This window comes from Manacus vitellinus, unplaced genomic scaffold (assembly GCF_001715985.3).
Source record: "Manacus vitellinus isolate BGI_N305 unplaced genomic scaffold, ASM171598v3 scaffold_5_pilon, whole genome shotgun sequence".
NCBI classification, from domain to species: Eukaryota; Metazoa; Chordata; class Aves; order Passeriformes; family Pipridae; genus Manacus; species Manacus vitellinus.
This window is the reverse complement of record NW_021940682.1, coordinates 15,369,295-15,440,573: the sequence shown is the minus strand read 5'-3', so window position 1 is coordinate 15,440,573 and position 71,279 is coordinate 15,369,295. Positions and strand designations below refer to the sequence as shown.

General features: G+C 45.6%; 1 protein-coding gene across 2 annotated transcripts; it reads left to right on the top strand.

Moving 5' to 3' along the window:
* The first annotated feature begins 16,455 nt into the window (after window positions 1-16,455).
* CACNG2 (calcium voltage-gated channel auxiliary subunit gamma 2) lies at window positions 16,456-68,615 on the top strand. 2 transcript variants are annotated; one of them, XM_008931574.2, is made up of 5 exons: window positions 16,456-16,762; window positions 17,304-17,449; window positions 63,782-63,865; window positions 67,410-67,550; window positions 68,033-68,615. In XM_008931574.2, exons 2-5 carry the CDS (start codon window positions 17,308-17,310, stop codon window positions 68,566-68,568), a joined length of 903 nt encoding a protein of 300 aa, XP_008929822.1. In that variant the 5' UTR covers window positions 16,456-16,762; window positions 17,304-17,307; the 3' UTR covers window positions 68,569-68,615. The 2 variants fall into 2 exon arrangements, with proteins under 2 accessions (XP_008929822.1, XP_008929821.1); XM_008931573.3 differs by having other exon boundaries at window positions 16,456-17,449.
* The last annotated feature ends 2,664 nt before the right edge of the window (window positions 68,616-71,279 follow it).

Here is a 71,279-nt window from a genome sequence, read left to right as displayed (position 1 = left end):
GGAGTGCCCACAGTTTGAGGCCTGTTTTAACAGTGTTGCCCTTAGCAGTTGTAGGAGTGATATCCTGGTGACTAATACGTGTTTCTGATTTCTAGAATGTTTCTTTCCTTCGACATGGCTCACTGTCACTGCCTGGTGGGAACTGTCTCGCGTCCGTACCGCTGTCACTTGGTGACGCAGTGCCCTCTGCTGGTCCCAGGTCACAGGAGTTCTACAGAGGCTGCCACCTCCCTTGAAGTGAGCGGGAAGGACTTCCTGCAGGCACATCCAAATTTGTTAATCTGCAAAATGGGGTCAAATTGCAAGAATACCTCTTCTATTCTAAAGACGAGTCCAAAATGTAGAACAAATTACCTTTTCTTCGTTATGTCTTTGTCATCTTATGTATTTTTGTATCATTTTTGTCAGCTGAACTTGGCAATACCATTCTGATTAAGTTCAGTTCTCAATCTCAAAGTCAGAGTCCTGTTTCTCACTAAACTCTCTCTGCTTGTCATTGACTTTAGGATTAAAGACCACAGTTCTGGTGTTGCTAGTGGAAACGGGACTAGGGAAATGAAAGACAGCCTGGATAAGTTACTCTGACTCAGCCATGTCTGGGTAGAAGTTTCATATTAGAAAAGGTGGAAGCCTAGAGAGAGCTGCTCTTTTGTGTGGAGCACTGACGTTGCATGTGTAAGGCTCGTTGCTAATGCAGAATGCAAAAGCATCCGTGGTAAGGTCCTGGCTTGTAACTGAGCCTAACACCAAGAGTTTCAAAAATTTAACTATTCCCTTCTCCCAGATTATGGTAGATTCCCTTGAGCAAGAGAAGCTGAATTTTGTAGAGAGTAAGCACTGAGTGATTTTTCAGGCAGGCTTTTCAGGAATCTGTGTTTCAAAACTTCTATACTTATGGTTTATAATCATTTTTATGCTCAGTGCTAGGAAAAGTACATTGAATTGAACGTAAGAAATATGGCTGCAGATGTTGTAGCAGAGTTTATGAAGCACTTCAAGAATCTGGAGAAGCAGCTGGGCTCATTTCACTGACAACAGTGTGTTGATGCTGGGAATTAACTAGGAAACATGAATACCAGCTAAAGAGGTTGAGTAGGAGCTCAACCTACACGAAACAAAAAAGAAGAGGTTCTTTTGCTAGAAGCCACCTCAAAAATTGCAGAACAGCTGGGAAGCTCTTGCTTTCTCCGAAGAAGGAAAGGGTCCTCCATGATCTTAGGGTAACCAGAAGACTCACTCATTTTTTAATTGGATTGGCATTACTGGCATATGTATCTTACATGGGTTGTCTTGTTAATCCTGGGGGGTTGTCTGTTGGTTTACATAGGCTGAGTAGACTCTTGCCTGCAGGTGCTGGTACTTCTGACTATTGAGGATAAAAGTTATTTTGAATGCTGTGCTGATCTAGTTAAAGAACTAAAGAAGTTTTGTTTTGATTTGGTAGCTCATTTCCCCCTGGTTCTATTGATGATATGATTACAAAACAAGACACATGTTTCTTCATATTGAAAATAACATACCAGATGTGTATGCCACCTGTGACCTGGTGTACATAGGAGGTATGAATGCCTTGGGAATAGGTAATAAAATGAATCCTATGCAATCTTTAACCAGGGAGTCCATCTCTCTGCTCCAGAAGGACCTCCCATAACTTCAAATAAACACTTTAAACACACCAGTAAGATGAAGATTGGTGAATTCTGTTTTATTAAATGAATGCAAAAGCTGGAGGATCTCATTAAGGGAATGCTTGCAGTTGTGATTTGTGATTTATGGGGAAGCTGCTTTAGAGAGGTTAGTGAAGAAAAATGCATCCCATGCAGGGAAAGATATATTGCCTGAGAGAGAAAATGTATGATCCAATTAGCTAGCAGTAGGGATTCACCCACTGCCCCTTTCCCTCTTCCACAGGCCATAACTACAATTGGAAAAGAAGTGATGTCTAAAGCATGTTGTCCAACTTGCTTTTTACAGGACTATTTCAAGCACTAATGTAGAGACACAGTTTAATGTCCTTCAAAAGGGTGTGTTTGACAATAACCATCCGCCCCTTTTGATGCATTTTAAAAGCACAGTATATTGTCCTTCCTGTCTAATGTGCTATATAATACAAGCATGATGCAGGTGGTGCTTGTTGCTATTTTCCTAGCTTATTTGTGACCTTGATTGTAGAGGCCAGTAGTGAAGAGTAGGAAGAGAACACGAGAGCCAGACATGGGAAGGCTGCGGAAAATAGTTTTGTGTCTGTGTGAAGAAGTTCAGGGTGGTGAGTAGGTGAGCTGGGCGAGCAGGATGAGTAAGAGTCTGAAGCCATTATTAAGTTTCTCTTACTGTATTTACAAACTCTTGTGGTCACATCTATAGGGTGAGAATGTGTGTTTGCTGCCTACAGCCTTAGCGTCAGTCAGAATTACGAGTGCTGTGGAGAACAGTGGGAGGAAGACGGAAAGCCTGTCTGCTGACCAGGAAGCTTGTTGTCTTCTTACAGCTCCCCTGCTTTGTCCAGCTGTGCAGTGCTGCAGGTGCTCAGCATGAGCGTTACAGCACAGAAAAGACCCAACTCAACCAGAACTGAAACTTCAAAAGAAGGAGGAGGAAACAAACAGACCTTTAGCTGTTTTTAATAGATATGTAGTCTTTTTTCCTTCTTGCTTATTTGATTAGGCAAAACCATTTCTTTCTTCCTTGGAGCCTCTCATTCTTACCTTTCCTTTGGTCCTCATGGTTTTGCTCAGAATCCCTGTTATACTTGTGCCCTGCTTCACTTAGCTTGATACATTACCAGATGATTTTTTTTTTTATCCTTCTAATTTCTGCATTATCTATTCCCGAGGCTGCAAGACATTTCTTCTTAGAGAGATTAATAGAAGAAAGAAAACAAAAGTGGAATTTTTAGTCAAATTGTCTTGGAAGAAAGAACCTTAAGAAGCTGTCTGACATTCTGAAATTTTACTGGAAATTCATTTGTGTAAAGTTGTCATATTAAAGATGCTTTAATGGGTTTGTTTTGTCTTGCCAGACTACTGTGCAGTGAAATGCAGGATGTAAAATTCCAGAAAGATCAGGTTTTATTGTGGGAGTAATAGGAGTTTCAAAGCTGATCCTACTGTGATAAGATCTGTTCATTGTTAACAATGGAGTGGTCACTGCTGTTCATAATAAAGCATTAAATATACTGAAATGGGGCTGTCAAAACAGTTTCTTTTAGAGATTTGTTCATTTTAGAGACTTAAAACTTAAGAAAGGACATCTTTTAGAAGACTGATCTGATAAATGACACCATTTGGACCAGGGTTATTTCTGATATAACTTCAGTGACTTAAAGGGCTGGATTTAGTCTTTTATGCCAATTGACTCCCCTGGGTAAGCTTCATTTCTTTACCCACTATACATCTTGGATCAATCTGACCTGATAGCAAAAGACACATGATGTTGTTGAAAATGAAATACTGCCTTGGGGCAGAAGGATAAACTGTGTGGCCTCCTGAGGTCCTCCCAGAAATACTTTCTATAATTCTATTAGATTAAATGGGGAAAGAAGTAGCATGGAAAGCACAAAACAGGCTAAGTCATAAACTAGCAATTAAATTGGGAGCTGGGCTGGGCTGCAGCAGAAAACGTACAATCTATCCCAATTAAGAGCTGTATCTCAAGAGAAACTAGGAGCCTGACGCAGGTGCTGACAGCAGGGAAAACACTGCATTTCTGTTCTGGAGGCAGCAACTGCTTTCTACTGGTGCTTACACAGATCTGTGGGGGTCCTTACCCCGCTCAAGGCTGTGCTCTGCTTTTAATAATTACTGTATCTATGATGTTCAGGTGGCAACTGCTTGTAGTCGTGGTCTCATCTGCCTGTGCAAAGCCAGCAGTGTGATGGCAGGTTATCTGCTAGTAGCAGGAAGACATTCCTATTATTGACACCTGCATGATGGGACCCTTCTGTCCCCATGCATTCTCAGTCCTTTCCCATCTCGTTCCTGCTCCTTGATGGAGAATATCCGCCTCTGTTTGTTCTTAGCAAGTAATTTTTCCATCTTGCAGATGGTACTCCTTGGAAGCTGGGGCCGAGGGACCTCTAGGACCTTCTGCAGTGGAGATGGAGTCTGAGCAGGAGCTCTTCAGGGGCCATGTTAGCCCCTGCAACATCTCTCTTGGCCTAAGGGCACATCATCTCTCTGCTTCTTGTGTCCTATTTCCTTCTCCTGCTGTCATCTTGCCTTGAGAACAATGTCTTCTGTGCCAGTTGCCCTTGGCTCTGTTGACCCGGAACAACAACGCTTGGGGGAGGGAGAAAGAAGAGAGCTACTCAGTCTCCAGGCTTTTCAGGGCTCTTTAGCTGTTGTGACTCCCTGTCGAAGTCACCTGAGAGATGGGGATGTTGCTCAGACTAGAGTGTAATTTCCTGGCAGGAGACCACCAGCTGAGTCCTGGCAGCCTCGGCTTGGCTCTTCAGAGCTTACTGCAGTGTAACTTTCCCAGACACTGGCGGTTCTCATTCTGAATTGGGAGTTTTGGTGGGGGTTTTGGATGGTTGGTTGTTTTTTTTTACTGCTTGGGGGTCTTCCTCTCGTTCTTCTGCCATGACTTCACATATTTCCTCCCCTAGAACTGTTTGTCAAGAGAAGCCTGGAATTGCTCTCTTTCCTGGTCTCTGAGATTGAATTGGCAATGTTTAAAAGGGAAATGTAACAGACCCTACATGTCAAGTTGGGGTCAGGGAAGGGGTCAGTTTGATGAGTTTCCCTCCAGCCAGATATGCATCAACTGGAGAAATGTGGAGCCTGTAATCTTTCAGCACAAGTACTGGAAAAATAGACAATAAGAGGACTTCCAGTTAAGGACTGTGAGCAAAAGGGTATAAAGGCAGAAGTGATCCACTTCTGTGTCCCAAACAGGGGAAATGCAGGAGCAGTAGGGGAAAAGGAACATGTAGAAAATATGTAGGTCTATATTCGTTCATGAAGAGCACAAAGGATTTGCTGAGGCAGAGTGGAAGCATGGGATTTAGGGATGGGAAGACCTAAGGCTTTTCACAGCTCGTAGAATGATACATGGAATAAAGTGGGAGGAAAAGTAGTTTTTGCATGAGCCATTGAGGCAAAATGGGGATACAGGGTAGAGCTGAATGACCTTGCAGGTGGTAAGTATAAATAACTGAAGATTTTCAGGACCAAGATCTCGGGGCCAAGGTCAGTCTGGGGGATTCAGAGCCATGATGAGACAGGTCAGTGGTAGCCATCAGTTTAGATTCAAGATATGAGGCCTGTGTTAGAACAAGGCAGAAAGAGTTAAAGTCTGTGTGACAGGATTGACACTGGCAATAGCAAGAATCCAGAATGATAAACCTAGGAGTAGTGTGGGGAGATAAGAAGAGCAAGCTGTGATGCTGTGAGCAGCAGTGGCTGGAGACAGCATATCCAGATGAGACCAGAAAAAATAAACTAGGTAAGCTAAGGGCACCGTCAGACTATCAGGGTGGAAGAGTGTGAAGAGGTGTTGGAAATTCATTTTGAGTATAGTTCTTCAGAAAGGATTTCTGAGTGGAGGGAAATAAATGTCTACAATTGTTACCTAAACATCTTCATAAACATATTTAAAACACAAATTAATTCCTGCACTATCTCTATTTTCTTTTGCCAGAAAGTGTCATGATTTTTCTGCTTAAACTCTTTATTTTTGGACAGTGGGGGGAACAACACATGCACTTATACCTAACTGTGGCTGCAGCATCCTGAATACATTATGTTCATCTATTCAGGGAATGGAAAGAGAACCTGCACCTCATCTGAGCAAGCAGAAGTGCCCACTACAAACTGAGCACTGGCATCTCACAACAGAAACTTCATGATCAGTTCATACAGCAGAAAACCTCCCAAGAATATCAATATTTAACCTCAAAAAAAAATAGAAAACATGCAATGTGTGTGAGGTCAGTGGAAGGCAGGTAGAAATTACTCTGTTCATGAGTAAAAGTACCTACAATAAAAAATGCCTTCCACTCTGCATGGAAGGAATCTCTTTTCTGTGTTGGATTCCCTTCTCTGCTTTTGCTAATTCATTTTGACTCCTGTGAAGCCTTGCTTTCTCGTAGTCTAACAGTTGTGTGTGGCCACTGTGTGTGATATCTATGACTTTGTTTCTGTTATATTGGGTGGCTTCAGTTTGAGGCCCACAAAAGTGGTTTTGAAATTCAGGTTGTAGCTGAAGCATCAGGCATAAAATCAGCTTGTATGCACAACAGAAGAGAATATCTAGGAAAGATGTCTTACAGGGTTAAGATAATGCTTTTCAGTGCTGTTGTCAGCAGAGAGAGGCTGCAATGAATGTGAAAATGTTAGATGAGGAAGGAAGGCTGGTGGGTTTGGAAAAGAGTAACAAACGAGTATAGGTTTTTTGTAACAGGTAAATGCAGAAGAAAGGATGTTGCAAGTCTCTGGATGCAGATATCTGGGGAGGCAGTGGGGGAGGTAAAGTAGCATTCTTGAACAATGTCATGAAACTGGGGAAGGGCAGGAGGACATTTCTGGTATGAGCAAAAGCAGAGTAATATAGACCCTGTCCTCTAGTTTTTGCACCTATTAAAGTATGGGGAGTATTTCCCTTAGGCAGTTTCTCTTGCTGGCCTTCACAGCTGATTGCCAGTAGGGTGGCTTTCTCATCACTGAGACAGAAGTGATCACTGGATGCCATCTCTGTCCATAGCTATTTTGATATCTAATTCCTCTTCACTGTCTGTGCCTCTTGCCTTTTTCCTTCTGTCTCAGCACATGGAGGTCTTACCTTACAACTATGTGTTCCCACAATTCTGCTACACCTCCCATGATAACAGCCCTCCCCGTGACCTTAAGACTACTTAGATCCTCCCATGTGCTTTTTTTTCTGGGGTTATGCTGTGGTCAGAAAAATAACCACTGGTCCTTCCATCCACTACCACCCTCTCCTACCCCTCTCCTCTCCATCTGGTATTAGGGAAGACCTTGTGCCTGATTCAGCTGGCTAGTTCTGGCACAAAGCTGGACTGGTATGGAAGCAAGAGCTGTGCCCATGTCAGATGTTTGTCTCTGCGCGGGTGAGGGGCATCCAAGGCAGGCACCCTTTCCTCCTTTTATCAGGCTGCGCTCATTTATTATACCATCTGTTTTCCCAGTGCCTGAGATGATGCTGGGGATATGTGACTTGGGGCACTCAGGCAGAAACTGGCCTGCACAAGGCCGGCCATGTGTTTGCCTCCTAGCAATGCAGCGGTCAGCAGCAAATTCTTTGCTGCCGCCTCCTCTCAGTATGGGAGAGAACAAGTGTGGGCCTGGGTGTGTAGGAGACGCAAAGAGATGAAATATAGCGGGGAGAGAAGGGGAGAGAGACATGGGGGTACATGTGTGTCAGCTGGAGAGAACTGTGGGAAGGAGGGACAGACAGATGGGCAGAGGTGGGGAGAAGGAAAGAAGAATTGATTGAAGGGAGGAAAAAACACAAGGAACTGTGCAGGAGGAGACAAAGAAATGGCCTGGCTGGGGGACAGGAAGAGAAAGGCTGTGAAGGAACGAAAGATTTGGCAGAAAGGCAGTTTTGGCAGGGTTGTGGTGAGGAGATAGATGGATTGTCTGTGCGAGAGAGATTTGTGCCAGCCAGGTACTGCAGTCATAGGTAAGTGGATAACTACAGAGCTAGAGATAAATTTTGTGTGTGTGTGTCTGTACGGGTGTCCATGTGTTTATACAGGACTGAGTAAGGGTAAGCTTATTGAATGACAGTGAGGAAGAGAAGCCCTAAGGAAAGAGGAGAGATGAAGCAGAGGAAGAAAAAACAAGGCTAGAGATGAACCCTTGGAGTGAATTGGGCAGAGGGGAGGAAGGGGAATTTGTATGAGAAGAAGGGAGATTGAAAGCACTTATATGTTTGGGGCTGAAGTTTTCTTATTGGAACCTGACAGAGGACACAGGGCAGAGATCAGAGCACATTCCCTGCTACTAAACAGAAGCATTCTTATGCATGCAGGGCTCGCTGCCAGTGCACAGAGAGACCCAGTGGACCCAGGAATGTAAATGCCACTATGCTAGTGCAGACTGTTTCCTGCCTGCTGAACTGCAATGTGTACCTGAACATTTGCAACCTGTGGACTGCCTATTTCAAGCATACTTGCTTGACTACTAGAAGCTGTTAAAGATGGCAGCTCAGGCATTAATTTATCCTCTTTTCCCCCTCCTCTTGCCCTTTCCTCAGAGTGTACTCACAGTGGAAAAGGAGAGATGAAAAAGTAGTGCCCAAATTGACAGGCACCTTCTTGATTCTTCTACCTTATGTCACAGATAACTCCTTGCTTTCCTGCCTGACTTGACCTCCCCCCTTCCCTTCAACCCTTTCTGTTCTATTCTTTCCTCTGCCTTTTTCATGTCTTTCTCTCTTCCTTCAACTTTCTATAATTTTAAATTTTTACTCTTCCCTGTATCTCCATCCCCCTTTCTCTATTGTGTTCCAGACTAGGAGCCCTGTTCCTTTTTCTGCTCCTTTTTCTCTCTCCCTGATTCCTCCATCTCCTTCTGTCTGTGCCTGTCTGCCTGCTTTCTCTCACTCACTGTCTGTCTCTCTTGAACTGGGTTGTGAATTCTGTTGGCATCGGAGCGGGACAAACTGTAAAACCAAGGTTCCCGGAGGGCCAGGTTGTGATCATTTTATTTTTACAATGTCCTTGGATGTGTAAAGGTGTTTGTTTGAGGGGGAGGAGCAGTGCATGAGCTCCATGTGGGAGAAGAGAGAGGAGTGCAGGCCAGAACGAATGAAGCTTATAACCAATATAGGTCAGTTGCAGAGAAGAGTCCCAATGGTCTGTGAAATAGAGAAGTGCTTTGTCGCTTCAGACTGGCTTGTGGAAAGATGGCAAATGAATAGTTTTATCTACCAGACACAAGCAGCCTGGAAAAGTGTCCTCTCAAAGAATGCAGTAGTTATGAGCATGGGAGGAGGACCAGCTCTTCACAGGTCAGTGCTTATCTTCCAGCCACCCCCATAACCTAGGAGGGAATAACCACCCTTTCTCCTGCTCTGACCTGTCTTCTCCTGTGCATGTTCCTCTGTCCCTGATATGGAGTGGGGAGCATGGCTGAGATACGTTTCTCTGTGCCCCCTGACAGACTCACTTACTGTGCCAAAGTGGACAACAACAGAGCAAACAAATTAGAGAAACACAAAGGAGAACCCTAACTCCACACCCTTGGAGGATGGACTGGAGTGCTTGGTCAGCCTCTGCTGAGGTCGGTGCTGCCAAGGAGACCCACTTAGCCAGCATCATCAAGGCCCTGAACATGGTCTGATGGAGCTGTATGAGCCAAGTGCACTGCTGGGAGTTGTTTTGCTCTGCAGTAGACTCCTCACTTCCCATGATTTGCCACCGTATGAGTAACCTCTGCTTTCAGATCTTTCCCAGAAATTTTCAAAAGTGGTCAGTAGCTGCAGTGAATGACTGAAAGTGTCAAATACAGATGAACCCACCTATTGCCTTGGGATTTAATTTCTGTTAAGAAATTTGTTGGTTTATGAGGCCAAAGTTAATCTGTTAAAATTACATTAAAATATCAAAACAGAAATCCGCGTTTTCAGAGGTATTTGGAGTCCCTACATCTCTCTGAATTCGATGTGAGATGCTGACTGCTCAGCACAACTGAAAATCAGGCCAGTTCTTCGATGTCTAAACATGGAGTTAGAAACCTAAATAGACATATGTGTTTTGCTTGCTTTTTTAAAATAGACCTTTATTCCCAAGGCAGAGAATACCACCTTTTCTATCGAATTTCTATCCATGGAATACTCTTTCGTGCATCACCATAATGCTTCAGTCTAGCATTTGACTGGCTTAATCTGATGTGTTTAACCTACTTCCTCGATAGGAATTCACATGGGGGATCCTAAGCCATTACAATGGTAATGTGAAACCAAATCCTAGGAATTCATACAATAGCTCTGAGGACACAATATATCAGCTGACTTTCTTTGAAACAGTGTTTTAGGTACATACACATCTCACAGGATGCCACTCTGACCATGTGGGACTACATAAATAAAGTCTTCTCACATTAAAATTGGTAGCCTGTTACTGACATCAGTGCGATATGGTAATTCTGAATTTTTCTAGGAAAATTCTTAAAAATTGAACTCCTGAATAGGTGTTGGGATATGGGCTGCTCTTGATTTGTCCCTCTGAAAATTCAGAGTGACAAAATAACCTATCCTAGGGACTAACCATTTCTCTTGTTTTTCTTAGGATGTTCCTTCAAGAATCTCTTTTGACTCTGATTTATTACTGAGCATCAGAGAAGTTAAAAGTTCAATATTCCTCTCCCTGATATCCTAAACTATCTGACAGAAGAAGAGCTAGGGATGTCCTAAAGGAGAGGAAAAGTCTGCATAGCTGTCTTGCTGAAGGGTTCCCTGTGTCAGTACCACCAGACCTAGGAGAGCAAGTCTGCCCCCATGAAGGAAGCCCAGTGATACCTCTGTAGCTGCAGAGGACTAGATGGCAAAAGCTCATATTTGGGCTGGGCTGTGGCTTTAAATGATGATACTGAATAGATGAGGCTGCACAGGATCCTCTGGACTGTCCCTGTCTGTGCCCTTTACACTGAAAGAAAGATTGATATCACAGAATATCGATCAGTGTCAACACGAACCATCCTCACTGTAGGCCTCACCTTTGCCTCAGCATTTATCATTGTGCTGATGCTTCCAGGAAGATTCTGAAAACCTTCAGTTCAGAAAAAAATAAGGCTTTTCTCTTTTTTGCCTTATTCTTTGCAATTCTTTGATTACTGATATGTTTGCATGAAAATAGGCTTTTTTTCTTCTTTAAGAACTAAATCACAACCAATGCACATTTCCTCACTGGTGTTTCATAAACCTATTTGTCATGAAACGATGACTTTTTTTAACTTGAGGATTCTGAAGTTGACTAGAAGAGACCATCACTTCCATAACAGACAGATCAAGAGTGAGAGTCTAATCTACTTACAGTCAGTGGATGGATGGACAAAGGCTTTACTGGGGGCAACAGTGCCCATATTTCAGGCACAGTGGGCAGTGAGACCCATCGCCTCTCTGATGCATTCTGGAGACCTTTCCCTGTGGCATAACCTTTTCACCAACTTTTTGTTGCCTAGCATATGGTTTCAAGGTTGGATTTATATGGATGCCAGCGGGAACTGTCTGTGCCTTGTTTTGGACATGAATGGGAAGAAAAAAAGAGGATTTCCATGGAAGATCTGGGAATACAGCACGGAAAAAGCAATGGCTGTATGCTTGTGAATAAGTGGGTCTCAAGCTGGATTTCTGTGGTGTATGGTTTATGCAGGGGTAAGGGTGTGTAGAGGCACGTATTTATTTATACACAAGATGGTTCATCATGAAGGTAGCTTGGGATTATAAATCAAGTGTAGAAAAACATGTGCTCTGGAGAGGATAAGTGTGAGGGACAGCATCTGAGTGGGGGATAGTGCCTTTAGTTTAGCATAGTTATGCCAATAGACAGATAGACATGCTGGTGTGAGGGGGAATGTTCTCACAACTTTTCTCTGCTAGTCTTATTCAGTAAGTTTGTATATATATGTATGCATATATCCTTATTGTGGGTACTTTACCAAATACTAGAATTCCAGCTAGAGTGACTTGTTAGTAGCCTGCCCTCTGTTAGAGCTAATGGGTTGCAGGCATTGATTTTTTTTCTGTTTCTATTGATTAGGAGGCTGCTGTACATACAAACCTTAGCACAGCATGGAAAGAGAAAGGGAGGCAAAATAGTTCACATCCCAGCAACTCATCATGGCGGAAAATTCATCCTGGGAATCTCTGTCTTCTCCAACCCACAGGGTTCATGAGATGATACTTTTTTTTTTCCCAACCATCTTCAAATAGCAAACATTTCAAAGGTTACCATTCAATGGAAGAAAAGGTTGCATGAGAAAAAGAAGTCTCACATGGGAAGCACAGGAGTTCTAGCTTCAAAACTCAAAATGAAGCTGATCTCTTGGGTATCCATGGGTGCCCAACTCATTCATAACAGCACCCAGATCCTACTAAAATCAGCTTGAACACTTTCACTTGGGTGGGCTTTGTGTTTATGTTCTGAATTTTTCTGTGCCTCAGTGCCTCTGCAAACTAATGAACATGTTACTTTGTAAGAGGATTGTGAGAGGCTAACTGAACTGTTTGCACAACATTTAGCTTGGAAGAGGATATAGGTCAGAAACTGAGGGATTTATGTATGGCAGCATTATAACCTCATATTTGGTGCCTGCCAGAATTCCACTCCTGTCTATCACGAGTTTTTTGTGCACTCTCAGGGCAGTACCCACATCAGTTTTGCATGGAAATATGCTCATTTTAACTGTTAGATCTCTGTATCCCATATATCGATTTCTTTCTTACTTTCTATAAGAAAGTGTTACACTAGAGATAACTTTACTGTAGGACTGAATATTTGACGTTTAAACTGTCTTTTAAGTTGATCTTCAAGTTATATGAACCTGAAGATAAGAAAAGAGGACCGGTGAGGCTTTTTCCTTGTGTATTCATCTCCCTATCTCTATCTCATCTCAATTTCTAGCTCCTTCACTTGTGATTCTTTGGCAAAAACCCACAAATCTTCTTTTCTTAGCTTGCTAGTTTGTTAAATTGGTCTGGGAAAACCACCAGCATGAAGATACGATGCGAATAACGTTTCTTAAGTGCTTTGGGACCCTCAGCTTTGGATATCAGTGATGACTGCTCTGATTGCACCCTCTGCTTGTCTAACCATACAGATATGTGACATTTTTCTTTCTTCATGAACTATCGTACATTTTAGTTCTCTTTCTGCACCTTATCTCACTTTTATCTTCTCTGCCCCATTGGCTTCCAGTTCTATGATCATCACCCTAACCCCAATTTGTTTGTCCTAACATCTCCTCTGCTGGTGCATCTGCCTATTAACACCTCTGCTCTGCCTGCAAATACAGCTGCATCAACTCCATCTCTTTTACATCTCATTACAGCAGCTCCTTCTGAGCTGGCCTCCCCAGGATGAAGATTCCTGGATACCAATTTTTATACTCTATTGCTGTCTGATTTTATCCTACGTGCCAAAGAGCTCCACTGCAGCACTCAATCCACAAACACTCTATTCAGTCTCATTACCATCCCATGGAGTTCCTTCTGACTTTGTGCCCTTCATCTTGCTTCCTGTATCTTTCTCATGCCCCTTTTTTTCCTACAGCACTGCCCCTTCTCTCCACAAATAGCAGCACTCTTGGTTTGCCATTGGAAGCAGACTTCCTGTGGCTCCCTGTCTCATCAGCTTCTCATTTCAAGTAATTTAAAATGTAATTTAAAATCTCTCTATTTCCTCCAGACTATTAATTTCTCTCTCCTTACTCTTCTATAGATGTCATTCCATGTTGTGCTATTCAGGAAGATGCGACTGGTAAAAATCTGCCACAGTGTTTTTATTCTGTGTTCTTGTTTTGTGTTATCATTTTTAATGATTCTTTGTAGGAAAGATGAAATCTCAGCACAGCATCTATCCACAGCACAAGCAGTCACACAGGACAGTCTGGCATTTGCATTGCCTTTGTTCCATTCTTCTCCTGTGGCATTTAGAACTGTAGAGGGATTATTGTGAATGGTCTAAGAGTGTATAAGTAGGGTAGCAGGAAGAGAATTATTTCTGGAAATGGGGAAGTGTGAGGCAGGAAGCCGTATTTGGTTCTGATCCTGAGATGTGCTGAGTTCTCATAGGTCTCACTTCTCTTAGCCAGACATTAAAGAAATCGTCACCCTGCAAACCTGGCCTTCTTACACTAGCAATTTCTTTTGGGAGAACATACCCCTCTCTTGTTGCTGTAATACACATTTTTGAGAGTACAGAGTAACTGAGGAGCCCACCTTCCTTGGAGGTATGAGCTCCACAGATTTCCAGAGTGGTTTTCCTATCCGCACATGCAATGTTTGTGCCTGATGGATTTGAGTGCCAGAATAACCAGATGAAGTTTTTTCCTCTTCAGAGTTTTTCAGGCTCCTGGCCCAGATTTTCTACCTTCCTTTGAAGAATGAGAGCATTTGAATACTGGATAGAGTTGGAGAGGAATGACCACCAACACAAAAAGAAAATGCTCAGAGTCCCAAGAACTACTTATTCTTCCCATATGCGTTCCCTCTTCAAGGCACCTTCCTTCTTCCAGTGAAAATAGAAGGGAAGGTCCTTGAGTGATCTTCTCTAGCTTTCCCAGAGAAACCCTCACAGAGCCTCCTCTTCAACACAGGCCATCCCTGTATAGCCCTAATCTCCCACCATCTTAGATGTGTTCTCTGCATCTCTCCGCCTCTCAGATTCCTTTGCACCAAGTATAACAGTTCAGAGAGCCTGTCCACAAGCTACCATCCTCCACACTCTTGCAGCAGGCTGTACTCAGGGTACTAAAGATGTTTTGGAGCCACCCCCCCCCCTTTTTTATCCCCAGCTTTTTGGCAGCTCTGTGAGTGCAGAAAGAGGCCCTGCAGGCTCCTATGGCAGAGGGCAAGGCTAGGATTCCCTCAGATTAGGTCAGGGTTTGTTCATCCCCAAAAAATATCTCAGTGGCCTCAGTCTGCAATGTCTCCTACTACCCCTCCCTTCTGCTTTCCCCAGAGCCTTTCCTTCCTGCTGGTGGTGATCTGCATATGGCTGATGCCAGACACCATGAGTGCTTGCTGATAAACACCTCTACCTTTTTCTCAGCTGTGAGGGCAGCCTGGATTGTACCTTCCAAATAGGGGAAATGATCAAGGGTCTGTAGGGCAGCCAGGGGCCCCTTGGCTGCTTGCTACAGAGCCCTTCATTTCCAATGGTCCCTGGGGCAGATTGTCCTGGAAGGATAGTCTCAGTCAGCACACAGAGAGGGAGAAGGGAGAAGAGATAAATGGAGTTATGAAATTGCGGCATGGCTGAAGCCCTCCAACTGGTTCAACTTCCCAGCACCCACTTCCCTCAGCCCTGCTCCCCCGCACAGAACAGCAGTGAACCTAAAGCAGCTCTTCTGGTCTCCTTTTCACTGAACAATGAACCTGATCAGAGAGAAACAAAATCGGTAGCATCAAGAATTAGATTATTTCTTTTCTTTATGATTGTTGCATTAATGAGCAGCTACATGTATAGAACCAGGAGGTGACTAATGTAATTAACCTGGTGTAATGATACTGCTGAGGAAGAGAGAGAGGATTATACCATACTTAGATGTCAGTATTGCACAATTTTGTGTATGTTCTTGGTACTATCAGGTTGTGTCTGACACAGGAAACTTAAGCAGTGATAGATTTCAGGCTGCATCCATTCAGCTCATACATCTTTATGTGTAAAACAAGGATGTGAAAGGTGGATTGCTTTCCGGGAGTTGTGGGGGTGGAGGTATTCAGTTTTGGTGGTTCCTTTCCATAACAAAATGATAGTAATTACCATAAAACGTCCTTTCTCATGAAGAATCTTCCCAAAATGTCTGCTTCTTGGAGCAGGCATTGGGATTTCACAGAAAGCTATAAAGACAAAGTCAGAACGCACACACTGGGTCCATATAGCACTGGTCAGGAGGAGGCAGAGGGACAGAAAACGAGCAACACCAAGACATATGCAACTTGCAGCGAACCCGAGAAGAGTGAAGAGGAAGCACTTAAAAATCATAACAACAGCAATAAGAGCAGAAATACATGCTTGTTTTTAAATTACCCTTCCACGTTACATTTCACCCATCTCCTGGGGAGAGAAACGGCTGACTGAAGTTCTGTGCGGGTCTAACTGCGGTGTGCGGGTCGCACTCGCGGCTCCAGGCACCTACGGCGGGGATGCGAAGGCGGCTGAGCCGGGGGACGGCGGTGGGGGGCTAAAAGGCGGAAAGCGAGGGAGAGCCCCAGCGTCGCCTTCCCCTGAGCTCCGCGGCGGCCCCCGGGGAGCGACCCTTCGCGGGGCCGGCAGCGCCGGGCGAGGCGCAGGGCGGGGGCAGGCTTGCCCCCCGCCCCTCGCTGCCTGCCTGCTGCCTGCTGCTGCCCGCGCAGAGCGGAGCGGGGCGGAGGAGGAGGGCGGCTGCCGCCCGCGGATGCTGGGGCGCGGGCGGCGCGGGCAGGGCGGGCGGCGCGGGCCAGGGACTGTCCTTCAGCACCGCGGGCCGGGAGCGCTCCGCCCGCACCGCCGCCCGGGGAGCTGTCCTGCAAGCACGGCGGCCCGGGAGCGCTCCGCCCGCCCGCCGCCCGGGGGAGCTGTCCTGCAGCACCGCCGGCCAGCGCCGACACCGCCGCGGGGGAGCCGTCCAGCGCCGCGCCGACACGCCGCCTTGATTGCAAGTAGCGGGGCCCGGGAGTCGCCGCGGGGGCCGCCGCGGGCAGGGGTGCCGCAGCTGGGCTCCGCTTCTGCGCCCCCGCCCGGGAGGGGCGCCGCGCCCGTCCCCCTCCTCCCCCCCCAACCCTCCAGCCCCAGGAGCCCCCCTCTCTCCTCGCCCACCTCCGCCGGGAGCGAGCGCCGCGGCTGTGCGGAAAAGCCATGGGAGGCGAGACCTCGGCACCTGTTCAGCTGAAATCAAGGGCTTACAGTATACTGGGCACTCTGGCTTGGTGGTAGGAGCGAGCGAAAGGAAGGAGAAGCAAGCAAGAAAAAGTGAGAGAGGATTGGAGCGACTGCCGCTGCCGGGAAAAAAAAAAATAAAAACCCAAGGAAGATAACTGGGAAGGAAAAGGATTTTCATGGCGCAGGCTGCAGAGCTAAGCAAGAAGACTGAAGGTTGCATCTCTGCTCTTACAGTCTCTAACTGTCTAGGTCCAGATAATGAGAGATTGTGTTGAGGATGCTGCTGCTGCTCCCCTGTTCACTGTGGAAGCCATCTCCAAATTAGCCATTACATATGGAAACTGGAGACCAGAATTTTAGAAAAAGGGATTAAGGCGTCTCATTTTGGGGGGGGTTCTCTCTTTATTTGTTTGGTTTTTCTTGGTTCTTTTCTCTCTTTTTTTTTCTTTTTCCTTTTTCCTTTTTTTATATTTCAACCAGAACGTTTCCGATTTAAAAGGCAAGCCTCTTCCCGTGTGGTCTTTCTAATTTACACTCTTTTCCGTGGGCTTTCTTACCTCCCTTTTTTGATATCTATCTCTCTCTCTATACCCATTATATTATTAGTCGGAATTATTATTCTTTTATTTTATTAAACACACACACCCCAAGAATCAGAAGGCGGTTGGGTATTTGTATAATGAAGAATTATGGGGCTCTTTGACAGAGGTGTTCAGATGCTTTTAACCACCGTTGGTGCTTTCGCTGCCTTCAGCCTGATGACCATAGCTGTGGGGACCGACTACTGGCTTTACTCCAGAGGGGTTTGCAAGACTAAAACTGTCAGTGAGAACGAAACCAGCAAAAAGAATGAGGAAGTCATGACCCATTCTGGATTATGGAGAACCTGCTGCCTGGAAGGTATTTGATTCTGGACCTCCACACCCCCCCACCCCCTCCTCTCCCACCACCCCACGTTTCTCCCTCCTCCCCCCCAAAAAATCCCTCCACATTCCACCATTTTCTCACTTCATTCCTTTCACCGTGGTTTGAGAGTGGTGGGCTCAGTTACTCAGGGCACAGAGGCAAGAAGACAGGCAAAACATTCACTGTTCCATTCCCTTCTCCCTTCCTCTTTACCACCCTCCCCCACCACCACCACCTTCCCCAAAAATTCACTTCCTCTCTCCAACTGGAATAATGTGTGTGTTACAAAACCACCGAGAGACCCTTTCAAAAAGCAACTGTGCAGTCTGCCTGTCTTTAGCTTGTTTGTATTGCCTGGGTAAGCAATGCTAAAATGCTGTGTTACTGCTGTGCTCCGGCTGCAACCACAGAGTGAAATAATTGCTCTCTTTGCAAATGGCTTATTTGCAAAGACAAGACTGTGAGTGAGGGGCAGCGTGGGGAGGGGGTGACTGCAAATCACTTTGGATGCAATTATTAGTTCCTTTCAGGAGGGAAAAAGAGAGAAAGGGAAGCAACCCTGGTATGTCCAAAATGCCTCACACAGTAAATCTAACAATACCAGTGATCTCAACCAGAGTTCAGAGCATTTTGTAATGTCTGTAAGCAACCACATCTCACTGGGCTGGATGCAAAAGGGAAAGGGGTCTAGTTGGTGGCTGATTGGTTTGGTTTGGGGCTGGAATTTTTCCCCAGTTTGTTTGTTGTTAGAAGGGGGGGGGTGTTCTGGGCTTCTTTTTTTTTTTTTTTTTTTTTTTAAGGTTTATGGTGAAGGCTAAAAATAAACAAGTCTCTGAATGGAAAAATCAGCCCAAGTCTGATGTGGTGAAACTGAACAGCAACTCAGTGACATGTCTGATGGCAGAAGAGACACCGCCGCAGCCAACTTCTGGAATCAGACGTTCTTAAGGGAGGGGGAAAGAAAAGAGGGGCCAGTGATTCGCTTTTAAATACGTATTGCTCAGTACTGCTATTGGTGTACGTGTGGGCTGGGGAGGTGGTCTTCAGCCTGTGCTGAAGGGATAGGGGCAACTGATGTAAATGCGTGGTTTATGTTACACACGTAGTGAGAAGGAGAGAGCGAGAGCACAGGAGCACATTACAGCCCATTGTAAAAGCCCTGTTTATGAATCAGCTCCCAGCTGGACGGTGGGCTGCTGGGGGTTCATGGACATCCAGGGATAAGATCTGTGTCTACCGGTGTCCACCGGAGCTGGGTGTGCCTGGAGATCCCTGATGGGGGAGAAGGGGGAGTGGGTACCGCAGAACTGATTTTCTTAGCCCGGCACAGGGAGATGGAAGGCAGGGGGAAGGGGGGAATAAACTATGTATGTTTTGATGTCTCTCACCAAAGCAAGCTAAAGCTGCTGGTTGGAAATGGTTGTGTCCGGGAAGAAGCATGAATTTCTCCCCCGTTCTTGGTGCAAACGGTTGAGTGATGGCTGAACATGTTTTGAATAGCTAAGTGACTTCATTGAGCGATGGTCTATTTGACGCATACTGCATTTAGTGCCCTTTGTCAACCCAAACTGCTGCCTTTTAACATATCCTGCAGAGGAGCTCTATGCTGAATACTATATGCTGTATCCAAGCCAGAAAATCAATAGCAGTAAATTAATGGGGGATGTTTTAAACACACTTGCTCACACACGCACAGATTTCCTCCAAATAGATAAATATATAGAGTTGTATATTAATAAAAAATGAAAAGCCTTTCACACAGATATTCATTACAACCAGGGAAGGAGACATCTCCTTAATTAAAAATTAAAGAGAGAGAGAAGGGAAAAGAAAAAAAAAAAAAAAAGAAGAAGCTCAAATGCAAAGCCATGCAGGGAAGAGAGGCTGCAGGGATGAACTCCCTTCCCTGAGCCATGTCCCCAAGCTGGAGGGAGGAGGGAGGCTGGGGTGGAGATAGGAGGTATGAGGACCCCAGCCAGGAGAGGCAGTGAATTCAGATCATGTCTATCTGCCCACAGAGCCGTACCCAGAGGGACGCGGTCTGAGGGGGAGGAGGAAGGGGCGGGTGAGGTTTGTCAGATTGGAGGAGCTCAGGGCTCCTTCTCCTTTACATCTGACAGGACCCCACAGGCACTGTGGAGAAGCGGCTTGCATGGCAAAAGAATGTGCCAGGGTGCTTCCAATTAAAAGCTCTGTAGTGCCCCCAGCCCCCACAACACTACTGCCAGCTGAGGTCCCTTGCCCTCTCTATTGATGCTCTCCAGTGGGCTCAAACTGCAGCCCCGCATGAGGGGTGTGAAGTGCAGCCTGAGCACAAGCTGCATGGCCCTGGCAGGGTGCTCTCCCTTGCCCCAGACATGTGAGGGTTGGGCCAGCCCATTCCCCCAACCCCTAAATGCTGGGCAGTACTGGCAACTGGGGTAGGAGGGTGCAATGCACCACGGGGGAGATGAGCCCAGCTCTGAGCCCCTTGCCTGAGGGCACAGGTTGCATTAAAACTTGGACAAAGTCTTGGTAGCAAGAGCATCTCAGCAGAAGGCAAAACCATCGCCATAGGCACATGCTGATAAAGGTCTGGGTAGCTTCATGGGGTGGCACAGCACAGGTCTGGCACTGCCACTGCTGAGATGCCTCCACGTGGCTTCCAGCAGCCCCACAGCCTGCATTGGGTGGTGGCTGACACTGTCTTAGTCCCAGGACAGTACAGCCAAGTATCTCCACCAGCCCTTGGATGGCAGGTCTCTTACTGTCATGTCTGATCACCGTAGAAGGGGTTATCTCCTTTCTCGGCAGAACAAATCAGAAAGGTGTCCCTGGTTGATTTGCTCTCCCTGGTGAAAGCTGCCTGCTGGTGAACAGGAGAGAGAAGGATGCAGCAAAGTCTGCTTTCCCCCGTGATACAGAGGGTGGGCAGATTTGTGGAGGGAAGGGTTTGGTCCCAGGAGGCTGAAAAAAGAGTAAAACCCTTGGATTCTGTTCACAGCCTTCCCACAGTGTGGCAGAGGCATCTGACAAGGGGTGTGGGGCAGACACTCTTCTTCTGCCTGGGTTGGGTGTCAGGGCAGGTCCATACGGTGAGGGAAGGTAGTGAAGAAGAGGGCAGGAGGCTTTATAACAAGAAAATAATCAAAGAAGGAGTCCAAACTACCATCTACTACTTGTAAGAAGCCTCTGATGACCTTACCTTCATTTCTGGGGATATGGAAGAAAACTGACACTAGTCAACACTGTAGGCTGTCAGAGATGGTAGACACCTCATGTTCAAGTTATTGTGTTAAATTATCTTTTCTCTTCTTGGCCAAGAGATCCAGTAACAAAAACGGATGTGAGAACTTAGTCTTGGACTGTACACACAGATATGTTATGGTCAGAATTGCAAGTTCCTTTTGGACAATTTTGTCCCCAGGCTTTCAATTTCTGAGTTCCCCTCTCTTCAGTCATTCTATTCCCCACAAAGGAGTTTCAGTCAACATTTTCAGATCTTTGCGTTGATTCAGAGAGGAGTGTTATTTCAGAAGTTCCTCCTCTCCTGGGATTTCTTTCCCCCCTTTCTTGTGTCCTACAGGACGCCCCTGCTCCACAGTGGGACTCAAGCAGACAGGTGGTGTCAGATCGCAATTCTGATTTTTTTCCTGTTCTTCCTTAAGATGATTCTTTCTCAGATATTGGAGTTGCTCAAATGTGTCCCCAGGCCATTCAAAAGTCTCTACCCTTCAAGAAAAATATCTTTTCTCAGCCCTTTGACTGTGTAGGCACAAAACACACACGTACACCAAGCAATTGAGATCTGCAAGCTCATGCCCCACATGGATACTGCACCTCTTACAACTTCGAAATGGCTGCAGATCTTCCAACCTAATTCCTTCTTGGCACCAAGTGCTTTAAAACCACTTTTTATTATGAGTGATGCCTTACCTAATTCTTTAATTAACTCCTGTAGATCTCCTATAGGATCTCAAAAAGTGAGGGACAATGCCTTATCAGGGTCTTATGAAGCAAGCAAATGAATTGTATTTTATATCTGCAGGTTATTGGTTTTGTCATGTTGTCATTATTATTAGGAAAGAGATAGGTCTGGGAGGCTTTTATACTGAGAAGGAGAGAGAGGAGTCCAGAGCAGGCAGGCATGAGTGATGCACATGAGGTTAGACATCCCTGTAGATCTGACTGGTGTGAAGGCAAGTAATTGAATGAATGTTGGTGGAGAAAATAATTCTTGCCTAGAGACCCTTCCCAAGGAAAATTAACGAGCTGATCTGTTCCCTTTCCAGCTTGTTATATCCGAACAGTGCATGAGAGCTAAGTGCAGATTCAGTGTTTGCAAAAATCAAGACCTGACAGCAAAGTGAGGCAGGGCACAGGCAGTGGACAAGCTTCTGCCAGACCATTCTGGTGCTGCGTCGCTTCCTCTCACTGCCTTCTCTCATTGCTGTTTGTTCCTGGTGCAGCTCTTTCCTTTCATGTCCATCTTATGGGTAGGGGGTTTTCCCTATTTCCCTCTTACCTTTCCCAATTTTCCTTTATTTCAGCCCTTATTTCTGTCAGCATCCCTAGTTTTGCTCTGCAGAATTGCCTACCATCCTACTTCCAAGGATCCACAAGTCTACCGGGTGCTTTCCCCTGATCCTTGCTGACCTAATCCAGGGCCTTTTCTGAAAATTCAGTGGATATAGCAGTAGATTAAGTCAGGGTCTCCATGTTTTCACAGTTCAGGACCGGAGCATCCTAGTCCAGCCCTGAGATGCAGCAGGAGGAAATGGCCCAGCACATAGCTGATTGCTGCTGGTGCTGCATCTGCCGGGGAGAAAAAGGATTCAGAGCTGGACAGGCCTTGGATGAAGAGGAAGACAAAGGATTTTAAAAATGGGGTGGCAGATGGTGAGGAAGAATTACTCAGGATCCCAGACTTGGGTCAGTTTGGTTCTCCTCTCAGCTAAAATTCACACTTGACTGAAGTCACCAAGAAGACAGGGATTTGAGGGGCTGAGAACTGCAAGCTCAACTCCTTTGTAAGATTTGACAAGGAAATGCTGTTCCTGACTAGTAAGTTGCTAGAACTGACTTTTAAATTGCTTTTAAATTATGAGTCTTCCTGCTGACAGAGAAAGAGGAATGGGTTAATATTGTCCTGAAATGCACCAGAAATTGCCTTGCTGAAGAGTGAGAGCGAAATGCAGTGGGAGGGACATGGAGGTGCAGCGTGGCAGCAGTAATGTATAAAGAAATTACACAGAGATAGAACAAATGCCTCTTTGCCAGGGAGACCAGGAGCTATTCCTATCCAATGTTTCCCTTTTATCCCATCTTTTTCCCCATGCAGCCCTCTGAGCCCCCATCTCACTTGGCTGCAGTTTGGTACGATCTAAGCAAGAGTTTTAGGGGAGGAGAACTGCTGAGGTTTGACAGCAGAATCTCCATATTTATTTAATTTAAAAGCAGTAGCGAGGAGGTTGCCGGGGGGAGCAGGGAACATTTCAAGCTCTCTGATGACTCTGCCCCCTGCCCCTGTTTTAAGAGCAGATTCCCAATCAAGCATACCCGGTTTATCCCAGGGGGAGCCCTCGCTGCTCTGTTCTGCGCTGCTTCTCCCTTCCATATTGCTCTCGTTTTCAGGGGATGTGCTGCTGCCTTTCACGGGCACAAAACCTTCCCCCTTGCAAGGGGCTCTCGGGGAGGGAAGGAGGCTGCTGCCGGGGGAATGGATTACAGCGGGGGTCTCACTTCATCTCCTCCCCCTGCAGCCCCCATCCCAGAGCAAAAGCCACCCAGCAGGGGAAACACAGAGCACAGAACAGTTTAGGTGTACGCAGAACGTATGGGAAATACAATACACCTAAAAGTTATTTTTCCCTTGCCCGTATGACCCCAGCTTTTTTCTCACCCTCCATCTTTGACTCATTCTATCCATCTCCATTTTAATTTGTTCTCGTTTCCCTCCCCTGTTTTTCTTCTTTATTTTTCCCTTTCATCTTCATGTCTCTTCTGTGGTTTCTCTCAAAAGCATCTTTTCCTTCATTATTTCTCCCTGTTTCTCTCCAAGTTCTCTGAAGCCCATCCCCCTTGTTTTTTCCTCTGTTACATTATCTTGTCCTTGCTCTTCTCTGTCCCCTTTGCTCCTGCCATCTCATCTCTCTATCCTCTTTCCTCTTCTCCCTGCCATCATTTCCCTCCAGCTTTCCCCCACCTTACATACAGTCATTCCCCGCAGCTAAAGGACCCCATTCTTTTGGAGCTCTGCTGCCTCTATGCTCTAAAGCAACATTTTCCAACCCCTCTCTGGCTGTCCCCCTCCTCCTTTCTCTGACCAGTGTGCCCCCTCCTCAAAGTAGTGTATGACACCAGTTGCAGTCGCTGTCTCCTCTTACCCCCGGGGCAGCTCAGCTACCTCTGAGGGGAGTGAGAACCGAGCCCCTCCCTCTGCTCCATTCAGTGCTCATTGCCTGTGGTCAAGACAACATCCCTCCACTTTGCTGCCTCCAACCTTCCATGGCCAGAGGGCTCACTGGCAGTTCAGCTGATGATCTGGCTCATTTGCGTGCAGCCAGCAACGGGGCTGGAAGGAGCTCATGGCAGCCCTAAATACCCTCCCTGGCAACCCTCAGACATGGATCAGGCCAGGATCCAAATGGAAAATAAGGGTCTCTGTAACCATAACCTTGGGGCAGTTGTTGTGCGCTACAGTAAAGGATCTCTGGTTGTCGGGAAGAAGAGTCTCAGCGAGCAGTCATCCTTTTCAAGCTGTTTACAGGGGGGATGATTTTCTCTGGAATTTTCAGTAACACCTAAGGGGGTAAGGTGAATGGGGCTGGAGGCTCCTGGACAGATGGTTGGCTGAATTAACATCAGTGAGGAAGGGCAGAGGGTATTGTTGGCTGGGGAGAAAAGGGGGATTGTATATTGTGCAGGGCTCTACATGAACCATGGTGACTCACTGGATATCAGAAACAGGGATATTGCTGTTAGTGGTCCATTGCAGCACACACGGCTGCAAACAGGAAACTCACCACCATCAAGTACCCAGGCATAAGGAACAGAACAGGAGGGATAGCAGAGAGTACAAGAGCAAGGGCTGCCCAAGGGTGGGGTGTTGCTAAGTCAGTATAGGGTTCATAAAAGGAGGACAGGGACAAGGAAGTGTAGGAACAACTGTGTGTATGAAGGCAGTCTGCAAGACTAGACAAGTTTGCCTGGAAAAGGAGGTGAATGAGAGGGAAAGTGATTGGATTGTGTTGAATAATGAATGGGTTAGAGAAGGTGGATCAGTAGCTCTTGATTTCCCCATTTTGTAACACACAGACAAGAGGACCTGATGTGAGTCACCAGAGACCCAGTTAGAGCTTTCTCATTTGATGCATATCAGGGCTGTGGAGCTCATTGCCACTGGAGCTCTTGTGGCCGAGATTTTAACATTTAGCAAGCAAGTGGGCATTTACGACAGAGTTCACAAAAATTAAGCGTCCTCCTAATGGATGTGAACAGCATTTGGGGTGTTTTGTAGTTCAGCAATTAAGCCAGTCACCATAAAAACTAGGATAACATTTCACAAGGGCAGTCTATCCCCTATCTGACTGCCATGTGGTTCTTGCCTCTTCCCTGAAACATTTGTCAGGGATTAAACAGAGCTCAGATTTACTTAGTCTGGCATTTCTTTTGTTTCTAGATGCTATGCTATGCCGTTGCAATGTAAGGTGCAAACTAGGCCTGCGTTTCTGCTGGTGTCAATGACTGCCCTAATTTGACAAATTAACAGTGAGTTTAGGTATTTCTATCATATTTTTCTAGGAAGGATCTGGGATAGAGAGCAATTAAGAACATATGAATTAAGTGGAGTCCTTTTTCTTCACACCCCAGGGTATAAAATAAGTAGTTAGCAATGAAGGTGCTATATATGTGCAAAGAATTATTATTGTTGAAGTCCCTACTTCCCAGAAAGCAATAGGCTTTGGGTCTCTTTGATGCTATCACGACTAAATTAGAAACGAGGTTGTCTCTTTTCTCTTGTATCTGTGGAAATGATTACTGAACTGGCATCTGATGACGTACAATACTGTAGTGTTTCTATGCACAAGAGATGGAGGCCCAGTTCTCCCCTTGTTTGCACTGATGTAACCTCACTGACTCGGAGGGAGCCACGCTGCTTACGCTGTCCGTGTAGGCAAGGGGAGAATGAGGCTGAGGAAGGGCTGTGCGTGCTCTAAACAGCCATGCCCCCAAGGTCACTGCGTGTCCCTGCTTTGCCAGTGACGTACCCAATAAACCAGGGGCTAAATTCACTTCTGGTGTGAGTGGGTGTGACAGCCCTAAAGTTAATGAGATTCTGCACTTATTTACACCAGCTGCTCACCCAGTGAGCTATTTTAACTATTCATATTTTCATTGTCTTTCACCGTCATTAGAAAAATTCAACCTGGCTGCCCCCCTCTTGGGGCAAGAATCCTCTTACAGACTTGTCACCCTGGATGGGTGAGCGTGTAAAATGCCAGTGGTGACCACAAACCTGCTGGCATTCACCTTTCTTTTTCTCTTCTGTCTGCATTTCTATCTTTCATTGAATCTACTTTTTTTTATTGACAGCTCTGTGTCTCCCAGCCCCATTTGTTCTCCTTGTGTTACAGAAAAGCTCTCCCATAAAATTCCAAACTACACAATCAGAATTTTCATACCAAGCCCTGCAGGATAGGTGAAATCCACTTGTTTCTGTGTCTCAGGCTGCTAAAGTATTTATACTAGCTTCCTATCAAATCTATAACTCCCCAGAGAAGCATATGGACTTTATCCTGCACCTCCTATTCCCCCAGAGCATATACTCCTATCTGCTGGCTGTGAAAAACAGAAAATGAGGATGGTATACAAAAACCTGAGAATGCAGTGACATTCTATTCATGGGTAGGGATTTTTCTCATGTGTGTTTTTGCTAGAAGCAAACAACTATAAATTTCTGTTTTGGCTTGTTGTATAAAGTATACATTCTGTCAAATAAAGAATAACACTATCCACCTCCGTCCCCTGGATTTTCTATCCCTTTCTGATTTTTCTCTTCCTATTTCTCAGTTTTCACTCTCCTCCTGAACATGATATTTATTTTTAGTGCCTGTTTTATTTTTCTCCACCCACTGCTTCATAACTACATTTCATTCTTAAATTTGCTATCACTCAGAGAATTTCTCTCTCTCTTTAGGTCTTGTTTATACCACTAGTGTAGCTGCAGTCCAATGAATCATGCTTGAACACTGAATATTTCCCAGGCTTATGGTCATGTTCATTCAGTATCATAGACCAAGCACTGTGAATCAAATGACTTTTCCTCTAACCCTATTTACTGACTCCTGCAACCTTACTGTGATCTGTCCATTGTAAACAGTAAATTTCTGAGACTCTGTTACTGGAGCTTTATCTCCGCTTGAGGATGCTGCCTAATATTTTTCTTTCCTCTATTTTTTCTTTTTCATTCTTGGTTTAATTTTTCTTCATTATCTTCATCAGTCCTCTTCAGAATTCACTGTTTCTTCTTTTCTTCCCTTTTTGTCTGCAAGATCTCTCATGTTTCCATTTTTCTCTACCAACCCTAACCCCTGACGACATTTTTTCTCTTCCCTTTACGTTTCCAGCCCATAGTCCTCCTGGGTAGGAACTACTTCCCTTGATTCCATCCCATTCGACCTCTATGGAGAGGTAGTGTAAAAGGATTCATGACTAAGCGTGTTCACACGTGCGTGTGTGCACACATGAACACGTGCATCTCCTTCCAGATCCAATTGGTATGAAAGCTTCGTGGTTGAGATGAAGCGGCCGGCTCTGACTTTTGCCTTTCAGACAGCCATGAGGAGTCATTCCTGAATGTAGATGGCCCCCAGAATTGCCTTCAGACTACAGGGTCTCAAGGGATCAATCATCCAGAATTTCTGCTGCTTCCTTTTAGATTCAAGCATTGCCCTTTTCCTTAGGCTGAGGGTCACGGGTTTTTGAAGGGCAGCGGCAGAACCATGAAAGAAGACATTTTTCTCTTGCTCATTTTTGAGTGAGGGAGTGAATGAACTGCGATAAATATTTTTCTGTATATAGCTAGAGCTGTCTCAAAGAAGTGGCAGAGGAAACAGATGGCAGAGGCCCTTTATAGGCAGCTGCTGTTGTCTCTTAAGGTGTCACCATCACAAGAAAACTGGTTGTAATTGGGGAGCTTCAAGATCAGTAGTGCCTGAAAGGACTTGAGCAGAAAAGAATGTCATCCTGTGTGAAGGCAGGGGGGAGGGAGACAGAAATCAAATATTCAGAGACTAAACAAAATTAAGTACAGGGAATATGTGGAAGCCACTCTGAAGTTTTACTGAATTTCATGACCACAGGACGGATTGTTTCCCTGCGTTTGGGAATTCATAATTGGCCAGAGACAGCAGGAACGCTGTAAACAGGGTGAAGAGCTGGATCTAGTGTATTCTGGGGACAGCAGGAGGGGCTGATGTCCAGAGGAAACAACTGAGTGAGAGACTGTGGAAGTGCACTGTGGAAATGGAGTTGGGGCGTGGGGAGGAAATGTACAGGAATAGCTATCTCCAGACTCCTTTCTCCTCCTCTCCACTACTGCAGAGTGTGCTTCTGGTATGGGGGATGCTACAGTTTGGTGTAGAAGGCTCTGTCCCAGATATTCCTCAAATAATTTGCCTGCCTGGAGCCCTATCATCTCAGTGTATGCAGCACAAAGAGAAATTCTAAGTTGACCTGTGACATAACAAGTGGAGACATATAGCTGCTCGCTCAAGAAATAACCAGGGTTAGGTTCCTTCATATCTTTGAGGTTTGAAGGGATTGCACAGTGGGCTAGACCCCTAAGTCTTCCAAACATGGAGTTGTTTTAATGTCTCCTGCTCCCCTTGTGTCTTCAAAAATAGGAGCCATGTATTTCTTTCAAGGAAGTGAAAATTCACAAAGAAGTTTCATAGGAGATTTGGGAGAAAACCAGTGAGGATGATAGGGTCTCTCATGAAGCGCAAGGGTTTCGGGCAACAGAGCAGCAGTGAACAGGCTCAGTGTTGAAGATTAATTGGAGCTGAACATTGCACAGTTGCCTAGCTGAGACATCTCCATTGAAACTGTACTAAGTAGTCTAAAAGGAAACAACTGCCAGGAGCAGAGCAGAACTGTTTTGCTGTTGGGAAAGGGAGCAACAGAGAAAATAATATGTCTACCCTGCCGAGTGAACTGCAATGTAAACAGCAGCACAACACACAGGAAATACTTGGGATTGACAATTTTCCTAAATTTCAGGTGACTGCCTAGTCATTGCGCCACTCTTTCCCAATCATTGTTCCATTCTTGTCTTCTTCATCCGTCACTTTACCCATCTGTTTGCAGGAAAGCATAACTCAGAAAGGCCAAGACTGGCTTTCCAGGAATTAATTCCAGAGGCTGTCTAAGATCACAGGTGAAAGGTGTTTTTTTGTGTGCTGCATCATTGCAGCTTGGCCCACATTTACAGGAATAGTGAGGGGGAAAGCATTCAGAGCAAAGCAAGACTGCGAGAAAAGGCATTGTGAGGATATAAAGGCACCATGACCAGGGAGGGCTTTTATTCTTCTGCAGAAACTGAAGGGATGGGTTGTTTCTGGGAATAAACTGACTCAGCTGTGGAGGAAAGCATCTCTGCATGCTGGAAACAGAGGGACAGTTGGGGCTGGAAGGGTCTGTCACAGCAGAAAGAACAGCTGGCCAGAAGTAAACACTAGGAAAGAGGGGACCCAGGACTTGGCCACGTCATAACAAGGGAAGGTGCTAATAGGAATGCAGTGTGAGTGCTGGAAGGAGATAATTAAGAAATACAGTCTGAAAGAGGAAGATGAGTCAGAAGAAACCCTGGGACTCAGAGGTAGGAGAGCCTTGAATTGCTGAGAGAAGCAGGAATATCAGCTGGAGCTGATGGATGGAGAGACAGACCTCCTCACCCATCTTCTCTGCATTGTGGAACGGGATAGATTTTCACCTGCTGATGCCAGCATCTTCCACCACTGAAGGCCTTTTCTCTCACTCCCTACTGCTCCAGCCCATGGGAGAAAGAAGGGTTCAGACACATATAGACAGGGAAGGATCAATCATGTAGACCAACCAACCATGAACCTGCAGAAATCTGGAAAGTGTGACCAGTGGTTGCAGCTCCATGCACTGCTGAAAAAGGAAAAGGTGAGGAAAGAAAGAAACAAAGAAGCTGGAGTATAAAATGTTGGGCTTGACTTGATGATGCCAAGAAATGTACCTATGTAAGCAACTTAAAGCAACATGACAACTTCCTACACTGAGACTAGTCACATGAATTTGTCCTTCTTCTGGAGGCCTGGGGTACAGTTTTCACGGCAGAAAACCCGTGGCTTGGCTAAATTGTCTTCGGTAAAGCAGGGGAACCAACACTTAATGCTCCTCTCTGGCTACTGTTCTTTGGCAGAGGTTTTCTGAGTATTTTACTTTTTATTGCCTATGTACCATTGCAGCTGCACCAAAAATATCTCACACAGAGTGGAAACACCTTTATGCTAGACACTGTGCATACGCAAAAGCTGTTGTCCCTACATTAAAGAAGTGACAATCTGAGATGACAAATGACATATGAAAGACAGCAAAGCAGAAGACAGCAAATGTGTAGAACTTGTTTCTCTGTTGTTGCTTTCGACATCAGTAAGAGGGTATTACACATAGACCTGACTTCATCTCCTTATCCAGGCAGAGCAGAATGCAGAAGAGGGCATGCCTGCCCAGCACCAGGCAGTGCCAGAAAGAGATATCCAAACAACTCTAAGCAAACTAGCTTAGGTATTTCCAGCCCTAACAGCTACTCAAGCATGGTGCTCTGCACAGGCAAATTAGCCGTGTGTCTGAGAGCTGTCATAATGTAGAGCTTACTTAGGTGTGTCGATTCCAAAACCCGTGCAAGGTCACATTACATTGTACCATGGAGACATGAGCCTCTGTCAGTTCTCAACCCAAATCTAAATCCCTAAGCCCAAACAGGTATGCTTATGTGGTTGGAGGGGTTTTTCCCCATGCTTGGTAACCACAGGTGGTCTGAAAGAAATGAATGATCATGTCTTATTCTGTTCTTATGGGAGGAGTACTGTATTATTTGGGGTTCTGAAATGGAGTTTGGCCCAGATGTGTCTGCAAGTGCCTGAGAAATCCCGAGCCAGAAGATGCCATCACAGCTGGATTTCTCCTTTGCAGTTTTAGCAGGCAGGGCTGAAGGACACAGAGACTAATCTCCATGTGACCTGCAGATCCTGTCTTTTCACATGAGGACTGAAGCTTGCTGAAGAGGCAATGCTGGAATGCTTTTGCCCATGTGGTATCTGCCCTGGGGATACACGGCCACTTCTGTCTCTAGGGTTGTCACTTACCAGTGAAAATTCATTGGATTCATGACAAAACTGCAGGATTTACCAGCAAAGAAATAGTTTGTTCTGAAAATAAATAAAATCTGATCTGGAGGTGGTAATTTACTCAGACACCCAAGAGATCACTTATTTTGAGCATCTTGTTTAATTCTCACTGAGACTGCTAGTTTTGTCAATCTAGATCTTAGTTTTCTTGGAAAAAGAAAAAAAGGTGTAGTATGTTACAGAGCTTCTTCCCCATAACAAAAATAGACTAAAGGACTCAAGGAGAGGAAAGCTCCACGCTCATCACTTCACTGAGCTGCACCACAGCAGTGACAGTGGTTAAACCCACATCCAAGCAAATTCTCAAGACCTATATGAAGCCCTGCTCTTCCTTGGGATCCACATGAAGAATTAGATCTCTGCAACAGATACACAGTCAGTAGCTCTTCCCAAATAATGAACTAATCAGAAAGACTAAAAATAGGCTGCACTGGAACATCAGTTCAGCCATTTGGAATGTAGAGCAAATGGCACTGAATGTGTTTAATGAAGTGAAAGGGCTTTGTTTTTAATCACTGAGGTATTGATAAATTGTTGATAGGTGATCAAATATGGACTATGCTTTCAAGTGTTGTGACTTTTTGAACCTACCAAGACCCTCTTGAGCCGCTCTTGTTCCTTTCACTGCTAATGTAGTAGGACTTCCTGCCCTTTTCAGGACCTAAAATAAGAATAATTGTAACGTCATCTTTTTTTTTTTTCCGGATAACAAACATTTGGCTTCTGGGCCAATGATCAATTTTCAAGACTAAATGTTCATAGATGTACAAAATCAGACCCTGGGAACTGGGTTGGATACGTGACAGAAGATGACAAGATGGGAGGCAGATCAGTTCACATCTCTACACGCTGTTATCAGGATAACACCAGGGCATTAGATTAGGAGGATGGTGAGAGTGAATGAGGGAGAATCTGGTTTTTAATTTACAGCAGCAAAATGAGTAGAGAATCGGGATAGAGCCTACAGCTGAGGGAAGATTTAATTTTCATGCAGGGAAGGAAGTGAGCTGGATCCTCATGGATGTTAGACCAAGGGACATGCAAAAGAAGGGAAACTGAAGCTTTAATAGGAAAATTTAGATCTATTGCAAGGTTTGAGACAATAGTATTGAACTAGTTTAGTTTGTGACAGAGTCTATCGGCTGTCCTAGATGGACTAAATCTTCCAGCATGTCTGGATCATACTCGGTCCAGAAAAACAGAAGAAAAGAGTCTTAAACTGCCATCACATTCACATGTCCCTGAATTGATGTTCTCCAGGATTACCCCTAAATATACAATGTCTTCAGATGGAATATAAGCAAAATTATTTGTTGTTTAGTGCTTTTAAATGAAACGATCTACTGGAATGAATTTTAGGACTGAGCCCTATACACATGCTCTGGCTGACATATGCTCATACACTAGTGACTTTAGTGGGCAGCTTGCTGTGCACCTTAAAGCTATCTTTATTTTCCTTCCAGTGGAGAAGAACCACAGTGTCTTTCCCATGATCTGTAGGAAATCTCAAGCCATATTTGAGATATAGTTTAGACATTTTGCAACAATTTTATAGACTGGTTTCCTTAGACCAAAGTTCTTAACATTTCTATATTAACGTTATTGTGTGTCTCCCCTGCAAGGTGGGGTCTATCATCCAACCTTCACTAAGCCAATACAGCAATTAATTATCTGTCTGAACATTTGTATTCTGCTTACAAACTCATGAATTATTCAATTTTATCTTATTCAGGACCAGGTTTTCCTTTTAACCTCAACTGCAAACCAGCTGTCCATCAATTGTGATGTGCTCATACCTTAGGCTGATGAGAGCAGCAGAAAAGCCTAAATGGCTTGCTAGAAAGTGCTACCAGTAAAATAGAGATGTATTTCATTAGTGTTGGGAGGATTGGCAGCTCTTTAATTGTATGAATCACCCAATGGGTGTGTTCCCAAAGCCAATCGGAGCGTGCCAGTTCAGTAGAGCCACAGTGAGCAACGCTGTGCTGCGTCATTCAGCATTCTCCAGTGAGTGATTAAATCCATGTCATTTGTAATAAATCAAACGTTGTCACAGGGTCAATCTTGTGGGTCATGCTAGGTTATCATGGTGATTTTGCACTGGTTATATCAGGTACTGCTGTGTCACACAGTTTTTTTCGAGGTCATGCTGTGTTCCTCAGATACCATCTCTTGAACTCACCACGATCCCTGTTGGAGCACATCAGGGGAATTATGAGAAGAGTTTGCTGCACAGCCTTCTAGTGCACCTGGTTATGGCCTCCTCTTATGGCTGAAGTATTTCTTCCCTGGAAAATGTGCGTTTGTCTCATTTATTAGTTTGAACAGACGCTGTGACATTTGTGATCTTCTCCTCTAAAACAACACCAGCCCAAGGCCCAAAACAAGTAAGATCTAGTCTCGAGGCAGTGGTTTCTTTTTTTTTTTCAGACAGAAAACATCATGCTATTTCAGTTAATTGTATTGCTGCCCGACTCCATGGAGTCGGAAAGAGATCCTGCCCTCTGCTAACATTGCTGCACATTGGCGGTTTAAATTTCCTATTATCAGAAACCCTCACATAGCCAAGAAATGCATAAACCTCCCCTCAATTAGGGGATGTGGGCAAAAGACGAACAGTACAAGAAACAAGGCATCATGTCCTAGGAGTCCCCTGCTTCAGTGGTCCCTTGTTTTCAGTTATGATTTGGTCAGGTATATGTTACAACAGCCCTGAGGTACTCCAACTTGCATCAGAGACTAAGCCAATCTCTTCTGGTCTGATGCTCAGAAAAATACCAACATGGCACAAAGCCACCTTTAACCCCCACACCATCCATCCTGCTCCAGATACCACTGAAAAAGCTGGAAATCCACAGCTTCCCTACAGAGGTCGTTTTAAATGGCAGGACTTTAAAATGTTGACATTTTTATGCATAAAAAGACTATTTTAGGATATTTTTTTAAGAATAATTATGGCCTTCTGTGAGGTCTGTGTAGTTGTTGAGTAACAACTGATGTTTACTTTCACAGAAAATGAATGTAAGAATAGTCTCAATAACATTTTTAAACCTCTCAAAATAAATTTATTTTCCATTACACACATGGCCCCTCCAGAATACAGAGTGGCAGATCATGGTGTGAAAGTTTTGCTGGTACCAATCAAGATGACATTCCAAACTCACTAGTGCCTTCCCTGGTCAGGTAAACAAAAGCTAACAGATGATTTAGTGAAGGCAATGTCCCAGTTTTCGTCAGTAAAACCGATGCTGCTGATGATGTTTCAACTTGTGCTGTCTATGTATGTTGTTCTCTGCTCAGAGCAATAGAAACCATTCTGGTAGTGCATGTTTTTTCACCCCTTGATGCATTTCATTACCCAGTGTCCCTGGAGCACAAGAAAATAGTCCCATGCCCATTCTATATGTGGAAAATTTCAGACATGGGAAGGTTAAGTGGTTAGCCAAGTATACACAAAGACTGCAGCAGAGCTCAACTCACTTTTCATCAAGTCTTAAGTCCATATCCAGATCATTCCACCATCCTTCCACAGTGCTGTTTACCTGGCCCCACTGCCTATCAGACCACAGAAGGGCATTGTCTGTTTTCCAAGTGTGAAGTACATAGATGATCTCTAAAGCACCATGGAAATGTCATGGCTTGCAATCAGTAATGTATTAGAGCTGATTCAAGCCCTACAGTAATTCTTGCAAGCTCCCAGATCCTTTGAACATAGGAGGTCTCTGCAGGAATCGCATCAGATCTTGCTGGTCTTCTATTAGAGCCAGTAAGAGAGCCGGGAAAAAAGTTATTCCCTCTGCAATTGAAATCAAACTCATATTTTCCTCAGCAGAGCTATTTTAAGTTGTTCATTATTATCTTTTTTCTCTCCAAAGCAAAGCCTGTTTGATACTCAGAGGTTGTTAGAACCAAAGGGGAAAGAGAGAACACCAGGGTATTGTTCTTGATGCAGTTGCAGACTTATTTGGTACCTAAAAAAAAGATTTTCTTGAAGAAAAAAACAACTCTACAATGCTTTGAGTGAGAAGAAGAAAACAGCATGGAAAAAAAAGAAAAATAAAATCCATGCTGTTTAAGTCTTGGGCAGTGTCAGGGAAGTAAGGCCTGGAGTTGACATATTGGATCCAATCCATAGCTACTACAAGTGACCATAAACCACTGATTCTTATGTTCAGCAATGATGCATGTAAGGCTAAGATGCAGATTATCTAATTTAACCCTTGTGATGTAAGAAGAATCCAATACTGAATTCCTGCATACATCTGTGACAGATGGTGTTTAATAGCAACAATGGGAACTCTGGGTTTGTCTTTCCACATCTTGCTGGATCCCAGCTTTCTCCTCAATGTTTCCATGTCAGTTGTAACTCACCTGGAGAAATTCTCAGGTGTGACTTCCTACTGCAAAACCAAGACATGGAAATACATGCACATTAAGTTGCCAAACAGCCTTATGTTTGCCATGTGATGCAGGCAAAGACATGGTTTGGCACCTCATGTGTTTCCTCCGCACACCAGCACGTGGAATAATCTCACCGTCCTCCATTCATTTCTTTCTCCACCTGCTTGTCTGTGGTTTTTTTTTCTTTCTCATTTATGTTCAGCAGGTGTCTCCAATTCCCAAACATGTTCCCAGATCTTTTCCAATGTCAGCTGTGGAGCTAAAAAGGGATTTTCTGAATTTGATTGATCAGGTTGTCACAAACCTGGCTAGCAGCCATTTGTTGGACACTAATCAGATTGCTGCCACAGAATCCAGCTGCTGAGTTTCCAATGTGCTTTTAGCCTCTGGGGCATAAAGAGAGACAAAAGCACTACACCTGACTGGGTATCTCCAGGGATGTTTGAGGGGCACGGAGCCTCTATCGACCATCCCTTCCTGACAACTTGACCTCCTACTGCAGTTGCCTCTCCCCGCAGGCTCACACAACTTCCCAGGTAGCTTAAGTGCAGCCTTTTTACAGAATCCTGTCATGAGACATGAGCATTTTGGCTTATGCTTTCATTTATCAGGCACTGCTAGATGTAACACATCTGTAATAAAGATGAACCCATCATCTCTCAGGAAATACAGATCATGAGAAAACAATAAACACTCTCCTTTTGACTTGATGGGAGATCTCCTCCCTTCAGATGCCTGTTGATAATTTGTCTTTTTTGATTGTGGTTATTCCCCTCACCAAACTAGGCTTTTTTCTTTGAAAAACCATTCACTCCCCTCTCTGTCATCCATTCTTTCTTCTTGATGGAGTTTCCTGTTTTGTTTCTCAACCAAGTCTTTCTTTAATCTTTTCCATCCTTACATGGCTTTGTTCAGCTTTTTCCAATGTGCATAGGGCTCAGCAGCCCCACCACCCTTGAGTTCAGTCTCCATTATTGCCCTCCAGGGTTCAAGGACCAACTGCTGTCAATGATGTGTGAAGGACTCTTCTGCGTCATAGTGAGCAGGCATCCACAGTAAGTTACTCTCACAGTTACAGCAAAGTAATAGCACCATGACATCAAGGAGAGCACACAACTCATGCAGAGGTCTCACATCAACATAAGGCTCAGGACCAGCTGTTCAACAGCTGGCACCCAGGGCAGAGGCATTTAAACCTAGTGCTATTCTAGTAGAGTTGCAGGCTCACTAAGTACAGTGACTCTGAAAGAGGTACAGATATTTATCTCAACAAGCAATTGAGGCTTTCAGCTGCTCATTTGGCAAGTGTTCAGAGCTGCTGATTCTGGAGGACACATGCCCACCTGGATCTCCTCTACCCATTCAAGCGCAATGTGCAGGAGCTCAGAGTGAAAAGACAAGACCAAGACACAGGTTATCTTCTAGCTTCCCTGAGACAAGGGCCCAGTACACAGCACAACCAGCATGCTTTTATGAAGGAAAATAGGTGGAAGCATCACATTATCTGTGCCTGCAGCTCAGCAGATGCTCCATTTGCACACTGCAATTTATGAGCTGTGCCGCAGTATGATTTAGAGGGTTGAGGACACAGCGCTTTGGTTTCAGCAGGGACGTGGAGGTAATGGAAGGCTTCCCATGAACAGGGTGTGAATACAGTCCAGGGAGTGAGATAGAGTTTTCCCGTGTGGGCTGACATGCCCACACACGGACCAATGCACAGATCACCCTTGGAGTAAGGATGACTCGATGGGCTCTTATTATAAATGATCCTTGGCTAACAACACAGAGAAGGTAATTTATGCTTCTTCCCGTATTTCTGAATAATCTTTAGTAGGTTGAATTGTCCATAAATCTACTGCTGTGCTGTGGATACAGGTGTGAATCCAAGGACTCTCTGACTCTTAAAATAATGAAGTTTGGCAAGCAGAAATCACTTTTTAAAGCAAGGGTTCACTCTTCTCTCATCTAAATGCTGCAGGAAGTGGTGACACACAGGAAGTAAGGTCTGATTCTGATAAACTGGGCTGAAATAGCTTGCCATTTTAGAGCAGGACAAAACACACGGCAATTATAATGCAAAAAGCTTTATGAGGATGTAACTGTTTAAAAGCCGATTATGAAAAAGAGGGACTTGGCATGCAATCTAGAAGGGTAGTAGAGGGAGGGATGTCTGCATGGCAGGACTCCTGTTGGTGTATGAATGTCTGCGCCGTGGTAGCATTGTTATCCCCTTCTTGTCCTGACAATACACAGTCAATGGCACTTCAGGAGGTGGGTGGGGGACATCTGGTTAATGAGGAACAGATGGACCTCATCGGACATGCACTATACCTGCTCTTTCCTTCACTGCTCTCTCCCTCACTCTCTGATTTCTCTATTCTCCCCTGCAGCTGAGCTCTTCCCTCTCCTTCCTTTGAAATGGGAGGAAATGTTTGTGTGTTCCCAATAAAGAGCAATGAAATGCACTGTCCAGAGCCAGGTGCAATGCCAGCGAATGCAGTTAGGAAATATCTCAACTGTAGCATGCACCATTCTCTGGGATCCCTACATGCTGTGCTGGTCCCCACTTACTGTGTTCCCTTCCCATTCCAACTCCTGGACCCATCATGACGGTGAGCAACTTTCTCATTCACCATTTCTTTGACATGACCTGTTTAATGATTTGAGAAGGACTTTCTTGAAGCCCATTTGGGATTTGAAAGTTTACCCCACTGTGAAAAGGTATTTGTTTGTCCATCCTGGCTGTCCTCTCCTTAGCTCATGGGGACAATTTTTAGAAGAGATGTAGTGATTCCAGGCAACCTGAATTTTCCTTCCATCTTTCTAGATCCTTCATAAAATGTAGATAGGATTTGGGTCTCTGCTTGTGTGTTCTCATCCAGTCAACAGATGCCAGTAATGTGAGTTTGTTGGTCTTCCGTGAAAATGTGAAAAGCAGAATACAAACCAGATCCTGAGAGAAACAGAAATTCCCAAAGGCTTGTGCATCTCACAGCTCAGAGGAGACAGCACAGTGTTCCTAGATCTGCTTCTACAAATGAAATCTTCCTAAATCCCTGTGTTCCAACCAACGCTGACAAAATAGCAAAATAATTCCTATCAAGTTCCAATTGGCTTTCATTAATACTAGTGGCTTTCATTGAGATTTTCTCCCCGAGAGATATGGCAGAGAAGTCAGTCCCTAAACCCCTTCTCACTCCTTCTTACAACAATTTTATTTCACTACAGTTATGCTTGCTCGCAGTCACAGAGTTGAACTGATCCCTCAGTTTAAGTTACATGGTGTGCTTATGTAACATCAGAACAAGGTTTTCCACCCTCCTTTAAGTCACCAAGTATTCTAGTGCAGGTGAACAAAGTCCCCTGAATCAGTCCCTTTCAAGGGCAGCAAGCAGAGGCATACTTAGCAGTCCAGCCATGCTACCTTCTTCTGTCTCTCTAATCTGAGAGCTATTACAGTATCCAAAACCAGGATTAATTTTCAGTGTAGGTCTGTTTTGGATAAAAGGCCTCTGTGTCCCTTCTGTGGTTTCTACTCCAGATGCCTTTGAGACACATTGGATTTTATATATAGGGCACAATTACAGCATGAATGAGGAAGGAGAACTTCAAAGGAGGATGATTAAGGTTGGATGAGTTGGAAACCAAGTTAATTCACTTGAGTTGATCATTCCAATGAGGAAAATGGACTGAATCCCCATGGTATTCTTTCCATAGCACACAAATGCTGAGTTAGCATCCAGATCCATCCTCTGCCAGGATTTTGACTTTATGGGCAACTTGGAAGTATTATTCAACATACATCCCAGCCAAAGCATCATGACTATATCTGCTTGTCCTTGGCTTTCCTTCTGAGATCTTTTCCATATTCTCTCTCTTTCTACCTTTTCCCAAATGTACCCTCACTCCTCTCATTAGCTCCATAGAGAGTTAACAAGCAGATTCTAACAGTTAGTTAGCAGCCTCAAAAAGAACAACAGCTACTGGAAGGATGGGACAACGAAAGGAAAAGCCCTCTTATTTTGCCTTTCATAAGAAGTATGGTCATATTAGCTTTATTCTGCATGACGCCCTCAGGACTCTATTCCTACCTTGAACATTTCCCTCTTGCAGCAGAGGAGTGAAGATCCTGACCTCCCTTCCCACTCAGAGTAATCTCTTAAGTCCAGAGCGGCAAGACTGTCTTTACACTGCTCCTCTCCCACAAGCTATTTAGCATGGCAACATAGTCTGGAACTGGTGTATGCTTCATTGAATTCACAGGGAGACACATCCCAGTCTAAGGATCCCATCCAGAAATCCTCAGGGACAGAATGTGCTCAGCCATCCCTGGCAGCTTATTTCCAGGCTTCACCATACACATACAAACAAGTCTGTCAGGTCAGTCAGTGCTACCACGTTCCATCTGCTGGGATGGCTGTAATCTTCTTGTTTCATCTTAGTTTCTTTCCTCAGACATACCTCATATCTCTCCTTGGACACATTCCAGAGGGACAACAAGTATTCATGAAGTCCTCTACCACCATTAGAGAAGTATCTACTCAAGGTCACTGATGATTCAGTTCTCCTGACACAATGAAGTTGGGGTGGTCTGGGAGTTTCTTTCCAGCATAACCTTTCTGTTTGACAGCTCCCTTTCTTTCAACCCCAGAGTACAAGTCTTGGCAAATAATGCCATCTTCAGTGTTCCACCTCTAAATAGCCTTCCATCTGCTGAAGAGTGAAAATCAGTGTCGGTGCACCTGAACCTGTTCCCTTGAAGGGAGATTTTCTATGCACTGCCCCAGATTTGTCAAGTCCATTATGAAGAATCCTGTTGTGCAGAACCTCAAATCGAGACACACTGCTTTGTAAGATAAATGCAACTTGAAAGTGTGCAGCTGCATTCCTAGAGAAAAGGGCTGTGATTCCCCAGAGACCCTCGAAGGTCCAAGGTAACTGCAGTCATGACCTCATTGCCTGCACCAGTCTCATCAGTGCAGTAATGGAATGAACTTTTACAAACCCCACTGGAGAAGGGACAAAACTGATAATCCCAGTTCTGTCTTCTACAGCAAGTGCATGCACAGAAATGTCCTGACATGCCTCTGAAGAAAGTTTATGCCCCAGGCTGGATAGGCAAGGAACTGGGGCTTCCTGGTGATTTTAACAGTCAATAAATTTTGGATTCTTGCTGCAATTTCATGTGAACTACAAGACGTTTTCTTACTTTCCACCAGAATGCAGCAACATGCAGTGAAATGCATTGCTTTTTGGATGTTGAGACTGCTTCACTGGGATTCTGAGATTCCAATTTCCCTGATCTTCTCAGATGTGGTGAGACCCATGGTCACCCCAAGCTGAACAAAACACCCTTGGCCTGAGTCAGAATTCAGTTTCAGTTCTTTTTCTCTGATTCAGTTTCACTGGTGAGTTGGAAATAATAATAATGCATCATAAATCTTAGGTGAAGTCTGAGCTTCCATTACAAAATGTCCTCAGAGGCTTACCAGCTCTGAAGAACATCACAACCAGCCAATGGGGTGGATCTACTGGAGCATTCATTCATTTCATATGTTTAGACTAGCACGGAAGCTTCTTTTGCTGTCAAAATGCTGTCAAATCTGTCAACATGTTTTTCAATCTGATTCCTTTTCTCTTTGTAAGTCCTACTTATACAACAAATTTCAGCAGCTGGATCCTGTGGTAGAATGGAATTTTAGAGTTGCTCCATAAGTATTTATAGTCTGGTCATTACCATCTTGTGTACGTGTTTAATCCCTGTATTGCCAGGTTTTGCAATGGCATAGCACTGGCTTTCACCTTCAGTCATGTTTGTTTATATACATCCCCTAGTCACAGGGCAGGGGGATGTCAATAAAGAAAAGGTCGGTCGGATATTTGTGTGTGTTATTTAAGTGTGAATCAGGACAACTGGAGCATTCAGGTGGGAAGAGACCTCACAGATTCTCTAGTCCAAGCTACTGCTCAAAGCAGGGTCACCTGTGAAGCCAGGTCAGTTTGCGCAGGGCTTTACCCAGTCGGGGCCAGGTTTCAGGGATGTCCTGTCCCAGCAGAACTTCAAATGAATATGGTATATCACTGTAGAACAGCTATGCCTGAACTCCCAAAGACATTTGTTTTTTTAAAAACTTGTACTTCTGTCTGTGTGTATCGCAACTCTGAGACTTATCCCAGCTCCTCACTCCAGCAGTCCTCAGTGGATACTGATCAAGAACTGAAAATAGCTTCTCTTGGATCTTATATCTCCATAAGTTGTAGGCCCTGCTTGGGCCACGTACTTGTAAGAAAGCCAAAGGAAGGATCTCGTATGACTTTTCCTAGGTTGCACATACGAGAGAAAGCAGTCTTTCATCTACCTTATCACAGTAACTAGAAAGTAGCCAGAGAGTAAGAGATATAGGAAAATGTGATCTGCAGAATCAAGCTCCTTGGGAGCTCACTGTGTGCAAATTGAAGGCTGTGAACCCATGAGAACATCTCCAATGCCTCTCTGCACCAGTTGGTGAAATCCCACGCACCCTGTTTCTAGTCTCTACAGTCAAATGCACATGGGGCTCCCCTCTGTCCTGGGGATGGGTGGACTTCTTTTTGCAAGCTGCCTCTTAGAGGCTTCTGTGCATGAAACAGGAACTTACTCTTTACTGTTGGTAAAGGATTAGGCTGGATAAATCACCACATCATAACACATTCCCAGAGTACTGGGAGCAGGAGCAGATATATAAACCCAGTGAAGTTGTCTCTGGTCAGCATGGATGCTACTGAATTTGAATTGCTGCACAGAGGTACAATGCCCTGTCAGGAAGAACAGAACAAAAAAACCACTCTGAAATCCCATTTATTCAGCTCCTTATTCAGGAAATTGCGCAACAGCTCAGGGATTATACAACTCTCATCATGCAGTGCAAAGTGGACTGAAAGTTTTAACAGCAACACCAACCAATTTAGCTGTTTTCGGATTTTTTCCCTAAATGTGACAAGGGATCATAGTCCCCATATGCTGAAATCATATGCTGTAGGTCTCAGAGCTGCAAAACTGTGTCAGCCAGAGCTGCTCAATAGTTCAATGGTCTATTGGACAAATGAGAGGATGAGAAACACAGTGAAAGGCAATCTGAGAACACATGAATGTCTGTCAGCCAATGCCACTGGTCTGGAAAACCCTGGGTTGCAATTAGAAACAGTAAGTATTTCATAAAGCAGTATCTCCTACTGTGACACGTTAGACAAACACACAAAACAGACTTTAGGCTGTCCCACTGGATCTATCCTGGTCAGGGCAGTCAAACCTGCAGCCAGAGGAACCATTCCAAACTCCAGGCTCCTGGGAGAGGCTGCCCCTCTGGGTGGTACTGCACACTGATGCTCCAGACATGGGGCTGCAAACAGTTTTGTGTGGACCCCCCGGTAACAGCTTGAGCCTCTTATATGATCAGAAACTTCCCCCTCTGTCATAGCAGGGGCTGCACTGGTCACAGACACTGGTCACAGGCATCTCTTCTTTATTGTCACCTCTATTAATTCCTTGCACGTATGCATATCAGTGTGCTGTTAATCCCACTTGCCTGGAGCTGACTTCCCAGGCCAGCTAGGAAATGGGGCTATGTTAGAGATATTGTATTCCAAATCTAATTCTGTGCAGCTAGAGGAACCCAGTCATATGGCTTTGCAAATAGCCCTAGTACCCACCATGGCACAGGGTGTCACTGCACTGAATATGGTAGACGAGCACTTGATGGTTCCTTCATTTTGAAATATATGTGATTCCCAGGGCTGCTCATCAGTTTTATAGCTGGATTATAATCTATATTTTAGGCATATAATGCTGTACAGTAGCAGGATTTATCCAAACCTAGATGTGGTAACACTGTTATCTCTGTCATCTCTCTTTTGAACAGTTCATCGGACATTTGCAACATAAGTTTCCAATACCAACTTTACTTACCCGCAGCCATTATTTTGCACTGCAGCCATTTCAGTGCACACAACATCTGGGATTTAATTCCAGGACTTCCCCACTCAAGAGTAAAGCCTTTGCATCCACCAAGCTAAAAGAGCTGTTTCACTGGCTTGGATGGAATTTTGTAACTAATAAAACTGTAACTAATAAAAATGCCAGCAAAAGGCATACATTTGGTTGCTTTCACAGCTTGAACGGAGTGAATCAGAGACAGTGTGAGCTGCTGCAATGTGTCTCTTTCCCTGTCCTGCCAGTACATAATTCACACAGCTTAAACTATCTTAACTACCACTGGACTCCTCCACACTTGCCCCTTGCTGTCCAATAAACAGGATAGCAACGTGGTGCTCCTTAATAGTACCTGTAAGACTATCGTCTGCTACAACAGTAGTATTCCTGAAGCAGCCAAGAAAAGAAACATGTTTGGACAGACCAATAATTGAGAAACTGGTATATTTCCACCAAGAGAAGGGAGCTATTCATGCCCTCTATCTTTAAGTATTGATTCTGCATTTTCTTCATCAAAGAGGGATTCTGCGGTTGCAGTCAAACTTCGACGAGCGTATACACGCACTTGGAGTTAAAAGTGTATGTGGCCTGAATTTTAGAGTAAACCCTAAGATTACCCTTTTAATCAAAACTCAGCTTGGTACATCTCGCACTGTTGGTTAACTCCTGCCATTTGAAGGGACAGGTTATGGTCTGATGAGCCTGTTGTCAGGATGTTGTGTCTTACTTTGCAAAAAAAATGTAGTTGTCATCAGATGGGCAAGAACATAGGTTTTAGTAAATATCACACAAAATATTTGTGTGTGATCATTCAGTTTACTTTAAACAAATTTGCTTCAATTGTGCTCCCACTCCATTTGTCTGCCTTCTGTGACTGTTCCAGCAACATATTTACTGGCACGGATTTTCCCTCGAACAGCAACATTTAAGAGAACACGTTCATAAAAAGCAAATGTTGATTCTATAATCAAAAAGTATTTGCTCTGATGAGACACTACTATTAATGAGTTAAAGCCACTACCAAATTGTTACCGGAAATTTTTGTCTGAGGGAAACTTAAAATTTACATGTAATAACAAAAGCTGCAAAAGCCTCTGGTTTTTTGGGCATACTTTTGATATATTCTTTCTTTTGAGGGGCAACTGGAAGCCAAAACATTTTCCATTTCCAGTTGATGGCATAGGATAAAAGTCATTTAGTGTATGTGTCCAGTCAGAAAATAACTGAAATTCACATCTCATATACTTAAAGGAATGCTGGCAGAAACAGATTAGCAAACAAGTCAGAGGTTGAATTGTCCTTGTACTGTCAAAAAAAATGTCAATCAACAGACAAATTAGGGGAAACCATTATTTTTCTCCAAGAATTATTTGAAAACACTCAGGAGAGACTGTTAATAGTTTTGAGGGAGTAGGTATCTCCCAAGCTCTTCAAAAGAAATAAGGACTTTCTGTTCATCACACATGGAATTGCAGTTTTACATTACTTTTCAGTCTTATATTTTGTAACATTTGTATTGTGTGCTAGAAGAACGCAGACTGGTTTGGGTTCACAGTGGAAAAACACAGGGCTAAAATTTTAAAAAACAACTGAAAACCAAACCTGTGATCAATTGAAATCAAGACAGAGGGGAAAGAAAGAGAGAGTCCAAAAAGCAGAGAGACAGAAATGTTAGTCCGGGCCAAGGAAGCAGTATTGGAAAAAGGTGTGTCAACAGCTGGAGCTGAGGAAGCCAGCTCTAGTAGAGAAATGTGAGAAACAGCATAGATTGGAACAAGTCCGTTCATAAAATAAAAGAGAGGAATATAAAATTCTGCCTCAAAATGAACGGAAAACCAAGAGTTTGAGGTGAAAAGGCAAAGATGTAATACCAGTTGTAGTCAGTTGCACACACAGATTTGGAAAAGACCTGAATAAGAATATTTCAAAAGTCAGACCATGCAGTAGACATGATGACTGGTAGATTTGCCGTTGTGATATACCTAGGCTGAGAAGATGAGTTAAAAATTCACAAAAGTGTCCAGGTTTTAATTAACATAGCATCATAGAATGTTAAAGGGTTGAAACAGACCTTAAAGATCATCCAGTCCCAACCCACCCTGCCGTGGCCAGGGACACCTCCCGCTAGACCAGGTTGCTCAAGGCCTTATCCAATCTGGCTTTGAACACTGCCTCTCTGGCAGCCTGTTCCAGCGTCTAACCATGCTCACAATAAAAGATTTCTTCTGAATACCTAACTTAAATTTCCTCTCTTTCAATTTGTACCCATTACTTCTTGTCCTATCACTATAGATCCTGATGAAGAGTCCCTCTCTGGCTTCCCTGTAGGCCACCTTCAAACACTGGAATGTTGCTATGAGGTCTCCTCGCAACCTTCTCTTCTCCAGGCTGAACAGCCCCAACTTTCTCAGCCTGTCTTTGTAGGGGAGGTGCTCCAGTTCTTTAATCAACTTTGTGGCCATCCTCTGGACTTTCTCCAACAGTTCTGTGTCTTCCTTATGTTATGGACGCCAGAGCCGTACGCAGTATTCCAGGTGGGGGTCTCACAAGAGCAGAGTAGAGGGGCAGAATCACCTTCCTTGACCTTCTGGCCACACTCCTTTTGAAACAGCCTAGGATTCTGGCATTGGCTTTCTGGGCTGTTGAGTTTTTCATCAATCATCACATAACGTATGCACAACAGGTTTCAAAGAGGGACAGCAAAGTGATATGGATTATTTCAAGTGTTTTATATTAAGAGGAATTATTCTACCTGTGAAGGAGTTAACTGAGAAAAGCTGATACAAATCTAGAAAGTTTCTTAGGCAAGAGAGGCTGCAGGTAAGCAGGGACAAGCCAATGCAGTTATAAAAGTTGTGTGCTTTTGAGGACTATTGACAATAAAGTGGCTGATGGAGCTCACAGAAATTTTTTTACTGAAACACATTTTTTTCTGTGAGTGTCAGTTTGTTGAAGCTGACAGTCACAGGAAAATACTTTCTAGTTTCAGGGGAAAAGGTTGCTTAGATCTGAGATCACTAGTCAGAAGAAGAGAAAGAGAAGAGGCAGTCAGAAAAATCAAATAATTAATTAACTCATCTAGAATACAAAAGATCCAGAGTGAAGTCTTTGCTGGATGAGAAGAATTTTGAAGCAGTTTCCATCATTTCAATATTAAGCCTAGCTGTTAGACCACCAGTTCTTCTAGGGCAGTGTTGTTTTCTCCCTTCCTCGCAGAAAAAAAAACAACTGAAGAGATATGTCACAGTACGAGCAGAAGAGTTACTCTGAAACTTCTAAAATACCCTGATGCTTTGCACCATCACATCTCTCCACCACTTAAGGCAGAAAGAAGACCCTGAAGCAGCAGTATCCTTATGAATGGAGGTCCCTGGCTCTGATGTCAAAAGTAATGGAGCTCTTTTGTGGTCTTGATCAGATGGTATACAACTACATTTTCATAGGTACTCAGTTCTCTGTGCCTCAGCTGAGGTATTTTGCACCTACTGTTCTATTCTGTATTGTTCAAAGGTGCTCAAGACCTACTGCTCCTTTTCAAGTCCTACAGCAAAGCAATTAGGTTAAGTTATTTCAGACTGGGTTCCCAGAAATGAAGATGCATAAAATGAATGAACACATGAAAATATTGGCCCTAATATCTCTGTGACTCAGCTTTTCTGTCCCTACAATGGAGAAAACAATGCTTACTGATATTGCAAAATGCTTTGAGCTCCAGGAGTGAAAAGAAGTATGAATGTTAAGTATGATCATAATTTTTATTAGAAAAAAAATTTTAAAGGATCATTTATCTCTGGGGAGGGGATCCCGGCACAAAAGATGCATCCCTGTCCGAAGAACCACTTGAAAGTTGAGCAGTTGCTAAGAAACAAGAGTACCTTCATCACAATGAATACCTCGAGACAGATGAAGTGGGCAACCATTTCACACGGCTGCCACGAGGTAAAAAGGAAATGGGACCAACATCATTAGCAGAAAGGAGATCATTAGATTTCTGCACTACGGTCTGCATGAACCTACAGAGAAAATGGATGAGGACAGTCATGTAGGAGAGATAGAGGGAGCGACTCTCTTAAGTGCTCTACGAAGAATAAGGAGGCTCTGGGTGCTTGTTAAGTGGAACAGCAGTGTCGATGGAGGAGCCTGAGGACACAGCAGATAATGGCTTCTTTTCAAAGAGCTGAGCAGAGTACCAGAAGCTATGGAATTACTGGAAACAGGAGTAAAGTAAAAAGACGGAGTAAGGCCTAAATGATGAGAGGTTCCAGGGTCAAGAGAAGTAGTTGTTTTCTTGAGTGACTGAATTATGTCAGATGTTTCCAGGGCTGCAAGGAGAGTAGGAAGAAAAGCATGAGAAAGGTTCAGGAAAGGGGGGTGTTGAGCCTAAATGACATATATCGGGGAAATCTGTGATTGAAAGATGAAAAAGTATATTGTACCTGTCTGGAAAAGGGCTAGGAGGTGAGAACATGGGTGTGCTGGAAAAGAAGCAGTGTCAGAGGAACAGGGAGTAAGGGCTAATACAGTTTAAGAAACAAAAAAGGATTAGGAACAAGACTATCCTTAATAAACTGCCCTGAGTCTCATGGTGTATGTGGAGGAGGGATTCATACTGTTGTTCCTGAAAGTATAATCCAAATGATTGAAAATCAGAGACTTGATAAGGCATCCTGAAGAAGATCTTGAAGTGATGGGTTTTGTTTAGTTTTGGGTTTGGTTTTTAATGCAGATGGTGTTGGACAGAAATGGAGATTAACACAGCACTGCTGGTATTGCCATAATGGACTGAGAGATGAAAGGAGGGAGCCAGTCAAACTGCAGTTGAGCACTAATAGGCAGATGAAGAAAATGTTTGAAGGGCTTCAAAAGTTTAGTGTAATCCTGAGATGAAGAGACAACAGGGATTGTTGCAAATTAAGCAAGGCAGCACTGGGTGGGGAGAGAAAAGTTGGGCGAAACTGCATGCCAATATTTGGGAAGGAAGGTAAAGAAGGAGGAAGAGGCAGCATGAATAGTCGCCAGAGTTGAAGAAATAAATTAAAGACTGCAAGAAGTCTGAAAGATTTGGAAGGAGAGAAAATAGAAGAAATTCACATGTAGACTGTTGCTTGAGGAGTGAAAGGAGAGATGAGCTGTTAAAAAAATTACATAGGATCTACTCAAGGTTTCAGAGATGGGAGATGGAAATTCTCCCAAAAGAAGCCATGTTCCTTGCTTATTCTGGCAGTTCTGTCCTGCAGGAACCACCCTTGATAGGACATGACCAAGGGAAGATGCAATAAACAACAAAGACAGTGGTACAGATCTTCTCTGGAAGCTGCAGAGGAATGCTCTACTGCTGGGATTATCCCCTTCATCCACTTCTGGGAAAGTCGTGGAAGTCAGGAGGTGATCCCACTGCTTTCCTCTCTATTGAAATGCATTGCACCCTACGAGCTGTGGGCCACAATGGGAGATCCTCAGTCCCTCAGGGACGTGTTGTTCCACTGCTGTGGTGGCCCATCCTAGCACTCTTAGACAGCCCTTTCCCAGTGACTGCCTCCCCTTACGAGTTAACACTCCTAATGTGTGGCTGATTGATTAGGTGAAAGCGATATAGAGAAAATGCTTCACCAAGCTATTTAGACCAGATCATGAAAGCACAAACCCACTCAATTCTTAGAGCTGGAGAGGCCCAGCAGGACTATAGAGGAGTCCTAAAACTTGCACTAAAACACCCAGTGTGCAGCAGCTATGTTATCTTTTCCTTACCTGCTGTTCCACTTGTGTCATTCCTTCTTCTTGAATCCCTGTGCTGAATTCTGTAGTCTCCTACATCAAAGTTCAGTTCCTCATTTCAGCTTCAAGGCCTCACGTGGCTCTGTTGGAGCTTGCTCCCTCCTTCCTCTCCCATCCTCCTTGGTGCTAACTCAGCACATCTGCCCCTCTCCAACTCCCCTCCATCACCCTGCAGCAATGACTTTGCTCCTCCTCGCCTGCTGTCCTTTCCTCTCCTTCCACCGCACAACCTTATTCACCTCCCTCGTGCCTGCCCTCAGGACTCATTTACTGCAGTTAGTCTTCCTGCATAAGTGACTTCCATTTCTCCTATGCCCTTGGCAAGCTTTGACCCTTCTGACTATTAAATTTGTTTACTGTATTATATCTTTAGAATAAGGAATGATTCAGAGATACCCTGCTAAAGCCAGGAGCAAACAAGACATGAACAGGCCATAACAGCCTGTGACCTTTCTCAGGCACTTCCTTCCCTCATTCCATCCTGAATGTCTCAAGCCTAATCTTGTCCCCACAGTTTTCTGCTGACCTCACCAGAAGCAGGATCCAGGTCCCATAGCTGCTGCCTAATAGCTGCTTAGAGCCTCTTCTGAGGAGATGAGCATCCTCACTTGCTAGTGTCCCAAAGGCTGTGGTCTTTTTATTATAAAATCCTGGGCACAAAATTCTGCCTGTTCAGCTGCCAGTAAAATGCCGTGTACACATGGTGGCATGTGGAAATACATAATAATGTTTAACACTACGAGCAGACAGCATTATCAGGGAAAGGCTTTCCCCTCCCACTCACCCCTTGTCTATCTGTTTCTTTCCCGTTGTCAAAATTTAGCATCCTCCACTGAGAGACTCAGTTTTGCTCTGATGCTTGGAAGGCATCCAGTCCCAGCTCACTCGCTTTCCCTGCCAGTCTCCACAGGTATTCTGTAGGCTTCCAGCTAGTCAAGAAATGCTCTCTCTTCCCCTCCCCACCTGCAGGGGAATCTCCAAGTGACGGGGTTGTTACAGGATCCCAGTGTTAAGCAAAATTATTCATTCTTGCTCTAATGTATTAATCGCCTCTGCTCCACAGCACACCATGAAGTGCACTACAGGAAAAAAAGAGCCCTTCAATAGGAGTGGAGGGCAGCCCTGAAGAGACATTTGCACAATCCATTTGTTATGTCAGGTCAGAGAGGAAACAAGTGGAAAACTTGCACACTTTTAGTTCTAGCTTGGCCAAAACTCATTTAGGTGTTCACTAAAAGGGTCTCCAGAAGACAGTTTGGACCAGGGACTAATGCATAGACTGAATTCCATGTTTGAGGTTGACATGACTCTAATATTGGCTTAGCAAAACCAAGGCCACAGCCTTCCAAGGCTGTGCTGATCAAGAGGTCTTGGTGCACAATGGATCTCAGAGGTAAGTTCTGAAGAAACAGATAGATGGACTGTGAGGTGACAACTGTGAGTAGTGCTAAATGGGCGAGCTGTTCCCCAGGGAAGCTTTTGTTCTCCAGGGAAGAGCTGGCCAGCTGTGCCTTCAGCAGCCACAGCTGTCCCAGCAGGACCCAAAGAGAAGCTGCAAACATATGCTAAGTAAGGTGCATGGTAGCTGACATGAAGTCAAGTAGACGCAGAGAGCAGGCTGGAAAAAAATGTAGAAGTACTTTCCTATTCCACAAAACTCTGGATTTACAAAGCTTCCTGTTCTACACTGGGGTGGAACAAAGATGGTTTTTAAAGCCTTTTTTTTTTAAATACCAAAACCATGAGCTAGATGCACTGAAATTGTCAGTAAGCAAATAGCTCAGGTATTCACTTTATTCCCCTGGGCTTCAGATGATCAGGTCAAAGACACTGTATCTCTCTGAGAAATTTTCATTGAAAAATGCTGACCAGCTTCAAGAATGACTTTCAGCAGTGGCTGTGGCACAAACAAAAAGAGAAGAGATTTACTCATGGAGAGACAAACACACAGTGAGACTGAGATGCTGCCTTTCTTTGATCTTGGCACATTTCTTGTCTGGCAGCTGAGTTCAAAGGTAAGAGAATGAGGTTAAGATCTAGGATGCAGCACAACTTGTGTTGTTACTTCACAGACTACTGCAGCTACAGCAGTAAATTAGAAACTGAGGAGGTGATTCCAGTGGAGAACTGGCAATTTTTTCCAAGGAAAAGTGGGCAAATATGGAAGGGATTTGGGTTTTGCTAGTCTTTAGGAGGCAAGCTCTTGTTTATAGACTTCCAAGCACGGAAGTCTCAGTTCTGAGATGTACATTACTCCTTGTGTGGTGTGGGTGGGGAGGTACAGAGGTACAGTTTGATGTAAGAAGCTCTCATGGGCTTGTGTCTGGGTAATACAATCCAGACCACAAAGGTGACTTGGTACCTGCTTGGGCATGATTCAAAACCCTGAAACAGCCTTTCACATTTCTAACTGAATGTAACTGGACGAGATCACTTTAGAAATAATATTCCCCAGTCTAATATTGTGAGTAAATTTTATCCCAGTATGAATTGCCTCCTCCCTGGGACGCAAGAGTGATGTAATGTGTAGAGTAGCTGAAAACGCTTCAGAGATTAGCCTTAGCACATAGCTCACACCTACAGACTCTTCTGTAATAAATTAGTGTACTCAATGGATGAAAAAATATTGGTGGAGAAGCACGACTTGCAGTCAAGCTTCAAAGGGGTTATTATGACTGAGCAGCAGTACCTGCTCCCCCGTATGCCTTCTCTGGCTGTGCCACAGGTAGTTTCACACCTCCTTTGCAGCCTCCTCTTCAATCTCCGCTTTCCAAATCATCCCTCCCTCACTGACCTCCTCTCATTTTTCTTGCAGGTTTTGTCCTAAATCTAGCACACCTTTCCCCTCCATGCTTCTCTTTTTAAAAGCCAGCATAAACTAACAGGCTACACTCGTGCACACAACCATAAATGTCTCATGATCCTGTGCTGCTATAAACTTCCCTTTTCCAAACACCCTGCTGGCACTGTTTCCTTGTTAAATAAGCCCAGTGCTGTGCTTAAGTCTAACTTTTGTTGTAAGAGCTTCAAGAGAGGGCCAAGTGACTTTGTTTCCTTGTAAATCACTGAGGTACTTGCAACCCTGAGGAAATAACAATAATAAAATTATTAACGTTCTAATAGCAGCCTCTAAAAGCTAACAGCATTAGCAAGGCTTGGCATTTGTTTTTTGCTCAGCTGCATAAAAAGGGACCTAAAATCAAATCTGTGCAATATCTACTTTAACACCTAGTGTTTGATATGGATTATGAGTAAAGCAGCAAGTTAGAAAAGCAGCAGCAGCTCGTTTGGAGACATTGGGAGTCACAGCATAGCTGTGCTAACACAACTTGATCATACTCATGTGGGCCAGCTACCCTGTGCAGCCCTGTGGGATATAGGCTGTGTTTACCAACATTTTCTGAATTCCAGCAACCCAAGTACAAAACAAGCATGATCTGTGTAACAAAGCAAACTCTGTGTCCTGGCTCTTTTAGCACAGAGGGCAATGCTTTCCTACAACTTTCACAGATCAGTCCAGTTGTTACTCTGGGTATTCGCCTTGCCAACAATTGCACCAAAACATGAGGGAGATATGAGCCTATAATGTTTTGGAATCCATACATGTAATCCAGACAACTCTTCAAATCCCAAATCCTAGCATAGCTGGGAAATGTAAGAAACAATATTAATTCATGTTTGAATTCAGAATTCAGGCTGATTGGGAAGGGTGGCAATGGAGGCTGTCTCCACCCTGGAGACATTGCCAAAGTAGGGAACTCCCCTTTCTGGGATAGCTGGAGACCAGTGGCTTACTCCTCAGCTGTCTGTAGGAAGGGGCTTGCTGTACATCAGCCCCATCTTCCCTCCAGTTTTTTATTCTTTATCACTTCAGGAACATTTGGGAGGCTTTGGATAGTGTTGTGAGTGAGGTCCAGGTCAGGAGTGGATTTACCAGGGGTTAACATCCTACAGAGCTTCAGGACACTCACATTCCCCTCATCCCAGGGTGTTCCCCAGAGCACAGTGAGGAATCTGCTCTGGATTGAGCTTCTCACGAACCACCAGTGCTGCAGGGCAAGATAAAGTGGCTGCCAGAGGATATTGCAAAATTGGAAAGGCCTGACCTCTTCCTTGTGGCTTTAATTTTCTGATTTGTAAGTGGTGCGTTTCAGGGCACAAAGGACACAGTGCAGAGAAGCTCTGTGAGTGCATGGCCCTGCACGTTGCAGCTCAACCTGAAGCGCTGCAGTCAGCAGGGCTTTCTGCCAAGGAAATCCTACCCCCATTTCCCCCCGGCCATCTCTGGTGGGCTGCCTGAAGGGATAGCAAAAATCCCAGAGCATTCTCTGAACAGAGTAAGGGATAACCAATATTCCCTGCCTGGGCAAAGCCGCCTCTGTTCTCCGAGGGCGGGCGAGTGAGAGCTCAGTGAGCATGTAATGGCTGCCACACTCATCTGTGGAGTCACCTCGCTGGGGAATCTTTCTCAGTGTTGCATGAAGGGCTTTGGGTTCCCTGGGGTAAAAAAGTGCTAGAGAAAACCCAGCCCTTCCCTTGTTCTATTTCCTCACCTAAAATAGACTCCAATGCCCATCTCCTGGGCTGGAATAGCCAAAACAGGTTGTGAATCCCCAGTGGAGCCACTCACTCCAACTCAGGCAACAGCAGAAGGACCCCCAGCTCTCACCTAGAGATCTTGAAAGAGAGCAAGCAGTGCCCACCTCCCCAGTCCTTTTCCCAGAGGAAGGGAGGGCAATAAAATGAAAGGTGCTTGGGACCAGTGGGGGCAGGGTTGCAATTTTCCATGAGAGCTGAGGATATCCCACACCCTGCTATTCCCCAAAATTTCTACTGCTGGATGTCAATTTTGTTACAGATTTCACAATTCCTACTGCAGGCTGACGATATCGTGTGGGAGAATACAGGAGACTTGCTGAGACTGCCAACTTGCTAAACACGTGTGATGGGGGGCTCTCCCTTCCTGCATGTGTCTGAGCCTTGGAGGAGAAGGGGGAGGAGAGCTTAAGTGGCACAGAAGAGAGAGGATGTATTGAAAGCTGTCTCTGTCATTGACTTGTTCCATTCTTTGGATTATTTCATTATTTCCCTGGGGTTCTCGGGTATTTTTATTATTAATAACTAATAAAAACTGCTACATAGTGCTTTGCATCCTGAAGGACCCTAAAGCACACCACATACTTCATGAGCTAATTAACAGCTGCAAGCCTAATTTCTCTCTTGTTTGTGGCCATAACTGCTGAAGGAGCAGCTCAGAGTCACACTAGATTTACACCAGTTTAACCAAGGACAGCGTCTCCATATAGATCCAGTTGGATATGTCAGAGACAAATGCACTGTGGAGTTGGAGATGAAAGATTTGAAGTGCCTTTTCTCCTCCTTCATAATTTAAAAGTGACTAAGGAAATTGCATTCAAAAAACCTTGTGAACACAGCATTACAATTACAAGATTCAAGATCTGGAGTTTGGGAATTGCCAAGCCCAAGTTCCCACTGAGCTAGAGGGTCAGCTTGTATCTGAACCAAGGCATGCACCGTTTGTGGCTCTGTCCCAGACTGCACAGGACACTTTTCACCATGTAAGGAGGGCTATTTCATCCTCTTTTCTTGCCAGTTAAATCTGTGCCTGTGCACAGTTAATTCCAATGACCGCTATAGTTACAGTCTTGTCACTGACCCAAAACATGACCTACTGTACAAGGTGAGCCTGACTCTGTCCTCTGATGCACACTCATAGATAAGCAACACAGAGCAGAAAAATGCAACCCAATAGGATGGACTAAGTCACAAATATTCTAACCCGTGGTTTTCCTCTGTATACTTCTGAGGAGACATTAATCCGTCTGAGCTTTAGGTCTTTGAGTCCAAGTTTGAGATGGTTCAGTCCTTAGGTCCTCATCCAGCTAGGATGTTGTTTACATGCTCTGATTTCTGAGAGTTTGATGCTGTAACCCTATATGCAAAACCTGTCCTAGTTACAATATTGTTGCTGTGATAGGGAAAAAAAAAAAATGAAAAGAGATGCAACAGCTCTTAAATACTCCCTCCATCCCATCCACCCCCTTCCCTCCAGGCTTACATTGGTGTCTCCCTTCCTCTAACATCTGGATGGGCAGCTGTGGATTGGTATTGCCTGTGATAGATATGGAGCATCTCCTCTCCTCCCACACCTTATGCACATCACTTCTCTCTCACTGCAGATAATTGCATCACCCTCCCTGTCACTCGGCTCACAGTTGTAGTGTCACATTTGACTCGTTACACACACACACATAAATGTTCTTGCTACAAATTGACAGATTTTTTTTTTTTTAATCCACGGTAATATCTTGATTTCTTCTGCTTGCCCTTTCTGTTTTGCCTGGACTTTTCTCCATGTCCTTATCAACTTCTGCCTTCATTTCTCCAACATCCACCACAGCAGCTTCAGCACTTAAGCTGTGTTCTTGGAGTTTGAAAGCCAACATCATGCTACAACATCTGAGCACAACTATTTACAAGCCCTTTTCTCAATTCTTTTTCTGGTTTCCAGCTCATTTAAAATCTAGTTCTGTCTCTTCTTGCAAGGCAAAGGCAGTAGCTTTTACTAACTCAGCAAATATACCTTGAAAACTCTGCAACAGAGGTTGTATGCCAGAAAGTTCATATGTTTTTCCCACCTAGAGTGACACTAGTCACTCTAACAACTGTAGAAATAGTTTCTGACCTCTCTGCTGAGGAATCAGAGATGTTGTCAATGCTTTACTCATTCACTGAATCACAAAGGATAATATCATTTACAAAAACCAAATTATTTCACTGACAAATAAATTAAATTGTAACATGCAGTTGGTACACGTGCATTTATAAAACTGTTTTCAATTCCAGAATGCTAACACTGATGGGAAATGAGAGAAATAGAACATTAAGAGGAGCACAGTTATCCACAGCTTTAGATTATTTAGATAAGCTTAATACATTTTTGTGTTTAGTACTATTTTCAGAAGAAATTCAGCTCAGGTTTGATTCTGGCAAAGTCTAGAAAACAGAGCCAATTGTTTACCGTGGGAGACGTCAGTATACTGGATGCCTGCAAAAAAAGGATTTTTTGAATGATTTTTATTATTGCTATGTTGAGGTTTTTCATTTGTGACTTGGACAGATGTCTAGCAGTCTCTGAAATCCAGCCACCCGCAATATTTCAGCTTGTAAAACTCAAATGTGCTGGATTTGTGTTTGCACCAAAATGCATTCAAGAGCCTTTGCCCAATTTTCCCAGACAATCTCACTCTCTGCCTGTGACAAAGCATGGGAAATTTCAAGCCATAGCAAGGATATTTTTGAAAATTACAACCCTGTAAAAAAAGGGTGTTTATAAATGGAAATCTTCATATAATCTTAATAAAAGGTTTTGCTACCACTGCATCTCCACCCACGTCCATGGAACAGCTATAGCCAGCTCTGAGGCAGAGTCTATCAGCTACTTAGCAGCACGCAGCAGAAGTATCGAGCGGGGTGGGAAGGAGAGGAGGCTGCCGCCTCCAAGGAAAAATGCAAAGTGGATCAAGGCTGACAGCAGCACAGAGTCCGGCCGTAACGCAGCGTGGGCCCCGTTGGCTGCCGCAGCAGAGTGCTGCAGGGGACCATGCAGGCAATGCCAGGATGTGATGGGGCTCTTCTGCACTCCCACACTGCTGGGGCTCCACAGGAGGGACCTGAGCACCTACAGCAGCACGTGTGTTGCCTTTGCGCTGAAAAGGTGGTTAAGCATCGGAACGGGCTGCCCAGGGAAGTGGTGAAGTCACCAACCCAGAAAGTGTTCAAGAAAAGACTGGGTATGGCACTTAGAGCTATGGTTTAGTTGGCATTGTGATGATGGATCAAAGGCTGGACTCAATAATCTTGGAGGTCTTTTCCAACTTTAAGGATTCCATGATTCTTCTGTCATCAGCCCCTCTCCTTTGCAGGGTGATTGTCAGGGATGGCTGCAAGGAGTAAGTGAGAAGAGCTGAAAAAGGCAGAACAAGAGCCTGGTGTTAGCTTGGATGGAATTAATCTCCCTGATGCTCACTGGCTATTTTCTATACCACTCTTTTTCTATCTCATCTCCTCCTCAGTGCTACCCCATACTGGCTTCTCCCACTTATTTCTCCCATCTATGTCTGCATTTCTTTTTCTTTGTATCAACCACCTCCTGACCAAATTAATCTCTCCAGAACTGGTATGTTCAGGCCATCTTGTTGCTGTAGCTTTGGTCACTGCTATTGCATTGTGATAAACCTCTTCCTTCATGCTCATCAAGGCAGCAGTGGTCTGTAAGGCACTGTTTGTACCATTTTTACTGCAACTCTTTTTATAATCTGATCCTTGGCAACAGCTGTAATAAACATGATTATTAATAATAATGTGAGGAGAGCTGGTATAATGGTTCTACCTTGTAGGCAGGGCAGATATTCTTTCATAACTATAAGATCAATTTCTATTTTGCACCAGTTCTTTTACAGGCTTCTTCAGCACAATATCTGAATGATTTCCAGTGGCATATTAAGTGATGGGGCTTGATATCAGTCACATGTGGTTTGTTCTTTTATCCTCTCCCCAGGGAGAGAATTATATATGCAACACACTGGTTATGTTGCTAGGGTTTTGTTTGGCTTTTTTAACATATGCACTGCTGCACGTTTGCATTGAAGAAGACCACATCAAAGCAGGTATGTTGCATTTAGATGGGAAGGTGGCAAGATTTCTGATGGTTCATTGTTCCCATGGGATCTCTGCTATTGTCCCAGGCTCACCTCCACAGACCCCATTTGCTGCCCCACTGAGCTTCACCTTGTAGTGGACATGTCCCTAATGAGGACTTCAGACTCTTCGGTCTGAAAATTATCCACCTGGGTCAAAAAGTACTGCCACTAGCACAGCATCTCCTGCTGCTGTGCAGGGTCAGAGCTGTAAGAGCAGAACCAGCTCAAGCCCCAGAATGACCATGTCTTGTGCACAGTGGCTACATTTGCTGTTTTAACCCTACACACTGTAACCTGTGTTCTGAGGCATGTGAAGAGATGGCCTCATTTTTGTAAGGTGCTATCTATAGAGAAATTCCCCAAGAGGGATAATGAGCTCTTTTGAAGGACCAGTCCTTCTTTTGGGCACGTCAGCACAGGTGGGTAAAGGCAGATGCCTGCGAGCACTGTCTGTGCTCCCTGCCACTGTGCTTTTCATCAGCTCCAAATCCCCCAAAATGATGAGTGCTCTCGAGTGTTTCTTTCTTGGGAGGGAGGAGAGCAATCAAAGCGCCTTCAAAGGGCTTTTCCTGTGCTTTCTTCTGCATTTCATGAAACCTCATTCCTTCCTCTTACAGTCATGTCAAGTTGGGCATTAACAACTCAGTGTCACCAATGTCAGTTTTTGACAGGCATGCCAGACCTCCTCTCTTGGTTTGGAAGCCTTTTGCCAATGCATGTAAGAAAGACATGCCAGCATGCTACATAGCTGTGGAATTTGTCTTTGTAGCCCAGAGGCTGGCTCTGAGCCCCACTTCACCACCTGACACCAAATGGACTCTGCTCAGAAAGAGAGTCATGGAGCAGAAAGAAATGTTTGTGCTTGTGGCTGACTACCTGCCATTTCTCGTATATCTTTCATGGGTAGATATCAAATATAGTTCAATCTGCAACAAAGTTTACTCCTAAGGCAGGAATCACAAGTGGGAACTTCTAAGAACTTGTGCACAGCCTTCATGTAGGGAGAAGGTCGCATCAAAAATCAGCATGTTACATCAAAAATCAGCATGTTACATTTGACCTAGACAGTGGGGACAATTATCTGGCCCAAATGATCCAGTGTCTGTTCACTTTCATATGTTTAATATAAGTATCCTCAGGCTATTTTCCTGAGGCAGGGAAACACCATTATTCCCATTTCAAGTGAAAGAAGAGGGGGGTTAAGTGGCTTGCCTAAAATGATAAAGGGAGTGTGTGATGGAAACAGATACTGAATCTTTGGCCAACACCAAGCCATCTTTCTCAGCTTTTAGAGGCAACAGCTATATCCAGTCCCCTTTATTTATTTCTCTAGAAGCTATCATGCCAAAACCTCTGCTAAATTAGAGAGTGATACTGAAGAAAAGCTTTCAGTGGATTGCTTTTCTCCATAAATGGAAATATCACAAATCATTCTGGGAAAACAGGTCTTTCTGTTCTTATCCCTCTTTGTCTGCTTCTCTCCTTTTGGATGTCTTTGCCTCTGCCTCTGGCTCCCAGTTTTCAGATGTATGGTCCTGACCATTTAAAAGTGTTCCTACCCTGCAGGAAGGGAGTAGCTTTTCATTCTTTGGAACTTACTATTTTGCAATGGATTGCACTCTGCAGGCAAGCGAGACTTCTGAAAGAGACAGGGCTGCACAAAGTGGCACAAAAATAAACCACATCACCAACAATACTGAGCCAGCTTCTCATCGGGGGTAACTTGGTCTGAGTCTCGCTGCAGCAGAATTGACGGCTGCCAGCTGTCCTGGATAGGCAGCATGTACCCAAATAATGACCTGGCCACACTGGAAGAGGTCTCTCTAAAGGATGAAGGCGCATCTTAGACATTCAGTCCATCTTGACGGTATGGTAGGTTGTCTCTGCTCTTAATGACCTGTCCTAGCCCAGGCACTGGGGAGGTGCCTGTTGCACCAATCCTAGCTCATCCAGACAGTGTTTTCCAAGTTTGGGAAGGCAACAAGCAAACGGTGGTGATCTTGTCTAAAGACTCCCAGTAATCTCCAGGGGATATGGGGATTGCTTACAGGGGATTTTCCATGGACCTGGGCATCCTTTCTGTCCTGAAACAAGACAGTACTCCTCCCCACCTCCTTTGCAGCCTGCACACCCCAAACCACGGTGTGGACAACCCTGTTCGGAGTTTGTCCACACTGATACATGAAGGAGAGGGAAGTGGCAGTGATGAATGAGAGAGACTGAGAAACAGGAGGAAGATCTTGTGGGTGAGCATGAGAAAGGATGAGGGAAGAGCCTGAACAGCAGTGGGAGAGCTACAGGGAGGAGGTGGAAGCATGTGGCTTAAGTTTCTCAGAGAGGAGCACGGGAGAAGCTAGAGAGCTCAACACATGCCTGTTTCAAGGTTCACAGCATGAAATAGCTTGAGTCGGGAAGAATGGGGAGGGCAAAGTACAGAGGAGATGTTGCTCTTACTCCCTTGGGGGGCTCTCAGAGCCCTACATGCCCTCCCAAATAATGATTTGCTCTTGCTTAGGCGTTCAGGAGTAATGACTGTAGGGTGGCATACAGCTCTTACCCTCCCTCCACAAACCACACGTGCAGCACAGCAAAAGGCTGTTGTGTCAGACCTCAGCAGCACTGCTGAGCTGCTCCATCTCCCCTCCCTGCTTCTACCAGCACAGGTGCCAGGGAGGCTGCTGCACCATCTCAGCAGGCCACAGATGTCCGTCAGAGAATTGCCGAGTGACCTTGGCGCAAGAAGTGACATGGAGGCCTTCCCCACACAGAGCGGGTTTCTGAACCGCTGCCATCCGTCACTCACCTACCCTGTGCACTCGCACAGCCGCCGGCACCAGCGCACCCACACCATGCCCTCTTTAACGCGTCCCCGTACAGCACAAGGCAGAGGAGTGCTGTCACCCCCATTTTACAGGGTGGGACTCTGAGGCAGAGAGAAGTGGTTTTAACAGCATGCCTGTGGCAGAGCAAAAACTGAATCTTGTTCTCTTATATTCCCAGTTAGCGCATTAATGACCTAAATTCTGCATCCGTTCCCCATCCATCGCCCAGAGGAGCTAGGAGGCATTGGAGGAGAGGGTGTGGTAACACAGGCAAATAGCATCCAGAGCCACGGCGCTCTGTGCTGAGCACAGACAAAGCAGGGGCTAAAGTGGGACCAACACTGCCTTCATGAACCCCAGCAGGGTTGAGCCAGGGAGAGGGATCAACCTGGCACAGCATATCAGCCTGTGGAGAAGGGCAGCTCCACAATGTCATAGCATTTTAAACAAGCCAAGGCTGAACACCCCAGTGGCCAAGCACCTTGCTGAGCCAGGTCAGCAAAGCCTTTGAGACACTCAGCCCCGGGAGCAGATTTTTGAGGAGTCTGCATGTCCCCTCACTCTGCCTAGGCAGCTGAGCCTCTAACTAATTATCCCACGCAAGTCCATATAAAAGACAACCTGCACAAGATGCAGCATCTTCTCCAAGCAGCTTGATTCTTTACATAGGAATTAATCAGGCTCAAATTCAGCATGAAACAGAGCAGGGAAGAGGGAGAAAAAAGGAAGCAGGGAAAGGATGGCACACAGTGAGGGGGTTTCCAGATTCACTGCCTCTTCCCTCCCTGGCTAATTCCAATCAAGAAGCTCCAGCTGTGTGCTGGGAGCATCACCTGGGAGATGCATGCAGGCTCTGCCTGCTCTCCCAGCATGTATGGGCAGGAGGAACTCAATGTTTGGGCAAGGAGCTGAAATCTGAGGCTGGAGACCTCCCCAATGCCCCAAAGAGTGCTAGTGTTCACCTGCACTGTACAGCAGTGACCACAGCCAAAGGACTAGAATGACGAACTGCTCATCTGCCACAGGCAGATGACCCCAGGCAGTCAGGGGCAAGCTAGGGAAAGGACCCCCTTCATGCTGTATCTGCCTGCCTCACAGGTATTTTAGTGGGCAAGTAGCAGGGTGGGAGTGTGCCAAGGGAATCTGCTTGGCTATGAAACTTTCCTTCCAGAAGAGCCATGGTTGAGAAGCAGACACTTCTTGAATGAGATAACTGGATTGAGGATGAGTGATTAATAGCCTTATTTCATAACTCACAGATTCAATGTTGGAATAGCACGTCAGAGGTACACAGAGAGGCGCTGTTCCTACTTTCTTCTCCTACTGCTTACCTCTTAATGCACACACACACTCCTCTCTGCTGTCTCTAGCCTCTTCACAGAAGCTCTTTGAATTAGTAGTTAAAGGTGATAGGTACCTTGGAGGCATCAGACACAAGCCAACTGCAAGCAGAAAAAATCAAACCTGAAGGCAGACCTAGAGGAACCCGCCTATCTGCCTGCTACAACTATTTGCTCAGCACTGCTTCCCAAAGCATCCCAAACATTGATCCAGCCAGGCTTGGCCTCAAAAAGAAACTCGGGGAAAATCCTTTGAGCTTGGTCCTTCTTCCAGCCATTCACAAATAGCTGAAAGACCATCCAAATTCATCTGGAATAAAACTTCCAAGGTATGATCTGGGGACCTGACATAGTGCGGGAAGGTCTCAGCCTGGGTAGGGTTGGCGTGGAAGAGCTCTGGGTTGCTCACCAGCAACCCTTCCCAGAGGCAACAATCACAAATGTGGTGGCTTCACTCTCCCCTCACCCTGCACACACCCAGCTGGTTCAGCAGTTGGGCTCAGGATCAGGGCAGCAGGAGGCTTTCCCAGGTTGCCACAGCATTTGCCATTCTCCAGACTCAGGCTCCAAATGCTTCTGCTGAGGGATCAATCAGCCTGAGCTACTTTGGTAGTTGACCTCTGGTGAGGAGGCCCATGGGATCTGCACATCATGCAGACACCATATTTCTCCTTTCTGAACAGAATGTGTCTATCAGTTCTGTGTTAATGGCCAGTCAGCGCAAGTGTCTAGAGGGAAATGGAATAGAAGGTAGAAGAAAAAGTTTGGGGGAACCCCAGGAAGTATACTGAAATTGCCTTTCATGTGGTCACTCCCGTACATGCATGGACAACCTGATCGTTTGAGACACTAACCAAGCAGTGGTCATGATGAAAATTACGATGTGGCTTGAGGAGTACCTCTCTGGAGTGGTATACCTGATGTCAAGAGGAGACACGAATATGAAAGTAAGAATCTGGTAGACATCCCAGATAGCAAAAGACTTGGAAGATGTCACTGGCTTCCTGCTGGAATGGCTTTATTGGCCGTGGAGTGTGTGAAAAAGGGTGCCCCATGACTAAAGCTAGCAGAAGGCCCTGTACATACACCAGCCTGATGGAAATGAGTGTGTCCAGTCCAGTTTACCCCACTTCTGGTGGAAGATTTTGCTCCCCCAATGCAAAGGATGTTTTGCTGCTGAGCTGCATATGTACACTCGCACCAAGCTTCTTGTAGCCTTTGTCTGTGACAGGTAACAAGAGGAGGCCTGGCAAAGGTACACATACATATGGAGAAAGTAGATTAAGAACTTTTGTTCCCCCACCACACTGGAACAAAGAGACGTATGCTGCCCACCACGTGAAAAGGCAGCAAAGTCACAGCTGAAAGAAACAAACACTTTTGTACCCAAAACAGATCACCCTGATGTACACAGCACTGCTGGAATCTACTGAGGCCACTCCAGGTGAAACAGAAACACCCACAGTTACACCAGTCAATGCTGAGGGAGGGGACCCTGACACTTGTACTTTGCAGTATGACTCAGACTCTGGCTCCTTTTCCTGTCCCACCTCCCTCAGAGGTGGGCAGTGCTCTCCTGCCTATCTGCAGCAGGAGTCACAGAGCTTCTGGTGCTCTCTCCATCAGGCAAGGGGGTGCTGGACTAGGTGGGCATCAGGCTGGATCCAGACAGCAAACCCCATATTCCTGTGTAAATAAGGAGATATATGTGTGAGTGTGCAAGGAGAGGACCTGGGCTTTTAATGGGCATCCACACACGAGTGGGTATGCTTCCTGGAAGGAAGGCAGGGTGGGCACAAAGGGTGATGGAGAGGGCAGCTGTTCCTGCAAGGCAGGCTTTGGTGTTCTCATTTGTTCTTTTTTTTTCTTGTTCCCTAGGGAATTTTAAAGGTCTGTGTAAGCAAATCGATCACTTCCCTGAGGATGCAGATTATGAAGCCGATACAGCAGAATATTTCCTCCGTAAGTCCGCAGGCTCTTCTTGCCATGGCTCATAGGTGCTAGCGTCGGGTGCCTTTTGTTTTCTAAAGATAGGGTGGTGGAGACACCGGGACCTGTGAGGCTCACCAGGACAGAGGAGGTGACCCCAGAGCCTTTTCACCCACTAAAAATGGCTCCACTCTCACCTCCCTGGGTCCTGCCCATGAGACAGTGCAAGTTTCAAACTCAGAGTAACGATCCGTGGCTTTTTTTAATTAACAGCAATTAATTGTGATATAAATTCAAAGTCTGAATTCAAATCCATTGAAAAGCTGCTGAGTGGGCATAAGGTCAGACTGGGCTAGCGGGGCCAATGTGTGTGTGAGTGTGCGTGTCCTAAAGCAGAGAAAGTTTATATTTTCTTATCTGATACTCCAGTGGCATCAGACTGAACAAATTGGCTGGGTTGTGTCTGAGGAGCACCTATTGCTGTCTCCACTTTTCACCAAATACCACTTCCCTATAGAGGCTGCAGATCTGATCTTTGCTGGTTTAAGAGATTTTAGTGATGGGAGCAAGGAGTAGGAATAAGGACAGTCAGAGCCCTTTGAAGAAAAGACCTGGTGCTCACCCAGAGCCCTTGAGAGAGGTGCTATATCCCAGGCATATGGCATGTCTGTAAGGAAATGTTGCCTGAGCTCCAAGTCCAGCCTATGAGTGAGGGAATCTCACATTGCTTTGCACAGCGGCATCCTGACTAGCAGAGCAGATCCACATCATATATTGCCCTCCCTGGTTGCCCTCCCCAACCAGCATTTCCACCCACCCCAGAGGCAGGAGCTTACTCTTCCTTTAGTGCAGCTGAACAGGGAACACTCCTCCTCCCACCTTGCTATCCTGCCCTCTCTTCACAAGCCCAGCATCTTTTGACATCATGAGAACTTCTTTCTTCAGAAATCTGAGATAAGTGTTTTTGACCTCTCAAGGTTAAGCATCAAAGGCTTCCAAAGACCAGGAGTCTTTCAGAATAGCTCCTTGTCATCTGGGCGTGCTCCAAGCCAGATGTGGAGACCCAGCCCTGCGGCAGGGAGGAGAGAGATAATTTAGGATCTGTGAGGCTCATTTGTATGTGAAAAGAGGCAGATCTTATGCTGCTTCCTCTTGGTTTCTCAAACAGTTCTCCATCCACTGTAAACTGTAAATAACACAGGGAGATTGCTTCTTTCAGCTGCCTTTCTGCAGCACTGGTCTCTTAATTGCTGCACGGCCCCTGAACGGCAGAGCTGAAGACAGGCGTTTGATCCAGTTTGGCACAGCGACTGTGCAGGCTGCCTCCGGGGGCAAACCAGCCCTTGCAGAGCTGTTTGGGAGCGAGGAAGGTGCTTGCAGCATCAGCTGCACTTCAGAAAAAAAGAGCTGGGGGAAGGGGCCAAACATCTCAAGAAGGATGGGTCTGTTCCCTCGGAGAGAACAAGATCTGAAGACAAAAACTGGCCCAGCATCAGGACCTGACATTGTCCCCAGGGTAGAGCCCTCTTTCAGAAAGAACCAGGTTCAAAGAGGGATTTGGCAAGTCAATAAAGGACTACTTGGGTCATTCCTGAGGGAAGTGGGATTTCTTCTGGCTTAGACGTGCTTGGAGAAGGACCCCACTGAACAGCTTCTTCCCAGAACTTCTGCCAAACCAAAGTCCCTGGGTGCTCTGCATGGGCGATGCCTGGTGGCACTGGCAGGAACAATATCGGACTAGGCAGTTCCCTCATTCAGGGGACAAGGACAATTATGGGGCAGTGTCCATGGCCTGGCTAGAAGGGCTTAGACTTTACTTCTGCCAGCCATCCACATAAAGTGTCTTGGGCTTTTTGAAATCAAATGCCTGTTGTCAGAGAGGAAGCAGAAGCATCTCTGCATTTCTTCGCTAGAAGACACAGATGATGTAAGAGACCATACGAACACCGTCCCCTTCTCTTTAGGCTACAGGCTCTGGACCCAGGAAGACTGGAGGAGATTCTACCCCTCTCTTACTGGCCCCTCTCCTGAGGGGCTGAGTAAGGCTTCTGTTCTCCCCTGTCATATAACACCCGCAGCTCCCCATGTCAGTCGGCAACCTTGTGTTCTCTCAACAAGGGTGAATTCTAGAATTAAGACAGATGAAACTGACGTAGTCAGGACCAGGCTGCAGGACTGAGCAACCAATCCTCTAGAAACCCTCTGAACAGTGGGTGTCGGCTTGATGTTAGCTTCCTGCCATTTAAGCTTCCCATTGTCAAATCCCACCTTACATTCCAGAAGCTGTTAAAATAGTTATTTCTGCTATCCTGTTCCCTGACACACAGCCAGACAAGAGAGGTTTGTCCCTGCCTTCTGCATTCCCCATGCACAGGGAGTGGGCTAGGCCCCCCTCAAAGAGCCTGGTAGGATCCACAGCCAACAGAGTCTTTGAAGCATGGTCACTGACCCCTTAGGAAAAAGTCCTGTGTTTGCTTCAGTAGGGTTCATTCTTGCAGGCAAGGAAGGATTAGCTTTCATCCCCCTTTACAGATCTTTGCTCCACAAGCAGAATTGCACCAGCCCGTCTGATACATTCCTTTATCAAGCAAGGCTTCATTTCACACTTTAACAGCTTATTTTCTCTTGTGAAGGGAGGAGAGAAGGCCTTCCTAGTTAAAAAAAAAACACAAATATTCACAACACAAGCAGACCGTTGGCTCCCCCCGAACTGCCCATGAGCAGTGTGTGCATGTGTGCATGTGTGCGTGGGTGTGCGCACACACAGTCCTGGCCTTTCACTGCGTGAATATGAGTGAGGCCCCCCAGAAGCTTTGGGGTATGTTTTGCATGCACATATGAGAATATACATGCATCTATGCCATTGCCCTCTGCTGGCTGAGCTCTTCCCGTATCGACCGATGGAGAGTGTGCGTGTGTGGGAGCTGGCACATCCAAACCCATCACTGCCCTCTGGAAGGATCCCAGTCATTTAATCACTAGGATAAGCCTCGCGTTTCAGTGCACAGGGCTGGGACTTTCGCTTTTCAGTCCTCTCTGCAGCTGCAGAGCAGTGTACAGCACCAGGAGCTCCTCAGTACTGAAAAAAAACCTCTCCTTGAGATGCTCATGCCCTTTCAGGAGGATTCGAGATTGAGCAGCTCCGTAGGAAGCATTTGGGTTGCTGTTCTTTGAAGAGCAGGCTCGAGCAGCAGCACCCCGCAGGAATAGAAGCTGAATGGTGCCTGGGCTTCCCCTCCAGTCCCCTCAAAAGCAGAGGAAAAGACAGTGTGAAGGGGAACAGACAGCACAGTTGGGCTCCCAGCTCAGCCACCAGTCTCACAGCCCCCTCTGCCTCCCCGTGCCAGGCCACTGGCTTCACAGCAGCAGCAGTGGCCGGGGCAGGGGAAAGTCGCTGTGGACCACTCTCTTTTTCTGACACACTTTGTTTCTCTCTCCCTCCCTCCCTCAATGCCTTCATCTCTCCTTAAATTACTCCTCTACCGCACATTACCCTCTGTTTCTCCTCTTCACCCCCACTCACAAAACGTACTTGCTGTTCTTTCTGCCCCTCCCCTCCTCCCTCTCTCCTCTGCAGGGGCTGTTAGAGCCTCTAGTATTTTCCCGATCCTGAGTGTGATTCTGCTTTTCATGGGTGGACTCTGCATTGCAGCCAGCGAGTTCTACAAAACCCGACACAACATCATCCTTAGTGCCGGCATCTTCTTCGTGTCTGCAGGTAAAGGGATGCACAGGCTGAATGCCCCAGAGGTGGGCTCCAGGGAATGGGGGGCTGCCTAGCTGGGGTATCCGCCGGAGTACAGTTGCCTAGGCAGAAGTGTGTGTATTTCCCAGCCCTGATGAGCCTTATTCAGGGTGAAAGCAGCCTCCCAAGGATGCCTCGCCACCCACCCTGCTTGTCTAGCAGAGGCAGGCAGCAGTGCCCTGCAGGCAGGGGCTTTCCAACTGCTTGGGAGCTGATGGAGGGTGTGTTTCCCTACATCTGACATCTCTCAGGGACCAGCCGGGAGTGCAGTCCAGGGATGCGGCAGGCACATGAGGAGAGTTTTACCTGACTTTCCCAAGGAAAGCTGCCCCCTGGGAGGGGATGGGTGACTGGGGCGCCTCCCATCCCTGCCTCTCAGGAGCAGGGATTCAACCCGATGCCTCCGCCACTGCCCTGTGTGACCCTCCTGGCATCTCATTCTCTCTCCCCTGCAGGTTTGAGTAATATAATTGGCATCATTGTATACATATCAGCCAACGCTGGAGACCCCTCTAAGAGTGACTCCAAGAAGAACAGCTACTCCTACGGCTGGTCCTTCTATTTTGGGGCCCTGTCCTTCATTATAGCCGAGATGGTGGGAGTGCTGGCTGTCCACATGTTCATAGACCGGCACAAACAGCTGCGCGCCAATGCTCGTGCCACGGACTACCTCCAGTCCTCCGCCATCACCCGCATCCCCAGCTACCGGTACCGCTATCAGAGACGCAGTCGCTCCAGCTCCCGCTCCACTGAGCCTTCACACTCCAGGGATGCCTCTCCCGTCGGGATCAAAGGGTTCAACACCCTCCCATCAACAGAGATCTCGATGTATACCCTCACCAGGGACCCGCTGAAGGCAAGCACCACCCCCACCGCCACCTACAACTCTGACAGGGATAACAGTTTCCTCCAGGTTCACAACTGTATCCAGAAAGAGAACAAGGACTCTATCCACACCAACACAGCCAACCGCCGGACCACCCCGGTATGAAGCCGTCGCCAGGAGCTGAAAATGGGGCAGGAATGGGCAGGAGGAGATGGGGTGGGCTGCAGGGTGGGGAGGGTGGAAAGGGGCAGGGGGCAGCAGGTGGGTGGGAAGGAGGAGGTGGAAGCGCCCCTTGGTGGGGTGGGGACCTTCCCAATGCAAAAAAAAAAAAAAAAAAAATCCAGAAAAAAAAACAACAAAAGCAAACAAAAAACTGACAAAAAAAAGAATAAAAAAAAAACAACGAACGAACAAGCAGACAAACAAGCGAGTGAACAAAAAAAACAGACAAATGAAAAGGAAACATGAGGAAAGAGACAACAGTGAAAAAAATTCTTAAAAAAAAAGCAAAAGAAAAAAGGAAAAAAAAGAAAAACTTTAAAACTGAGAGAAAGAGATTTAAAAAATAGAAATAAATTTAAAAGAAAATGCATGATTTCCCATGTACCATTATTTTAACATTTAATAAAAACAGATTAAAAAAATAAAAGGGAACCAAGAAATAACAAATGACAATAAATCAAGTGGGAGGAAGAGGAGGAGGAGGCAGCTTTTTGAATTTTGGGGGGTTTTATTCTTTAATTTTATCGTTTGTTTCCCACTTACCCTTAACCCATCACAGGCTCCTTGGGGGACAGAGCATAGGGCTCAGCCATCGACGACTTCGGTGTCCTTGGGCCAGTTATGGAGGATCCTGGATGCCAGAATCAACCATGACTCACTCTGCCCCCCCAAGATCCATGGGGATCCAATCCATTCCCCTGGGATCCGTGGGGAATCTGCTTGTCCTCCACAGGTCTGTAGGGGTTTAGAGTGATTCCTGCCCCTAGGGAGTGCAGGAGCTGATGCTGAGTCACCCTTCCGCAGTGTCCCCAGGGGGGTCTCCACTTCCCCAGCCCTGGGGACCCCGGGGTCAATGGTGACAGTGCAAAAAGCAAACAGACACAGTAAATAAAGACATACACAGAGACAAAAAAAAAAAAAAGGACAAAAAAGGTTTCTTAAAAAAAGTGGCAATTTTTTTAATGAAAAAACGGCTATAAATAAATGTAAATATAATAAGTGGATTTACTTGCAAGAAGAACAGATAGTATTTTTTCTTTTCATTTTTGTTTTCTTCAGCTTTAAACTGTGAAAAAAAAAAGGAAAAGAGGCAATGGGGAGCTGTGTGGGAGGCACAGGTAGAGGGGGGGGCTGGTGGATGGGAATCAGGGCTCTCATCCCTTCAGGATGTTGATGCTGGGGGGACACAATGGGATGCTGCGCGGGGGGGGGCAGCACGCACACACATGTGTGCCCATGCTCACACACTTGTGCCCTGGTGTGCACGTGCTCTCCTGTGAATGCTCCAGAGGCTCCCCAGGGTGGCCATGCACTGCCCAAATCTTTCCAGATCCCCCTTACGTCCCACCAGTGGGGCTGCAGCCATGTGGGGATGTGGTGAGGCCCACCCAGCAGACCCCTGAAATAGCTCCTGTCCTCCCCTGGGCAAAGCCAGCCGACCCTGAGCCAATGTCAGCTGCAGACTGCTTGGCCTTGATTCATGTAGCCTCCCAGTCCCCATCCCAGAGAGTGCCCTGCTCCGGGCCTGAGCCCCCCACGTCCCAGCCTCCATGCCAGGGAGAGGTGCGGAGCCATCGGGTGTTTCCATGCCTGCTGAGTTTTGTCGTTCTCCCCACCCCTCTCCTGATGGTCCATGGCTGCCATGGTCTCCCCCACAGCAGCAAGGCAAACTGGGTCCCCACCATTCTGCCCTGGGATCTTTGGCCTGGCTGCCGCCCCCTCTGTCCCTGCCATGATGGGGGAACAGGGCACAGGGGTGCCAGCTTTTAATCCAGCTCCCCCCACAATAGTCGCTGCTGACAGAGGCAGGAGGGGAGGTGGCAGCAGGGGAGAGCGGTGTCACCCCTGTGACACCCCCTGAGACACTGGCCAGCCCAGAGTAAGGACAGGCCCCCTTTAGGGCTGCTACCCAAAAGTGGCAGTGCTCTGGGCAGGCACAAAGCCAAGGGATTGCAGGATGGGTCCACCAAGCCCTTCAGCAACTCAGACCCACTTTTCGACTTTTTTTCCGTCCCCATTCCTGCTGCTCCAGTTTTAGGAGCTGCACAGTCCTCACTTCAGATCCCAGTGGGGTTTCTGCTTTAAAGCAGCCAGATCTTCCCTGCTTCCCACCGACCCACTGATACTTTAACTCCCCTTCCCTGCTCTGGGCTATGGCAGGGGGCAGCAGCAGGACAGGATCACCCCCAAAAACAGCATCATAGGGCAAGAGCTGGATGGGAGCCCCTTGGCTGGGTGTTCAGACCCCCCCCAGCACCACTGACATCCCCCCCCATGGCCCTCCAATCCTTTAAAAAAGACTCAGAGGGGACATCCCACCCCCTCCAATGCCCCCTGTGGAATAAATTAAAGCCAGTTCCCCAGAACCCAATGTAGAGGGAAGGCAGTGTTGGGGTTTCCATCCCCAGCGACCCTCACCCACCCAACACTGAATGGAGCTGGGGAGCATTCACAGGGCTGAGTACGCCCCCAGGGCCAGATGGGAAAGAGAGAGTGAGGGAGTGCGCCGGAAGAGCGTGTGCAGGAGGTAAGAGCTGGAGGGGAAGATTTTTCCCCGGGATGTTGCTCATGTCCAGCTCAAACCAGTACAAGAAACCAACCTCCATTTTCTTTATCTCGTGGTTTTTTTCAGACTGTTAAAAAGAAAAAAAATT

What these genes read in the sequence shown, in the direction of transcription:
- CACNG2 (XM_008931573.3), top strand. Translation starts at nt 17,239, where the DNA reads ATGGGGCTCTTTGACAGAGGTGTTCAGATGCTTTTAACCACCGTTGGT. An exon ending in GAGAACCTGCTGCCTGGAAG is followed by an intron (nt 17,450 to 63,781) that starts GTATTTGATTCT and finishes CTTGTTCCCTAG; the next exon opens with GGAATTTTAAAGGTCTGTGT. An exon ending in CATCTTCTTCGTGTCTGCAG is followed by an intron (nt 67,551 to 68,032) that starts GTAAAGGGATGC and finishes TCTCCCCTGCAG; the next exon opens with GTTTGAGTAATATAATTGGC.